The sequence below is a fragment of the Eschscholzia californica genome, unplaced genomic scaffold (genome assembly GCF_041429995.1).
Source record: "Eschscholzia californica isolate CP2 unplaced genomic scaffold, dmEscCali1.0.p SCAF_2, whole genome shotgun sequence".
NCBI lineage: Eukaryota > Viridiplantae > Streptophyta > Magnoliopsida > Ranunculales > Papaveraceae > Eschscholzia > Eschscholzia californica.
In genome coordinates this window covers 26,276,587-26,348,675 of record NW_028238309.1, presented here as the reverse complement: position 1 = coordinate 26,348,675, position 72,089 = coordinate 26,276,587, and the positions used below count along the sequence as shown (strand labels likewise).

General features: G+C 41.1%; 3 protein-coding genes across 3 annotated transcripts; all 3 read right to left on the bottom strand.

The window, feature by feature from the left end:
* Positions 1 to 39,927: 39,927 nt before the first annotated feature.
* LOC147557159 (uncharacterized) lies at positions 39,928 to 40,500 on the bottom strand. The gene has a single exon (XM_086658768.1). It carries the CDS (start codon positions 40,498 to 40,500, stop codon positions 39,928 to 39,930), a length of 573 nt encoding a protein of 190 aa, XP_086514894.1.
* Positions 40,501 to 40,533: 33 nt separating this feature from the next.
* LOC147557158 (uncharacterized) lies at positions 40,534 to 41,028 on the bottom strand. Its single transcript, XM_086658767.1, has one exon. The coding sequence runs from the start codon at positions 41,026 to 41,028 to the stop codon at positions 40,534 to 40,536; it is 495 nt and encodes a 164-aa protein (XP_086514893.1).
* Positions 41,029 to 42,260: 1,232 nt separating this feature from the next.
* Positions 42,261 to 43,163, bottom strand: LOC147557157 (uncharacterized). Its single transcript, XM_086658766.1, has one exon. The coding sequence runs from the start codon at positions 43,161 to 43,163 to the stop codon at positions 42,261 to 42,263; it is 903 nt and encodes a 300-aa protein (XP_086514892.1).
* Between the last annotated feature and the right edge of the window lie 28,926 nt (positions 43,164 to 72,089).

Here is a 72,089-nt window from a genome sequence, read left to right as displayed (position 1 = left end):
AGACTATCCCACTACATCCATGGTAGAGTCATTCTGTGGTGGCGGATTTACTTATAAATCCGTCGATGACTGCATGACGTTTCTAGAAGATCTAGCTGAGAAATCCCACCAATGGAAACTTCTAGAGGACCTCTTACTAGGGCAAATCCTACTCCAAATAAAGGCGGCATATATAGAGTTGATGAGTCCGAACTTAAACTCGCCGCCATGACGAGAAGGATAGAAGCCCTAGAGCTTGGTCAGCCTAAAGCAGTTAGGGAGGATCCCACTCAGGTCAAGAATGTTGGAAATGAATCCATCTCTTATCCATGCTCCGTCTGTGGAGACCCATCTCATACAGGGAATAAGTGTACCCTATTCTTTGTTTCTGACGAAAAAGAACATGCTAATGCTCTTTATCTAAACTCTAGGCAAGATTACCGTCAGAAGTATGATCCTTATTCGAACACTTATAATCAGGGTTGGAGAAATCACCCCAATTTTTCTTGGTCCAAGGGTCAAAATCAGGGTCAGGTTAGTAGCTCCATGAACCCTCCTGGGTTTAACGCTCCTAGGAATCCTTATGCTCAAAATCAGGGTCAGCCTAATACCCAAAATACTCCTCAGGGATCTTTAGAGGAGACCATGCTTAAATTTATGCAACAAACCTCCCAGGCTATATCTAGTCTAAAAATCGAGGTAGAAGCCCTTAGGCAAAGAGATCAGGGTATTTCCTAGTCAACCAGAGCCAAACCCGAAGGGTAAACAGTCGATGGATCAGGCCAATGCAGTAACCACCCTTAGTAGGGTAATTGACAATAAGGTAGGAGTTCCCGAAGATAGTGAACTAAACTCTGAACAACCCACCTTACCAACTAGTGTCCCTAGTAAAGAGTCTGAGAAGGCTCCTGAGTCTGAATACCCACTCATTGTGCCTGAGTCGTATGTTCCTAGAGCCCTATATCCTCAGCGTTTGGTAGAACTAAAGAAGAAAACTCAGTTTGAGGAGATAATGGAAATGTTCAAACAGGTTAGTATTAACATTCCATTATTAGATGCTATTAAACAAATCTCAGCTTACGCTAAGTTCCTTAAAGACTTATGTACTAGGAAGTGTAAGATGAATGTGCATAAGAAAGTCTTCTTGACCCAACAAGTGAGCTCTATTCTCCAACAACCCTTCCAACTAAGTATAAAGACCCAGGAAGTCCTACATTACCATGTACCATAGGGGAACATGAGATCGAACGAGCATTGTTAGATCTAAATGCCAGTGTTAACCTACTTCCTTACTCGGTTTACTTACAATTTGGTTTAGGAGAAATAAAACCCACTTCTATAGTTCTCCAGTTGGCAGATCGGTCTGTTAGGCGACCACGTGGGATAGTGGAAGATGTTTTGATAAAAGTTGGTGAATTCATCTTTCCTATAGATTTCATCATCTTAGATACTGAACCTGTTCGTGATACTCAAAACAAAATTCCCGTCATTTTAGGACGGCCATTCTTAGCTACATCTGATGCTGTCATATACTGTAGGAGTGGACTTTTAAGGTTGTCTTTAGGAAACATGACTGTAGAGATGAACATCTTTAATGCTGGACTTTTCCCTGATGATGTTATTGATTTTAGCGAGATGAACCTAATAGATATGTTTTCAGGATTCTTTACCTAAGACTTTATCCGAGGATCCTTTAGAAACACTGTTGGCTCATTTTGGCTTAGACTTTGATGAGGAGGGAAGTATCAATGAGGTGAATGCTTTGTTGGATTCTACCCCATTACTGGATACTGATAAGTGGAAAGCGAAAGCTGAACCCCACATTTTGTCCGAGCCAATTGACTCGCCAACTGTAGAGACAAATCAACTATCATCCACCAGTGAGTCCAGTGGTCTTTCTATCCCAGAGTTGCCTCCATCCGCAGAGAAACCACCTTCCTTAGAATTGAAACCCTTGCCTGACAACTTAAAGTATTCGTTTCTAGGTCCATCTGAAACTTTACCTGTCATTATTGCTTCTGAGTTAGAAAAAGAACACGAAAGTAGATTGCTAGATGTCCTTAGAAACCACAAAGAGGCTTTAGGGTGGTCAATAGCTGATTTAAAGGGTATAAGTCCTTCTGTTTGTGTATAGGCAAATATCCGCCCCACGAGGTGCCTGTAGAATAAAGGGAACAACCGCCTCGTAAGGGTAAAATCTGCGAGGCTAAATAAGAAGGCCCGATAATTGCCCAAGTTGCTACCCCGGTCACCGAATCCATACCCGCTTGGCACTAAGCGTATCTGACACGTGTCACGCGATAACCACTTCCAGTACTACGCAATCTTACGGCCAGAGGATTATTACGCAATCCATAACCGCACTAGTGGTAAGTATTCCGTATCTGCCACTTAAAGACGGGCGTTACCGGTCAGTAGCTTACCGTACACGCGGTAACATCTTGGCCGTCCCCGAGAAATTCGAATATCCATCTAATAGTCAGATCCTCTAGCCGTTAACGTATCTCTCAGGAGTAATGACACGGAATAAATACGTCGGTTACTAGCTGGTTGTCATCAAGGCAATCCCTCTCCACCACTATAAATACGAGAAGCAAAACTCAGACAAGGGCATCCAATATTCGACAACAGTACTCGAGTAGCCCAATCCACTCTCTCCACTCATTTGCTCTCTCATAAGCCTCTCAAAGATCTTCCGATTCTCTCAAAGTCTCTGACCCATCGTCTTAGAAGTTGGGAGATAAGAGTATGGTAGTCACAAATCAAACGACAACCAGCTAACCGTATCAACACCATCCTAATACGACCACCTCCTTACCGCATCACTCATCTAGCGATAAAATGCTAGGCGTATCAACATCATCCATCCAACGATCCTCACCGTCTGATCCACTTACGGCGAGCATCTTATTGCTGAACTCTATACGACCAACACCTTATTGCAAGTCTTGCTTACGACCAGCAAATTAACGCCACGACATCATTACCGTTACCCTCTTCATTCTAGTAAGTATATCACTACCGTGGAGATCTGTTCCGACAACTCCACGAGCCGCGACACCTAAGTACTCCGAGAACGGTTATCCATCTATTGCTCACTTTGACTTTCTTATTTATATTTGACCGAGTATCTGACTTAACCGTCGGAGCCCCCTTAGGCCGGCACCATCCCGGTGTCCCAGAGGCTTCACGATCTCTTCTCTCTTTTTGTGCAGGTTCTATTCAACACGTAGCCGGTCCCCGAAGCATCTGACCCGACCCGACAAGACTTTGACCGTCGACTGTCAGACTTTCCGACCCGTAGACTTTTTACCGTCTACAGTTTGCATGCACCATATCTACTTAGAGGAAGATGCTAAACCGTCAAGGGAAATGCAACGTAGACTTAACCCTCACATGAAGGAGGTTGTTAGAGCTGAAGTCCTGAAATTGTTAGGAGCGGGTATCATATACCCTATTTCAGATAGTACTTGGGTCAGCCTTGTTCAAACTGTACCCAAGAAATTAGGCATTACTGTAGTCAAGAACGAGTCAAATGAATTAATACCCACCAGGATGACCTATGGGTGGCGTGTTTGTGTTGACTACAGGAAACTGAACACGGTCACGAGGAAAGACCATTTTCCTCTTCCTTTCATTGATCAGATGCTAGAAAGACTAGCTGGGCATAGCTACTACTGTTTCTTAGATGGCTATTCTGGCTATAATCAGATTCCGATAGCCCCTGAGGACCAAGAGAAAACCACTTTTACTTGTCCATTTGGAACTTATGTTTATCGTCGGATGCCTTTTGGGTTGTGTCATGCACCCGCCACTTTTCAACGATGTATGATGAGCATATTTTCAGATATGGTAGAGAGGTTTCTCGAGGTCTTTATGGATGATTTTTCAGTCTTTGGCTCATCATTCGATCAGTGTCTGCATCACCTCACACTCGTGTTGGTTTGATGCAAAGAGAAGAACCTTGTTCTCAATTGGGAGAAATGTCATTTTATGGTTCGCTCAGGAATAGTCCTAGGGCATGTCATTTCTGAAAAGGGCATTGAAGTAGATAAAGCAAAAGTTGAGTTGATAAAAAGCCTCCCAGTCCCTAAAACGGTCAAATATATTCGATCGTTCTTAGGACATGCTGGATTTTATCGACGGTTTATTAAAGATTTTAGCAAGATATATAGACCTCTTTGTAATCTTTTGGTCAAAGAAAACAAATTTTTCTTTGATGGACCTTGTTTAGAAGCCTTTGAGAAACTCAAGCTTCTGCTTACTTCAACCCCTATTGTCCAACCTCCCAACTGGAGTCCTCCATTTGAGATCATGTGCGATGCATCTGATTATGCCATTGGAGTTGTGTTAGGTCAACGTAAGAATAAACTTCTTCATGTTATATACTATGCCAGTAAGACGTTGAACGATGCACAGCTAAACTACTCTACCACTGAAAAAGAGTTGTTAGCTGTAGTGTATGTCCTAGAGAAGTTTAGATCATATCTTGTGGGTTCTAAGGTCATCATATTCTCTGATCATGCTGCATTAAAATATCTCCTTTCTAAAAAGGATGCAAAACCTAGGCTGATTAGATGGATACTACTGCTACAGGAATTTGACATAGAAATTCGGGACAAAAAGAATTCCGAGAATTTAGTATCTCCCAATTACCTTGGTTTGCTGATATAGTGAACTATCTTGCTACTGGTCAAATACCCAAACACTGGACCAAACAAGATCGTGATAAATTTTTATCCGAGGTAAAACGGTTCTTCTGGGACGACCCATACTTGTTCAAGTATTGTTCCGACCAGATCATTAGGAGATGTGTTCCTGATGAGGAACAATCCAAAATCATCTCCTTTTGTCATGATCATGCATGTGGAGAGCATTTTAGTAGTAAAACGACGACTGCTAAAATTCTGCAATGTGGTTTTTACTGGCCGTCTATCTTTAAGGATACCCATGCATATTGTCTGGCGTGTGAACGATGCCAGAAGTTGGGAAGCATTTCACGTAGGAACATGATGCCCCTTAATCCTATTTTGGTAGTCGAGGTCTTCGATGTGTGGGGCATCGATTTCATGGGTCCCTTCCCAAATTCATTTGGAAATCTGTACATCCTAGTTGTAGTTGACTATGTGTCTAAGTGGATAGAGGCGGTCGCTTCCAAAACGAATGATCACAAAGTTGTGATCACTTTCTTAAAGGAAAACATATTTTCACGTTTTGGTACACCGCGAGCAATTATTAGTGACGGGGGCACACACTTTTGTAATAGGCAGTTTGAGTTTTTAATGAAAAAATATGGTATTACCCATAAAGTGTCTACCCCATATCATCCACAAACTAGTGGTCAAGTCGAGGTGTCGAATAGGGAAATTAAACGCATTCTGGAGAAAAAGGTTAACACCAATAGGAAGGATTGGTCTCTACGACTAACCGATGCACTATGGGCTTACCGTACAGCGTTTAAGACCCCTATTGGAATGTCTCCACATAGACTAGTGTATGGCAGAGCATGTCACCTACCTGTTGAGTTAGAGCATAGAGCATATTGGGCTATCAAGCAATTGAATTTTTCGCTTGACAAGGCGGGTAGAGAGAGAAAGTTGCAACTCAGTGAGTAGTGAGAGTTAAGAAATGATGCATATGAAAGTGCTAGGTTGAATAAGCATAAGATGAAAATGTTTCATGATAAATTTTTTTTAAGAAAAACATTTTCACCGGGTCAGAAAGTTTTATTATAAAACACACGTTTGCATTTCTTTCCTGGGAAACTCCGTTCTAGATGGTCAGGACCTTTCACGGTCAAGTTTGTTTATCCTTATGGTGCGGTCGACATTGAAGACAAAAATGGTAGTGTGTTCAAAGTGAATGGACAAAGGTTAAAACCATTTTTAGAGATGTTGAACGATACAGAGGATGTTTCTATCGAAGATCCTGTCTACCCAAACTGATCTGCTATGATCAGTTTCGTCTGGCTGAAGACGGTAAACTTAGCGCTTTCTAGGAGGCAACCCATGCATAGGACTTCTGAATCTGGTAACATCTTTCCCTAATCCTATTATTTTTGCATAGTCTTCAGAACATTGAGGACAATGTTCGGTTTAAGTTTGGGGATAGGGGATTGAATTTTTAGTCCTTATTTTAAAAATTCAAAAGGGTTCAAATTTTTTAATTTTTGGATTGAAAAGGCGAGTCTAGTTGCTCTAGTTGGTCGTATTATGCTTTTGCTGAAAGTTTTTCCACGAATTTCGAGTCTTGGAGTTGTTGTGCACTAGCCATGTGAGTATTAGATAGGTGAAGAGTTGACTTTTCTGAGAGAACTTAATCGATCATTAGTGGAGACTTAACCTATGTGAGATTCTGAACCTTTCCTTTTGTTTTGAGTGATCTCTTATGTGATAACTCCGAGTAGAATGAAGAGCTACTCAACCTCGCAATATTCATTAGAGCTAAGTTGATCTCTTGAGTTCAAATTTTACAACCACTAGGGATGTCATCAGGAAGTAGACCCTTCTCTTGTAGTCTGAGAAACTTGAAAGCAATGTCAACTAGAAAAAAATAGATCTCATCCATCATTTAGAACCCTGAGAATAAGGCATAAAGCAACGTGGAGAAAATTATACCCAAGGAAATTGTTGAGAAAGTAAGTTGTGTATTTTGAGTTATATTACCAAAAAAGAAAAAAAAAAGAAAAAGAAAAAGAAAAAGAAAAAGAAAAAGAAAAAGTGTTTGTGTAGTTTTGTTTAAGTGTTTATCCCTTGAAGTAGTTCTTGAAGATTTGAAGACGTCGAGTTCTCAGGAGTTCTAGTCACGTCATCATTATAGTCTATTGACCTCTAGGAAGCATTGTTAGATAGTTGATCAGGTGAAAAGAGTTGGTTAGCTTCCCCATTCCGTATTAGTGGTTGTTTCCTTTCTATGAGTTCAGTCGTTTACCAAAAATTTAGTCCGTCTTTTGTAATGTGTTGAGTTTTTCTTCATGCTCATACTCGCACATTGAGTGAAACATTTCTGAGTGACTTGAATTTTTGAGTGTATGACCGTGAGGCAACAGTCGAGGCGAAATGAATTGAGAACGTAATCAAGGTCTTGTCTGTTCTGAACTGAAATGATACTCATATTGGCTGGTCATGTGCACTTTGGGTCTTGATTACTAGTGAAAGGAATTTTAGCTTTTGTATGGTTTGGCTGGCTTGGATTTCATTTCTATTAACTTTCGAAAATCTACCGGATAAACCTTTTTTGTCCACATCATATTTAAACCCTTCTGCATTTTTGAAATTCTTGAATTTTGTGGGTATATTCACTGGAAACCCTCACGAGACAAAACTCGTCCTCTAGGGTAACTTAGAGGTTTAACGGCTTGTTGCACGTGCTAAGTGCAATCGTAATTCCCTACGAAAGTGGTGAACTGGGCTTGGTTTTATTTTTCTATTCTGCTCGAGGACTAGCAAATTCTAAGTTTGGGGATGTTTGATGAGACATGAAAATGTCTTATTTAAATCTCTTAACTCGGGTTAGTTAGTCCAGTTCGAGCGGTTACTCTGATGATTTGTTTGATTTTCTTTCTCAGGTATCATTTACGGAGTTCGATGCGAAAACATCGTGATGAAGACATACTTGAGGGGCATTTTGGTCATTTTAATGACAAAGGTATTCTGGTCAATATTAGTGCTCATGTGAAAGAAGAGTCCAATACGAATCTATCGGCGAAAACAGAAGTCAATTCGGAGTCCGGGTGAGCAAACTAGGGCAGGTCAAGTCATGGTCAAAACAAGTTGACTAAAAGTCAACCAGGAGCATCAGAGACACGTGGCGGATAGCCGTGTGGCAGAAGAGAATGACGCGGGATCTTATCGGGGCCGCGCGGTACAAAAATCGGGATGTACTTTGGCTGTAGATTCGGTGCATCGCAACGTAACTTTCTCGCGTACTCCCGAGTCCGTATGATATCCAGATCCGTACTTTAGAAAATTGGACGGCTGCTGAAGCTCTCTACAAGTTTAGACGAATTTGGAGTGCATTGCAACCTATTGAAATACTCCGTGAAGCACAGAGTCGTGAGACCCTCACCATTCACGCGTGGTCCAACCTGTACGTCCCTCCTTCTTTCTCTCTTATCTTCCGTTTCTCTCTCAAACATAGAAAGAAAAGAAAGAAAACAGAGTTAGAGAAAGGGGAATAACACAGAGATGGAATGTTTTCAAAAGAAGAAAGAATAAGATATGGAGATTCTAGTGAGTGAAAGGGAAGTTTTTCAAACTTTCCTTCAAATAAGATCACAAAGACAATTCTTGGGGATGGGAGGATTCGGTTGAATATAGCAAGAGAGAGATTTTGGTTCTTTTTATTTTCTTTTCTTCTTTATATAGAGCAAGAGAAAACGGAGAAGGGACACTCGGGTTCAGGGCCGTGCCTGAGAATTTCGGGGCCCCGTGCAAAATTTAATTGTAGGCCTTTCGAACAAAAAAAAAATACAAACAAAAATCGAACAAAATGCAAGATAATTTACTATTAGATAGATGAATCCAAATGCATTTTAAAGAAAATAGTCACCGGAAAAATAATCTATCTTTTGATATCAATGTTATAAGAGATTTAGTCTAAAAATCCAGTATCACTTGTGATTTGGAAACGAATTTTTTTTTTTTTCGATCTTAAATTATACTTATAACTACATTTAATATAATGAAGTTCTAAATTTTCATAGAATGTTGGATCTTATTACACTGTTGGAATTTATTAAAAAAAATTAAGATTTCTTAAACTCACATTAGATAATACAATGAAAAAGGTGTAGCTGAGCAAAACTAAAGGTTAATTTAACAATATTACTCTTAACATGGTAAAGCCACAAAAGAAATAATTAAACATGATTGATGGCCATGGGTCTCGAACGCACATTCTTTTGAGTGACAACTCATGGCGCCTACCAGCTGAGCTGGTATACGGTTTGTGTGTGGACACAGTCTTTACCTCTAATGTCTCAACTTCACTTAAGTTTTTTTTTTAGCAAGTAGGCCCCTTGGTGGTGGGGGGCCAGTGCGGGCGCCCTGCCCGCACCCCCCACCACACGGCCCTGCTCGGGTTTTGGAGCAGAAAATCATTATCATCTCACGGCTAAAGAAATAAATAACCAAGAGTTAGAGAGTGAAACAAAGACCACTACACGGCTAAATAATCATCATCTCCTCTGATTTCAGTTTATCTTCTTCTTTTGTAATCTTTCTTGTTGTGAAGAGAGATTCATAGAGAGAGAGAGTGTATCCTGTAGTGAGAGAAAGAAAGAAAAAATCGATATTTCTTTAAAACAATTTATTATCAAATCTCTTTATCTATCTCATCTTCTCGGTTATTTGAAGAGTTTTCAATTTATTTATCATCTCAGGACAGTTTAGAGAGAGAGGCAGAAACAGTAGAGAGAGAAAGTAAGTGAAGAAAATGAGAAAATAGGTGGGAAAACTTTTTTCCCACTGAGAATTCAATTCCGAGAAGACGAAAAAATCGTTTTCCCTGAGGGTGCGTTTGGCAGAATTCCAGAAAAAAACAGAAGGAAATCATTTCCCTAAGGCCCTGTTTGGTTTGGAAATAGCGAAAAAGTCTGTTTTCTTCTCTCTCTCTTTACTTTATTTTCCATTTTTTTTTATATAATGTCCATGAGTAACTAAACTTTTATCTAGGGTTTTAGATGAAGTTCTTCATAATTAATTTTATCGATATGATTTGTTAATAATTTTTATTGTTCTTCATGATCAAATTTTTATTGTTTTTCATGATGAAATTTGCTAAGTAAATCATAATAAATCGTCATTAGAATTGTTAGGAGGACGGATTCGAAAACCCTAGGTTCTTCCATCTATTGAATTTTATATCATTTAAGTTTATTTGTTATCTTTATCTGAATTATATCATCAACACTAAGCTAGAATCCAAGTTAGAATTAAGGTTAGAGTTTGAGTTTGACTAAGTCTCGGAGGAACGACCGGTCTTACCGGAATTTATTACAACTTGACACCCGTGCACTTGCGGGTGTAGACCTATTTAGGAAGCTTTCTAGGCCCATCAACTGTCTTGAGCGTCGGAGCGGTTTTTGAACCCTTTGCAGGTTTCCCTCCCTTTGGGAACAAACGAACATGAGCAATAAACAGGAGCAAGGAGCATGGAACAAGAGTAAGGAGAAAGGAGAAGGAGCTAGGAGCAGGAGCGAGGAGTAGGAGGGAGGAACAGGAACAAAGAATCTAACTTAACCTAACAGAATATTCGACCGTAACGGAGGCTGTCATGCATCAACTCTATTTTTTGACATCAGCAATTAAGATATATCCTTAGGGTTTGAGTTGATATAGCCACTATAATCCTAATCCCATTGACAGACTGCCTCACTGACTATCTTTGTCTAATTTCCGAAATACACATGGATAACGCTAACTTTAATAACCGACACACCAAGAGTCTTGCTTCGCATACTAGCCTACCAGCCCTACCTCGGAGATCACCCCTGCTAACAGGTCCATTGCCTTGTAAGAGGGTTTGCGGGTCATAAACCGGCCTGGTTAAATATCAATATGTCTTCAAGAAACTTTCAACAATTCACCACCTTGACTTGAATCTGACACCATCATAGATCAACGCCCCAGAGCCATCATCACACTAACCCTATCAGGGTTGTCCCTCTAAAGGGATAAACAGGTAGAATTCCTTATCAAGTCTAAGCATGCTTAAACTTGAAAGTTATCACTGCCTTGGTCAACATATCAAATGGATTCTCTTTCGTGGACACCTTCACCGTGATCTTTCCTTCTACAGTCATGTCTTTGATTAAGTGACACCTGACATATTTAGTTCTCTTGTGATACATTTGACTTTTTATCAAATGAATCGCACTCTGGTTGTCACACTAGACCTCTGTCACCTCCTGTAGCAAGCCCAAATCATCAACTAAACCCCTTAGCCATATTGCCTCTGTCACTGCTTGTGTTGTTGTCAAGGCTAGTCGTTGGCTTGAGCACAACTAGTTTTGACTAGAACTTCTCCTTGACCCCTGGTCAAAGCTTGGGCTACCAGGGATAGTCATTGGCTTGAGCGCAACTAGTTTCAACTAGGACTTCTCCTTAACCCCTTGTGGTAGCTTGGGCTATCAGGGCTGGTCGTTGGCTCGAGCATAACTAGTTTCAACTAGGACTTCTTCTTAACCTCTGGACGTAGCTTGGGCTATCAGGGCTAGTCGTTGGCTTGAGCACAACGGGTTTCGACTAGGATTTCTTCTTAACCCCTGGTGGTAGCTTGGGCAACCAAGGCTGGTCCTTGGCTTGAGCATAACAAGTTTCGACTCAGATTTCTCCTAAACCCCTAGTTGTAGCTTGGGCTACCCGGGCTGGACGTTGGCTTGAACACAACTAGTTTCGACTAGGACTTCTCCTTAACCCCTGATTGTAGCTTGGGCTACCAGGTCTGTGTTAGGTTATGGTGTCTACTAGTGTTCTAAGAGGAATCTCAGATATCTCATGTTTAATACTAGTATTCTCAGGATCTCATGCATAAGCTAATAATGATGAACTAAGAAAACTAATTGCATAAATACATTTATCGCTAGTTTTCCCTCGAACCTTTCCAATTGCTTTTAAGAAGACCAAGAGCTCCAATTGTAGCTCCTCTACTTGGGACACCGAGCAATCACCTTGATACCCCACCTTGTTGCTATCTAGAACACCAATGGTGGTTAGATGAAGAACACCTTCTTCTTTGACTAGATAGATAGTTGGGAATTTTCTCTATCTCTTTCTCTACTTGATGTTGTAGAGGTTGAAAGCTTCTTGAGAATTTTCCACACCTTATTCAAGCCCCAAAGAGACATTATATAGAACCCTAAGTTAGATTCCCACCCTAATTAGGTTTCCCAAAAAGTCCTTTTGAATAAGATTAAGGAAATAGTAAAAAACAGAAACTACTTTCTATTTTCCCTCTTTCCTCTATTGTGGCCGCCCCATGCAAGGGTTTATGACCTGATCTGTCTGTCCCCTTAATGGAACCCAATTGTGCATGGTCGGCCCTCCTCTTGGGCCCAAAACATCCCTTTGGTGCCCCGACCCAAAATCCCTCCATTCGGGCCTTTTGTACTATCTTTGCCTAAACTTCTTTAGGCCTTTTGGACATATCTTATGGGTCCCCCCATGTATATATGTCTCATCCCTCTAGTCATATCTTCCGATGAAGTTGACACTCTTTGTGTAACCCGGTTGTAGTATCCGGACAAAGTTAGCCGCGAATCACTTCGTGATTCGACGATCGTAGTTAGTTTCAAGCTAAACATTACGATCCCTAAATCATCCATACTTGGTGATCTCTTCCTCATCAATTGTCCTATCCGACAAATTGCTCTAATTGCATCCTTGGTTGAAGGACATCTCCTTCAGGTTGGTCGTTATTGGCTTGAGCACAACTAGTTTTGACTAGGACTCCTCCTTGACCCCTTGTCGTAGCTTTGGTTACTAGGGTTGGTTGTTGGCTTGAGCACAACTAGTTTCAACTAGGACTTCTCCTTAACCATTCAAAAACTTAATTATTACGTAGAATTTTTCATAACCATCAAAGGAGTTGAGAAACGGTTTCCCAACTCGCTCTATGGAACACATCCGAGGGATGGCGGATCCAGTGAGAGTAATCGAACACTGCTAGGCATGATTAGATCAATGATCGGTTTGGGTTAGTCTTTTGAATATTTTGGGATATATTCTAGAAACGGTCGGTTTCTCACTTAACCTAATCTGTCTAAACCGAAGCCTATGTAAAACAGTTTACAGGGCACAAAATTAGCAAGTCTGACGCAATTTCTGTAGAAGAAACTTTGGGGCTTTTCCACAACCAATCAGAGAACAGAGTTGTTGTTGCTCATGATGGTATCCTCCTAATAATTGATTCGACGAAGAACAATTAGTTAAGGAGATTAAGTGAGAGACAAATACAGGTCAAGTAAGTTCGAGCAACAACAGGAAAACTGTAAAGAACAGTAGATCGCGGTTCCTAAAGGAAGATGAATAAAAGGTAAAGTTAGAGGTACTCTAAATACCTATTGCACAAGATGTAGGAGAACTCTCAAAAGTTGAAAGTATCTCAAACGGAAATGTCTCAAAAGGTTGAGAGCATTCCACTTGTTGGTCAAACCCCTTTAAGGTCATAATAGCCTATTTAGTTCAGAAGATTGAAATCTTACGATTAATAGATAAAAGCCATAGACCCGCGCAAAGACGGAAAACAACTCTAAATTTTGGCTTGGAGTCAAAAGATATAAATGGAATACATATCTCATCAAGTTTCAGAATTTGATAATTTGGTCAATCAACTAAAACCTATTGGACGCAAAATTAGTTTCCAAAGAAGAAAACGGAAAATGATGGAAACAGGGTGTTTCCCAAATGCTAAACGAGCATCTTTTACGTTCATCGTCAAAAGTTTAAGTCCGTAAAAATCAAACTAACATGTGAAAGTCAAAAACCATCTTTCTAAATGAACTTATGGAGAAGATGTGTACAAACACAATCTAAAATGGTTACCGACTCTAGAAGTTAGTAAAATATGCATGCTTCTGAAATCCATCGGAGGATTGAAGCAGGCAAACAAGAGTTACAATCTTCGATTCAACGAGGTAATCAAATGATGTTTGTTTCCCTGAGAATGAAAAAAATCTAGAACCTCGGGAATGTCAAGAAGGTAAGTGGGAGTGACACGTTTTCTAGGTCCGGTATGCAGAGGACATACTAAGATTGAAAACAACATTGACATGCTGTAAACAGTTTAGAACTGACACAATAAAGGACCATACACAAAAGGATGAAATGCTTTTGAGCATCAAAGGTCTACGGAATAAATCGATAGATGATTGGACTAAATCAAGAAACTTACTACGCTAAGATTCTTCAAAGCCAAATGCAAAGGACTCTATGAGAGAGATTCGACTCAAGTCGGATGGATAGAGCTCACCAAGACTCAGAGTCTAGTATCCCCTGATGAGTAAGCACGCATGAGAAAGATATTTATGCCTCAAGTATAAGATCTATCATGCTGGACATCATTTAGCATTTGGCTGAGACATCTCGAATATTGGAAGTATGATGAGACGTCGACATCCGAATTCAGATAAGATAATCTGAACCACAACTGAATAACATCCTAAAAGAGCTTGGGAAGTAATTAGGATGAGTTATAAGTACAAAGTGGAAAGGAAAGTTTAAAATGTCATACATTGCAAACTTCCAGACATGGAAGGAAAGTAGGGTGGACGGTATTCCGAGCTAGGAACTATTTCAAACTCTACAAATGAAAGAATAAAAATTAAAGCTTTAGAGGTTTTAAAACTAGTAAAGGAATATTAGAAATTTATCAAAGAAAATTGTAGAAAATGACCTTCAATTAATTGATAAATCAGCAAAGGTTTAATCAGATTAGATATGTTGTCAACTAAACTGTCACCTAAGACAAAGATGAATGAAGTCGTACAAGGGTCTAAGGCATAAGGTATATTCTGGAAATAACCTTGACTAGTAAATTGAGCAAGTAAAGGAGTTTATGGAAGAGACTCAAATTTACAAACTCTTGTTATCGAAAATAAACAAGTTATTTATTTCGTCGTCTAAATTTGGTTTAGTATTTAAACGACATTCCGTCGAAAATAAAATATTCCAAATAAGTTTGTAAGATATGTGAGGTGATGAATGAAACCCTATTAAGTGAATTTGGAATTATTTCATTATCATCTCCCTGGTCCAGGTCATTGCATGGACAACAATGACTTACGAAGACTAGCACGTGAGATCGACATAATATCGCTGTTTCATGGGCTATGTGAATAGGGTATTCAAGTCAACTATGTGGGTGTATGATTGGGAACATACACTGGATAACCCACAATGAGAGTACATCAAGAGTGATGAACGTCAAAAACCTCCGAATTGACAAGATTGGAGAGATTCCTCAAAACATGAGTGCTTTACTCATCTTATGTAAGGAATGTCTGACTTTGGTTCTGTTAAACACCGCGCCGTAAAAGGAGGTTATGAAGGCGGACACTAGGTCAGACATGATAGACATGAAGCTGAGAGGGAGTACAAGAATGGATTGTGTCATCCTATTAAGTTAGGAAAAGTATCTCAGGACCACTTGATGAGTAGCAACTAAAAATGCGTGGCCGCGCTTAAATGGATTAAGTGATTAATCATTTGGATTGGCAGTTGTACTCGGGATCAAAAAAGTTTGAAAGATGTGACGTATCAGATGGGATTCAAATTGACATAGGAATCGAGCATTGCACTTGTTCTAATTACAAGTGGGAGACTGAAGGAGATGTCCTTCGACCAAAGATGCAATGCAAGCAATTTTTCGGATAGAACAATTGATGAAGAAGATCATCAAGTACAGATGACTTAGGGATTGTAGTGTTTAGAAGGAAACTAACTACGATCGTCGAATCACGAAGCTATTAGCGGCTAACTTCGTCCGGATCCTCTATCGGGTTACACCAAAGAGTGACTAGTTGATCGGTAGATATGACTAGAGGGATGAGACATATAAACATGAGTTAGACTCATAAATATGTCCATAAGGCCCAAAGAAGCTAAGGCAAAGATGGTACGAAGGTCGGATTAGAAGGGATTTGGGTCGAGGACTTAGGAGTCACTTAAAGGGGCCGACCATGCTTGGCCGAGCACCCTAATAGGGCCGGCCAGATCTGCCCTTTTATGGCATGTCTTGGCCGACCATAACAAGGATTAGCAGAAAATAGAAACTAGATTCTATTTTCGACTAAATCCTAAATCTTATTTAAAAGGGACTTTTAGGAAACCTAATTAGACTTGGACTCTAACTTAGGGATTCTATATAAGGCCCTCATTAGAGTTCAATAAGGTATGGAAAATTCTCAAGAAGCTTTCTAACTCCACAACATCAAGTAGAGAGAGAAAGAGAGAAAAGTTCCCAATTATCTATCTAGTACAAAGAAGAAGGTGTTCTTCGTCTGACCACCATTGGAGTTTTAGCTAACTTAAAGGTGGGAGATCAAGTTGATTACTCGGGTGTCTCAAGAAGAGGAGCAACAATTGGAGCTCTTGGTCTTCTTATTCAACCATCTCAGTTCGTGGGATATTTAGCGATTAAGGTAATCTCTAAACTAACTTAGTTCATTATTTGCTTATGCATGAGATCCTAGGGATACTAGTGTTAGACATTAGATGTATGAGATTCTGCTTAGACCACTAGGAGACACCACAACCCAACACGATAACCCGACCATCAAAATGAATTTAGCCTTGCCTCACAAGCATATCCCTAGCCCAAAATAATTCGGCAATTAAATTAAGCCTTGCCGTAAGCATCAGTCCTCATAGATCAAACCACGACCAGACTTAAGGAGGAATTATATTTGAACCTCAAAATTTATTAAGGTTCATTCCAATTTGGACCTCAAAATTAAAGTAAAGAGGAGTTTTATTCGATCCTCAAAATAAATTAAGGAGGAGTCCTATTCGGTTCTCCAATTAAATCAAGGACCCTCCTATCCAAACATCAAAAAATCCAGGAGGAATCCTTTTCGAATCTCAATAAGGAGGAGTCCTATTCGAAACTCAGACAAGGAAAAGTCTTGTCCAAACTGGCACGATATATGACACAATAAGCCTGGAAATCAGGCAACCTCCTAAGCTTTGATCCTTAGGCACCCTAAGGCAACACACCTCTAAAAACAAACCCTTGTTAGACGAGCACTAGAGCCCTGCCTCGCAGGCCCCTTAAATAAAAATTGATGTACCTTGGTAGCCCAAGCTACGACCAGGATCAAACATCACATGGCTAAAAGGAAAAAACCATCCTCAGACCATTGAACTAGAGCCATTCCTCGCAGATCCAATACAAGTCAGAGCCCCTTTGGCTCGAGGTATGACTAGGCATGAAGAAGAAAACAATCGAGAATCAAGCCCTGCTTTGGCAGGTACCACTATAAAACATTACATGTATCCAAAGGAGAAACTAACGCTCTTCCGTTTTACAGGAATACCCAAAGAAGGATATTTTGCGTTTTAGTTAGTTGGGGCATTTTAGAAAGCTTAAAGCATGCATTACTATTCTGAGTGACTAGCGTTTTCTGTAATTACGAAACTATGAGGAGGAAAAAAGAAGCAAGATGAAAAGTAGGACGACGTCGGATAACACTTCTGTCGTAATAAAAAAAAAAATATTTCATTATAAAAGAAGATCACAAGATTTACATATCAGAGAAAGAAGGAGGAAAAGGGGACGATGGAAGAGCCGATAAAGGATCAACCAAAACGACGGAAGCATGCGCCACTAATACAACAAAGCCACAATTCCTCCTTAGCCGGATCAAATAACCTAAGATCCTGAAGGTAACCGCCCTGGAATCATCAAGGGCCCCTCGAACTGTGCGACCAAGAAGGTGTGTTGAACAAGCATAAAGTAGGAGTTCCACATCAGAAAAAGTCCTTATACGATTGAGGGGAAAAACCTTAATGAATCCGACACCTTAGACCTCAACCAGTAAACGATGAAGGACAAGTTCCAGCCGTATAAGAGTCGTGTGAAAAATAATATGAAGATCTGATTGAGGAAAGATCCTCGGAACAACGAGAGAAATCATTGTGAAAAGATACTGGTTTACACCCGGCCAAACTAGTTTATAGGAAGTGACATCTGAATAGTCAGAGCCGTAAAATGTTGCATTTAAAAATGGCCATTAAAGGATGAACGATTACCAAGTCACGTCCAGAGCGTCGTCAATTAGAAAGCCAACAGAGGAAGGTAGAGGGCCATCAAAAGCTGTTGACATGCATGATGTGAATTTATGGATAACACCATTAAATACACATCAGAATAATAGGGTCTCAAGCCGAGGGAGAAGAAATAACTACAACAAGAAATTAAAACAAGGGGAGGAAAGCATTGAACATCATTCAATAAAGGAAAGAAGAATTTCATGCATTGCGTCAATACCTATTACATAATTAATTACATCCATTTCAACAAAAACACGTAATGACCTAAGTTAGAGGAAGAAACTCGACAAAGATGAACAAGCCAACCAGAAGATATTCAAAAAGAGGAAAGAAGTTTAATTAGCAAAAAGGGTTCATCTTCGACCATTACCAAAGATCTAAATGCAGGGGGTTCGATACATCTGTGAGAGTTGAGGAACAAAGCGCAAGAGAGAAGGTAAGCTGATGGGCCTAGAAGGTTACCCTAAAAGGTCTCAACCCGCAAGTATACGATTGTCAAGTAATAACCCGGTAAGACCGGGATCGATCCGCGAAGATAGGAAGGTGATATACAGAGTGTTAAGTCCACCGGTCTAGGTGTCACTCACTATCTCAGACTAAAACAAAAGACGATAAATGGGTTTTTGATTGGTTTGAGATCAAGAAATAAATAAAACTAACTAAGCCAAAGGCGAGAGAGATTCGAAATTGGAGTTGCAACAAGAGTGAAGTGAAAGGGATACTTCGATCCACACGATCGATAATGACAATAACTTATTATCTAGATCATGAAAGTTTAGCTAACTTCACCCACATTAACAATTCTAAGCATAATGTGTAAAACTAAGCATAGTCGATCAAAAGTCACTAAGCTTCGACTATCAAACTAATGACACACTATCAAATAAGTTGACAATGAACAAATATGACACTAATAAGTATAATACGTCAAACTAAGCATAACCGATCAAAAGTTACTAAGCATCGGTTATCAAGCTAAGCACGCATTATCAAACTATATGTCAATAGACGATTAAGATCAAGGCTTCTAATTCATAAAATTAGACAAAGTTAATCAAACTATCATTTCACAAACAATAAGTCATTCATCACATATCGAACCATGTTTTACGAGTATCTAAATACAAGAGTTAGCTAGACATGGTGGAACACATAATAAGAGAAGAAAATAAAGAAAGACATGAGTTAAGGTGAAAATCTCCCTATTCCGATGAGGCGTGAGGCTAGGATCGTCGAAAAATATGAATATGTATGTGCTGCCGATCTCCCATAAGCAAAGTTCTGATTTCCCCATAACACAGCAAAGTAGGTGCCCTCTTAGCAAAACTAAAGTTCCCCTTAGCAATAGAGTCTACTTTTTCCTTTAAATCAAACCACAATGAAAGCTTGCTCAAGCTTTCTCTCTCTAAGATTTTTAGCTCAAAAGTTCAATCAAACACAAGGAACATCAACACAAGAGGTTCCCAAGTGAAGCCCTAAGGTTTCCGGCCAAAATAATGGTCGGAAAAGTCAAGAAAAATCGGCCAAAAGATGATGGATTCCAGCAAAAAATCTACTCTTCTCGAGCTACTGTATGCCGGCCTGTGTTGTTGCTAGGCCGTCCTGTGCTCTTTGCGCCTGTGTCCCAAACTACTATGGAGGTGCGAAGCTGCTGTCGCGACCGAGTTGCAGCTCTAATGATTTTCCCGTGCTGCTGCTGTTAGTTGATGCTCAAACCGAGTTGCTGCCGAGAAGCTCTCTGACAAAGCCCGAGTAGCTCTGTTCTTTCTTGTGCTGCGTTCTAGTTGTGCCGGCCAAAGCTAGCCATCCTAGTGTGTTGGCCGGCTAAGCTTGGCCAGCTGCTTCTTCTCCCCCCTTTCTCTCTCTTATTTCAAAACTCCCAACACAAACCATAGCTTTTGATGGAGAAGATGATATCCATTTTTCCAACCTCCCTTCCTTTCTTTTCTTCCAAACTAAAAACCCAGGTCACCTTGACTTTTGACCCAATTAGACTTAGTCAGGAGACTTTGACTTGGACCATTTAAACGGGGGTGCTCATAAAATCTTGAGTTTTTCCTCTTCTTTAGACTCTTGGCCTGTTGCTTATCATTAAGAAATCTAAGGGGGTGCCTATAAGTTTCTCTAATGCACCTTGGTTTCTTTCTTTCATAACTTATCCGAATTCCGATCGGACTTCCGTTTTCGCCGTCGGAATCACCATTGACTCCACTTTTCATCTAACCTCTGAGTTTCACAAAATTACCAAAATAACCCTGGTGCTCTTTTCTTCCGTTCTCTTCCACATGAGATGAAAATGTGAGAAATGTTTCGTTTTATTACGAATTAAACGTCACACTCTAAATAAGGTAGCTACCAAGAAAAATGCATAATTAATTAGAAATAAAACCCGAAATGAACTAACTCATCGAAGTTAAGTGATCCAAATGTGGCATTTTAATGCCACATCAAACATCCCCAAACTTAGAATTTTCTAGTCTTCGAGCAAATAAACAAACCAAAACAATAAAGTAAAATCCTAACTCACTAATTCGGAGGAATCCCGGTTGCATTTAGCGTATGCAACAAGCCGTTAAACTTCTAGGTTACCCCTAGTGGACGAGTGTCGTCTCGTGAGGGTTTCTAGTGAATATACCCACAAAATTCAAGATTCCAAAGATACAAAAAGAGTTCAACATCGATGTAAATATAATGACAACAAATGACACACAAAATTCTAGATTCCAAAGATACAAAAGAGCTCAACATCGATTCCAAAAATTAACTTGATAAAAAATTTCCCCTAATCTTCATCTTTTTTGTCACCTTCACTACCAGAACTTCCTACCATCACAACCTCCCACCGCCACCACTCCGACCACCATTGTGGCCTATTCTATCTCAATCATTGTTGCCCTCTCTTTTAGTCTCTCCGTCTCACTATTAGATATTATAGATGATAGCATGATAAGGTAATGTTTCTCTTGAGAGGAAAAGTTGAAATGAGGCTATAAGTAGACGTGTCCGCCTCTAATATTAGGTTAAACAATATCTGAAACAAGAGGGTAAATTTGAATCAAAACATGTCACTAATTTAATTTGAAAATGTTACAGAATTCTCATTGTATCTCACAAGATGAATTAGATATGAATAAAAAATAAACCAGGATGTCATCGGAAAGGAGCAAGCGGATTTGGAGTTTTAGGTAGCTTCAGAGATCAAACCTCTTTACAAACCTAATCCAACACACCACGAAAGTCTCTTACTATCACAAAAATTCGAAGTGGGTTTGCTTACATCTCCGTGAAAATACTTTGTAATTTCTCTGACATGTAATAAGCCATTGTCTTCATCTTTCTTTAAATCTTTGATGTTCTTCTCTGCATAAGTCAAGAATGTTCTCATCGAATGCGAAAAGTTCCCATTTTGATCATCACTAGATAAATCCTTATGTACTACATGATGTAACCTAATCATTCCATCTGATAAGTTTGATACAGAGTTTGCAAGAACGTCCAAGCCTATAGTAGTCGTCTTCTTCACATCGTACAGTTCGACTGTCAAACTCGAAACATGATCAAGATCCATACGTTTATAATATGCCCCTAAGAGAACAAAAAAGAGAGAACGAGACAGAGAGAGAGAAAAACAAATAGAAAATTAAGATTAGGAGGCAATGTTTGATCAAGTCAATTTTTTGGCTAAAAAGAGAATATGTCCCTAAGTCAATATTTATCGACTAAGTCTTTATGCCCCAAAGATTTTTCTTTATTACGTAAAATCCTGGCCAACAACAAACATCAAACAAACTATTTATGGAGGCAAGATGAAGAACAAAGGCCTTGGCAAGTGGAAGCATTAAAGGGCAAAAAATAAACCGCCTAAAAAATTAACGAAGTCATATTTGGACTATAGTGAATTGCATTGGATCTCGTACCAAGTCAGACATAACATTAATGTGACAAGAAAGGATGAGGCCATGCACCAACGAAAGAAAGACGCGTGCCTCAGATTGATAGAGAAAGTATTACAGTCAATTATCCAAAGATAAACTCAGAAAGCGCAAGATCAGAAGATCAGATGCTTAACGTCAGAAAACCAAAGAAACAAGGAAAGAAACTCGTCGTTTAGAAGCAAAGGCGTTAATGCTCATTGAATGCGGACAAGCTCCGCAAAATCAAGCTTGGCTAAAGCAACCCAGGAGGACCAATCCTGAAGCCGATCTTAAATATTTAATTAACTTGGGCTTCAAGAGTCCTCCAAGGAAGAATAATCTCCTAAAGAATCTATCAACTCGGAAACACAATCTACCGAGAATCCTTGAACAAGCTAAATTCTAGATATCAAAGATACGGGATAACCTTAAGGGAAACTCTAATATCTTCTAACTAGAAATACTAGTTTAAATCCAACATGTTGGATCTCAACCGCCTAAATCTTACCCCTATCAACAGTAGGCCAAAACATCCTATAAAAGGTCATCCACTCGCCTCAAAGAAGGTACAAACTGCACGATTTACTCAATACTCAATTCGTTTAACTACAAGGCCAATCTAACTATTTTGAGCGTCAGAGAGGTTTCCGAGCTCCTTGCAGGGTTCCCCCAGGTTGAAAAGAGTAGGATTGATCGCAGGAGGATCCTGCATCACGGTCTCATCATTTTGACTAATACCGGCTTGAAAATTTTGTACATCAGCAAGTTCTATTCTCCATGGAGAGAAATGGCCAGGGTTGACGATGGGAGCCAAGAATATTTGGTATGATTGATGCAGTCCTTGAGCATGTCTGGCCTATAGTATTTTGCCAGCGTTAGTTGCCTTTGTAGCACCCTTGGTACTGCGTAATATCCTGTAGCGTCTTCGTACATCTCCTTTATTACGTACATTTGCTCGTCTTTTGCTAAACATCTGCACAGAGGGTTCTTCATGGACCTCCTGTATAGGAGCTATCCTATCAGTACATACATTGGTGCACTCTGCTTCATTATTCTTGCTTCATTCGGGTCTGAGGGTAACTCTTCTGTTTTCAGATATTTCATCAAAGGGGTCATCCAGGTCTCCTCTTATGTTGACCGGATGGCCATTACTATTGCTGCCATGTCGATACGCTTTTTTTGTAATGTCTCGAATAATACGCCTGATAATGTCATTTGGCCTTTTATCATCTTTGATAGTGCATCAGCCACCCCACTTTCTTCCCAAGAAATTCTACTAATTTTGAGTTTCACGAACTACTGAATTAATTCTGTTACCTTTCCAACGTACCTGGTGAGGTCAAGTCCCCTAACTTCAAATTTCCCTAGCATCTGATTAACCACGAGTTGTAAATCCATATAGACCTAAACATTTGTCTCTTTTGCGTTCAAGGCCAACCTCAGCACTACCAATAAAACTTCATACTCTGCTTCACTATTGGTCACTAAACTTGTTAATTTCAGTGCTTCATATGTATATTCCCCCTCTTAGACTTGATCAGGACTTCCCCGACTCTGTTTTGGGCCTCGCTTGATGCTTCATCTACGAAGAGTATCCAGCCTAATGATCCAAAAAATGGCCATCAGTTGACTATGGTCAATAAGTCAAGAAAATTTCAAAAGACCAGCGAGTCAAACCGCGTCGAGTCGACAAGGGGGTTGAATCCAAAGGAGGTCTGCCACTCAAATCCGAAACTGGGGTATGATTGTCTGAGGTTCCTTAAGGCCTGCCCTGACTTAAATACAATCAAGTCTCCCCTGAGATTTAAGAAAAGACAAGGGGGTCCGCGTAAGTGGGCTGATAGCTCAATCCCAAAACAAGGGGAGGTAGTAACGTGCGTAATACTTACCGATTCAATCCTGAAATCTTATCAAAGGTCCCAGTCGGTGACGATTTTAAGTATTTATGAAACTTGCGCTTCAAGATTCTTTCAAGGAGGAAAGATCTGCTAAAGAATCTATAAACTCAGAAACGTAATCCATCAAGAATACCTGAACAAGGTATCTCCTAAACATCAAAGCCCAAAAGGAACCCTAATATCTTCAAACTAAGACAAAACAATTTCAATCCAACATGGTGGATTTTAACCGCTTCATCATCACCACCTATCAACAGTTGGTCAAAGCAACCAATAAAAGGGAATCAAAGCATAGATAATGACAATGATCGAAACGAGGGACCAACTCCCTTAATCAAATGAGTAAGTCTCCAAGGTTCACTCATTATTCATTATTTTACTTGCAAGGGAAATCAGACTTTCTTGCGCTTCAGAGAGATTTTCAAGTTCCTTAGAGGTTTCTCCCCTGATTCGTGAGGACCCGATCGAGATTTAAAGCAGTATTTCACCATCCAGACTGATACCAAGAAGACAAATTTAGACATCTGCAAATTGGCGCTAAAAGCTGGGCCGGCTCCAGCTAATCACCATCATTAGGTAACCCGAATCTCAACTCGATTCCTCGAGGAATCACATCCTACTTTATTTTCAAATTTACTTTGAGACTCCGCAATGTCTTCGGAAAGAGATGTAGCTAATAAGGTAGAACACTGAGAGTCGGGGGAGTTAATGGTTGAACGCATAAAAGTTAAACTGCGAGATTAAGAGTACTTGCGGAACTTGCAGACAAGCCCCTCGAAAGCTCGAAAAAGAACTAAAGCGGTTGGGAAGTAGATGGAAAAAATAAGGACTCTCCCACTGATTGTTTTTTCAGCCCCTACTAGCCCTTTTGTACCTCGTTTTAGTTGAAGAAGTTGAGAATCTATGAAGTTGCTCTTCCTATAGGGCTATGAGAGAAGGAGAAAGGTGGAGGACTGTAGTGAAAGCTTGCAGACCTCCCAGGAAAGAACTACCCCGACACTCGAAATTGAAGTGGATGATGCCGAAACAAACCCCGCAACTCTAGAGAGCCGAGGCAATCTTTCAATAAACGATCTGGTCATCTGATAGTAGAGAAAGATATTCTCTATATTTAAAATTAGGAGTTTCTATATTTTGAAATATATTTTATAGTTATTTAATATTAGGAGTTTCCATATTTTAGAGTTTCTAAGTAATTTAAGAGTTTCGATATTTCTATTATTTGTAAATATTGAGTCCTAGTTGAAGTCTTATTAAGATTCCTAATTAGAGTCTAATTTGTCTGGTTTAGCCTATATATATGATTGAGTTCATAGTAGTTAGGATATGAATCTTGAAGTTATTAATAAAGTTTTCTATTAGTATTAAGTTTATCTTTGGCTGGCCTTAAGTAAGACCTGAAGGTTCTTATCAATTGGTATCAAAGCAGACGCTCCTATCATTCGCTTTCGCATTACTTTTATCTTCGTTAGAGAACATCGTTTATGGTACAAATTCGAAAAGAAAAAAAAAAGAATGGAGAAGCAATTAGGTAAATTGGCGAAGAAGATGACTGAGATGACAGTAAATTAATCATTATTAATTGAGAAGATTGGTCAATTGGTCGAACATAGAGAGATTGTGTCTCAAAGAGGTGATGATTTTAAAGGTGAAAAGTTATATTTTACACGGCTTAACGGATCAGATGTGGAAGGATGGATTTCTCAAGCTGAACAATATTTTGAGTTCTAGGACACTGCACAAGACCAAAAGATTCAATTTGCAATCAGTTACTTGGATGAAAAAGCATTGCGATGGTGTCATCGAGCTAAAAGAGGTAACTATTTTCGTTCATATGAAGAGTTTTAGCGAAGCGGTTGTAGGTCACTTCGGGAGCACGGTGTATGAAGATGCAAAGGATGCACTAGTAAAATTACGACAACATGGTCCTACTATGAATATCAAGAAGAGTTTGAGCGTCATTCAAACATGGTTTAGGAGTCCGGGAAAGGTAAGGAGAAGACAAAGAAAAACAGACAAAGCAGAGGAGAAGAAAGCTCGTAGAGAGAACATAAAAATCTCAGAGGAAGACGACATCGCTGCCATCCTGATGAATATACAAAAAGAAGGAAATTCACATTAAAGAAAATGTTCCTAGACCTTCTCCTCGATCAAACTGTTTGATGAACATCAATCCACTAAAGGAGACAAAACTGATCATATATGGAGGATACTCCAAACAAGTAGCATCTAATAAGAGTAGCTACTCTGAGAAGGGTAGTTGTACAGTAAGAAGGGTGTCTCTGAAGTTATCTCCAAAGGACTATTGTCCATATAAAATACTGGAAAGAATCGGTCCAGTAACGTATCGTTTGGAATTGCCAGAGGGAACTAAAATTCATCATGTTTTTCATGTTAATTTCCATTTTGAAGAAGGCACTTATCTTCAATATTGCGATTGATGATGAAATACCAATTATCGAAGATGAGGGAGACCCGGTGTTAACTATGATCGAGAGCATCCTTGAGGGCAAGGATGCTGTCAAGGGAGGAGGAATGATAGAGAAAGATATTCTCTATATTTAAAATCAGGAGTTTCTATATTTTGAAAGATATTCTATTGTTATTTAATATTAGGAGTTTCTACATTGTAGAGTTTCTAAGTAATTTAATAGTTTCTATATTTCTAAATATTGAGTCCTAGTTGAAGTCTAATTAGGAGTCTTAGTTGGAGTCTAATTTGTCTGGTTGTAGCCTATATATATGGCTGAGTTCATAGTAGTTAGGATATGGATCTTCAAGTTATTAATAAAGTTTTCTATTAGTATTACGTTTACCTTTGGCTGGCCTTAAGTAAGACCTGAAGTTTCTTATCATCATCCATCAACTAAGTGAACTCACTAGAATGTATGAAGAAAAGATCACACCAATGAGGGTAGAAATAGTACCACCCCACTAAGGTCTGAGGTACTTGAAGCGTAAAGTCCTAGGTTCAACATCGTACAGGGAAATAGAGAGTCGTTGGTTAGTACTGGCAAAGGTTCTAAAACGAGATGGTCCTAATACCTCACAATAACTCTGACAATATCCTCCTAGCCTTTAAAAAAGACTATGGCAGGAGTGCATACCTATAGAAATAGCAAAAGACGAAACTTCAACCTTGAGGGAATTTATCGAGAGAATCCAAATCGGTGGTAAAACAGAAGAGACATACAGAAAGATAAAAGAAATCGCCAAGCACCCAATGGAAAAGGAGCCACCAAGAAGAAGGAAAAAAGAAGAAGATTGACGTGCTCACGAGTAGATTCAGTTTCTACACCCCTTTGACCAGAAAGAGAGGTGATATCATGGAAATCTTGGTAAAAAAACAATAAAATTCAGTTGCCAAAGTCGAACCAAGATAAAAAGGATTTCGGATCGAAGGACATGAATGCATGGTGTACTTTACACTGAGAATATAGGCGTAAAACTGAGGATTGCAGACACTTGAAAACCTCGTAGAGGACTTGGTAAAAAAGGGAAAGCTAGACAAGTGTGTTAAGCAAGAATACGGGGCTCAATCATCCGGAGTGCAAAGTGAAGAAGTCCGTTGGAAAATGAGGAGAGGGTTCCGGGCTTGACACAAAAACCCACTTCAATTCTACAAAAAAAATATGCAGGAAAAGATAAAGGGCCCGACGAGGACTCCGATCCCAAAACAGTGGAAACTATCAACACCATAGTTGGGGCCCAGCAGCAGATGAAGCACAAAGAACGCTCACTAGAGATATGTGAACGAATCTAAGGGACCACCCCCATGTATATAAAATCTGAAGTTGAGGCTCCTCCAATCATCTTCACAGATGACGACCTGCTCGGAATAATCACCCCGCACAACGATCGTCTGGTAATTACTACTGCAACAGCAAACTAGAGTCTAAAGCGAATCATGGTCGACACAGGCAGCTCTGCCGACGTAAAAAACAAGGCTTGTTCCCAACCGCTGGGCGTGAACCCAAATTATTTAAAACCGTAGAACACATACCTAGCAAGAATTTAGTGAGAGAAAAGTACTCATGGATGGAATAATCGCATTACCTGTGGTGATTGGAGAAGGAAGGGCTAATCGGGTAATCATGGTGGAATTAATCATAGTTGAAAAACTCACAACCAGCATCGTCATCCTAGGAAGATGTTTTATGCAAGATTCTGGAGGCACCGCCTTCATCTCTCATTTAATGATAAAGTTCCAATCCACGGAACAAACCTGATAAGAACCATCAAGGGTAATCAAATCCTACCCCGAGATTGCTATTTGATCTCAACCCAAAATTGCAAGAAGCCGGAGGAAAAGCCTAAAGAGGCTGACTTATCTGACATGCATGAATAAAATCCCAACAAACACAGTAAGAATGGAGAAAGGATTAGTAGAGCGGGATGCAAGGCGCTAAACAAAATATGATCAACGATGTAGACCCAGATTAAACAAATAGCATGGTAAGCTATGCCAGGTAGTCACGGGTCTCTAATTAAGTCTTGCGGAGGTAGGCCCCCAATTCAAAAAGCCCTAGTGGTTTGATCGGAAAGTGTTTTCAGTCATTCAGGCAATCCCAAGAGACTAAGACCGGATAGCCATACTATAACCTGACAACCAAAATTATAATAAGGCCGGATAGCCCAAGCCATAACAAAACAACAAGAATTGAACTAAGCCCTGAACAAACATGCAACAACTAAGCCCTACTTCGCCGTCACCTACTAATCCTGATACCAAAGCTACGACCAAGCGTAAGGAGGAGTCCTGCGCGAAACTTGCATTAAAGAGGAGTCGTATGCGACACTCAGAATAAGGAGGAGTTCGATGGGAAACTCAGAATAATGAGGAGTCCAATGCGAAACTCAGAATAAGGAGGAGTCCTATGCGAAACTCAAACAAGGAGGAGTCATATTCAAACCTCAAAAAAGGATAACTCTTATTCGAAACTTAAGAAATCTTGTTTACGCAAACATTGAAACTATTCAATGTATTAAGCCTTGAAAATAGGCAATATCTTAAGCCCTGCGGCAGGCAAAACATAAAAAATAAAGACCTCGTTAGTCGAGCTCAAACAAAGTCCTGTTATCCAGGTGAACAATCAATGAACCCCTAGTAGCTGATGCACCCGAAAGGTTGCACACCCAAGCGGAGGTATTAAGTAGTAACCCGGCAAAGCTGGGGTAGATCCAAGGATAGGTTGGTAACTCAGATATCGAAGGGTCTGATCCACCGATTTAGATATCAAAGGCTAACTTAGACAAAAAAAAACATAAACAAATAAAGTAAAGAGGGGGGTTTTAATTAGGCATTGAAAAAAAAAGAAATAGAAGAGAAATAAGTAAACTTGAACTATTAACTAAAGATTCTTGGGAGGCTAGGGTTTTATTCTAAATAGGAGAAAGGTTAAGGATTCGGGAATCCATCGAGATATATTTGCGTAGATGCTTGTTTGGGTCGATTCTCAAGTTTGAGTCTTCTCGTCTATAAATTAGATGCTCTAAGTGCTAGATATACCTAATGGTCATAACTAGTCAAAGGGTCATCATATTCCATTAACATCGAGTCTAGATCGGAAAGATCGATTAACACGTAACTATATGACATATGCTTGACATAAGACATTAAAAAAGTTTAACCGATTAACCTAACATGATAGAGATATCAAACATACTAATCTAATCAAACAAACACATACATAAACATATCAAGATTTCATCTCGAGCAATGGAAGCCCGGACAACAATAACGAAACCCTTGCACAGAGCTCTTGAGAATTACTAATCATTCTCCAAATGAGTTTACTTAGGAAGGCTTGGTTGTCTATATGAGGGGAACGGAAACCTAGACCTCCCAGTTTGCGTGGCTTGCAAATGGTAGAACAGTTTATGGTGTGGATGGTTTTGGTTTTTCCCCACCAGAAAGACCGTTGCATGGTCTCTATGCGATCGCTTATGCCTTTTGGGATTGCAAAGCATTGCATTTGGTTTCGGGGAATAACTGCTACTATAGAAGAGATAACTACAGAGCGACCAGCTTGAGAGAGAAGATTTGTTTGCCACTTCGAAAATTTGTTTTGGATTTGATTGAGGAGGGATGAAAACACTTGTTTCTTACTTTTATTAATGAAGAGACGAGTGCTTAGATATTTGTCAAGAGCGAAAGATTGTTGGAATTTTAAGCTTCTAATGATTATCCTCCTGGGAGTTTTTGGAGAAGAAAATAATAGATTTTGCATAGTTGATCATCTGGCCAGAGGCAACACTGAAGTCTTTAAGGATTATTTTAAGGTTATGAATGTTGTCCAGAGTGTTGCGACCGAAGATGATACAATCATCCGCAAAGAGGATGTGCTTCATGGTAGTATTAGAATTGGGGATTGGGAAGCCCTCAAACTGGTATGGGTGACTGGAGCTTTCAAGCATACGACTGAAACCTTCCATCGCGATAGCAAAAGAAAGGGAGAGAGAGGATCGCCTTGGCGGATACCACGACTGACTTCAAAAGTAACACTAGACCGACCATTTAGCAGAGTGCCCATGGAAGAAGTTTTCAGACACTCGCTGATGAATTGAATCCATTTAACAGAGAAACCCATCTTGGACATGATGGTGGTAAGATAGTTCCATTCAATGCGATCGAAAGCTTTAGACATGTCCAGTTTGAGGCCAAAGAAGCTTTTGGATCTGTGGGTCTTTTTGTACGAGTGTACGATTTCTTGGCTAATGAATATTGCCTGTCATTTGCCTCCCGGGAACATACGCTGCTTGCAATGGAGAAATTAAAGTTGGGAGAGTATCTTTGAGTCGATTTTGGTAATGATCTTGTAGGTAGTATTAAAAAGACTGATAGGACGGAAGTCCGCAGGTGTTTGAGGGGTTTTGGTTTTAGGGATGAGACAAATGTAGGTGTGGTTAGGGGGGGGGGAGACAGGCCGAGTTAAAGAAATTTAGAACCATGCTACCTATATCGACTTCCATTGTGTCCCAATTGGATTGGTAGAAAAAAAGGCGGGTAACCATCAGGCCCTGTAGCCGCATCAGCTTTGAGAGAGAAAACCGCCTTCCTAATTTCTTCCTCAGAGGGGTTATTAGAGAGGACTGAGTTTTGAGATATTGGAGATGTGATGAGAAAAAATGCTAGCAATTCCGGCCTCATCATTGGTCAAAGTACCATCCTCTTTTTTGAGACCCATTACTTGGCAATTTCAGAAGTACTTGTAAAAAAAAAAAATTAAGAACGATAAAAGATAATCTTTATGTAAATTCATGATTTTGTGATAATCGCCTTCTGTGCGTAAGCGTCAATATTTACACAAAAAATTTGTGTAGTGTAAGATGCACAACGTTAAATGCGAAATGCATCCAACATGTTTTATATACAAATGAGAAATATATTGCACACAACGAAGTTTATGTTACGTACAGTGGAGTTTTTGTTACATCTAACAGAGTTTTTTTTTGTCGACAGATATACAACAGAGTTTGTGCATCAAAACTGATCATGAAGCAAAAGTGTACTAACATATGAGTCTTTCACCATTCTCAAGTCGACCTTTTGCCACATTCAACCTATCATTGTTAACCCACATCTTTTGGACTTTTTTAACACATTCAACCTAAACCCACATTTTTTTCCCTGTTGGCCCTATTTAACACTTGTTTGCTCCGTTGTGTGTCAAGTGCTAAGCACTGCTTAGCTTATGGCTTGCTAAAATCTGTATTAAGTAGCTTTATTAAGGATAAAATAACTTCTTTTCAGCAGTTACTGACATGATCTTCAATTTTTACAGGCGTAGGGCGGGATCCTTATGCTGGATTTTCCTTTTTGTTTGTATAAATCTTTTAGATTTAATATTATCCATGTTGGAGTAAAACAGAGAGACAGGGACAAGGATGGTGGTTTGGATAACGGTTTCTTCATCATCAATCTCCATAACACTAAAAGGATTCTTCTCAAATTAAAGATGATGGATCCGTCATAACAATTTCTTGATCACCAACTTCTTGATCACCATGATTGAGTGTCTACTTGGTTCAATCTTCTTCATTAGTATAATTATGTTCGCGACCTTTAGGGTCTCTGTATTTGTGACCTTTAGAATCTTTTCATTTTATTATTGCAATCTGTACTCCTTTCCCTTCATGTTGTCGTTACTGTTGTGAGTTTCATGTTGTTATTTACTTCAGTAAATCCATGTAGTACTAAAAGGAGTCAAAACAATCAAAACCATGTAACTTGTTGGATCGTATTTCTTCTTTGAATGAAATTCTGGTTTATCTCAAAAAAATAAGTTCCTAGATTTGCAGTCTGCCCCCTAATTAGGTCAATAGTAGCGGTTGTTATTTCTGTTTACTTCATTGTATTTGCACTATTGCCTTTTGACCCTGAATAAAGTAACTTTTCCTAAAAATAAAAAATAAATCCCCTCCAATGCTTCAATAACACAAGCACCACCAACAAAAAAATCAGAAGAAAAAACCTAATTCTAAGAAGTGGTAGTGGTTCAGGGAACCGGGGGACATTTTTATGTCCCCCAATGTCCGTGTTATTGGTTGGGGACATCTCAAATGTCCCCAGGTGTCTGTGTTATTCATTTAGGACATTTAAAATATTTCAAAATGTTTGTGTTATTCGTTTAAGACATTTGTAATGTCTCTCAATGTCTGTGTCATTCATTTGAGACATTTTAAATGTCTCTATTATTTGTTAGAGACACAAAATCATAGATGTGGACGGGTAGAAAGTCACACGGTTAGAGAGAATGTTAGGTGGGCACTAGCAACTAGGCTTCGATCCTTCAAATAGACAGGTTGACGGGCAGAAGGTCGGGTCTGGTAGTCGGGTAGATGGGTAGACGAACGTTCGAGTAGAGAACAACGTCTGGGTAGGAAGCGGGTACCAGAGACCTGTTGACCTGCACAAGAGAAACAAAATCGTGAAGTCAAAGGGGGCACCGGAGATGGTGTCGGCCAAGGACCCTCCGACGTTCAAGTCAGTAACTTAGTTCGATAAAGTAAATGAATAAACCGAAAGTAGAGTTACTAATGATAGTGGAGTCGTTGTAGTGTCGGAGGTGGCGCGACTCGTAGAGTGGCCAGAGCTAGGTTTCACGGAAAGGTGAGTCGGATAGCTTCTGGCCAGACTGTGGACGGTAGAGTAGGCTTCTGGTTAGGCAGAGTATACTTCTGGTCACGGCAGAGTAGACTTCTGATGACGGTAGAGCAGACTTCTGGTGATGGCAGAGTAGGCTTCTGGTCACAGTAGGGTAGACTTCCGATGATGGTAGAGCAGACTCCTGGTGATGGCAGAGTATGCTTCCGGTCTTGGTAGAGTAGACTTAACGAGATAGAAGAGGAACAGAGAGTCTCTAGTAAGATCTGGTGAGATATCGTAGACACTTATGGTCGGAACTCTCTCCTTCGACTAACCTAGATAAGAGGTTACCGGAGTAGATGGATTCTAGCCGGAGCTTTAGTAGAGGGTAAGTGGGGAGATCGGAGTAACTCCTTTCTGGAATGCCAAGTAGAGAATGAGTAGTTTTCGAGTGAGAGTCAGATGTCCCTTCCAAGGGTGTGACTTCCTCTCTTTATAGAGTTTAGAGGAAAATAACCACCCTTGGGCGTGGGTTTGTTAGATCCGCAATAGTAGGATCCCACTAGAGTGTCTTCGTAGTCGTTGATCTCTTCATAAGGCATCGTAGCCCTACGATGCATGCCACCTTAGTCTGCTTGTTCCCATTAGAAGTGGTCTACTATTCCTTTAAAGTAGCACAAGATTCGGTCTTCTACCATTACCCCAACGTATAGCGAAATGCTAGGAATTAAGATGACTCGTTCCTTAACTGCTAACCACGTGGTGGCGTGACCATACTGAGTTTGAGTGAGTTGACACGTCAGACTAGGCTTGTCATTCTGGAAGAGAGGGTTGGGGTGAGCACGCCGGACCGACTGGGCTTGCTAGGCGTGTTGGGCTTGCTAGTGAGGAACTGGCGATGGGCTTCCTTGCCGGCTAGCTGGGTTGCTAGAAGGACACTCCTCATGTTGCATAGAGGCGGGCGTAGAAGGAAGGCCTAACACGAATTTCGCCTCTATTAAGCCCAATGCCGTTTTTGACAAATACAGTTTGTCCCCACTCTCTGAGTTAGCATGTGGCTTGCTTAGAGAGTAGTAATATCTCAAAATAGAAGGGGTTGGCTCGGAAGCTTACTTTGTCGCCTTGGCGGTATGCGTGGGATGTCGAAACAAATTCGAAGGGCCACGAGATGTACTCTGTTATCGTGTCTTGTATGTAAGTCGCAAGGACGCCTGGTCAGTGTTTTGCTGCGTTAAACGACAGTTGCGCTCGAATCAAGGAGACTCGTACTTCAGAGAAAGCGACAAACGTTAGAGTATCGAAGCATGCTCGTGGTTTGGCGCGGAAAGGGAGATGTTCCCGTCGATCGAGGTGAGGGGGGTAATGAGGACATGCGCAAGCGAGAATGTCCACGCAGGGTACGGCGTCCTTCCCTGCACAGGTGCGGCAGGGCAGGAACGCCCTGCCTAGGACGCGGCAGGGCAAAACGTTCTGCCATGCCGCAGCAGGGCATGGGCGTTCTGCCCTGGCCGACCCTGCTGGGTGGGGCATTCTGCCCTGCCCGGTCCTGATGGGCGGGGCATTCTGCCCTGCCCGGACCTGATTGGCGGGGCATTCTGCCCTGCCCGGACCTGATGGGCGAGGCGGCTATTTATTTATTTATTTTTATTTATTTATTTATTTATTTTATATATATATATATATATATATACACATGTATGTTTTTGTTTAAAAAATAGGTTTATATATATGTGCGTGATCGTACCCGCGCGTATATAGTAATTTCAGAGGTTACCTTGGCGAGAGATTGGCTTCTCGTTTCTTCGTCCGGATTGTCAGATGAACAAACTCTAGTGGTGCCGTGAATTGTGTTTGCCTTAATTTTCTTTGCAATAACTAATCATGGACCATTTTGTACGGATGGGGACGCGTCGTGTGGCGATGTGACTGGCGAGATGATGTGGTCCGTTGTTTTTGCCTCCCCACCCCTATATAAGGGGGTCTTGGACCCTCATTCTTTGTCTTTGGTTTTAGGGATTGGAGAGAGAAAGTTTGGAGCAAACTTTGGAGGAATGAGAAATTTGGAGAAGTTTGAGCTTTTTGAAGGTAAGTCTAGAATTTTCTCTTCTAATCTTCGTGTTCTTCATTCGTTCTTCGTAGTTTTCTCAAATTTCAATCTTTCATTGCAAAGAATCGAAGTTAATTTATATGTTTCTGTGTTTTGATCTTGTTGTAGTAGTAGGGTTCCACCAAATTATGGTTGCCTTACTTGCCATGTTAGTGTAGTGAACATTATACTTGCTTCATAGGATTTCTAGTATGCCTGTTTTGCCATGTTAGCGTAGTGAACTTTTACACTTGCTTCGTGGAAATTCTAGTATGCCTTAGTTGTAGTGAACCTTAGCATTTGAATCGTAGAAATTTTCGCATGCCCCAGTTGTAGCTGACCTTAGCATTTGCATCGTAGAAATTCTAGCATGCCTTAGTTGTAGTGAACCTTGGCATTTGCATCGTAGAAATTCTAGCATGCTTCAGTTGTAGCTAACCTTAACATTTGCATCGTAGAAATTCTAGCATGCCTTAGTTGTAGTGAACTTTGGCATTTGCATCGTAGAAATTCTAGCATGCTTCAGTGTAGCTAACCTTTACATTTGCATCGTAGAAATTCTAGCATGCCTTAGTTGTGGTGAACCTTGGCATTTGCATCGTAAAATTTTTAGCATGCTTCAATTGTAGCTAACCTTAGCATTTGCATCGTAGAAATTCTAGCATGCCTCAATTGTAGCTTACCTTAGCGTTTGCATCGTAGAAATTCTAGCATGCCTCAGTTGTAGCTAACCTTAGCATTTGCATCGTAGAAATTTTAGCATGTCTTAGTTGTAGTGAACCTTGGCATTTGCATTGTAGAAACTCTAGCATGCCTCAGTTGTAGCTAACCTTAACATTTGCAATGAAGAAATTCTAGCATGCCTTAGTTGTAGTGAACCTTGGCATTTGCACCGTAGGAATTCTGGCATGCCTTAGTGGGCTAACGATCGCGGGTGGCTGCGCTTGGTACGCGAGTCTAGAGTGGCCAAGCATGGTAGGATTTGCTTAGTTTTGGCATCGTGTCTGACTAAGGTTGGCCGTGCATGGTAGGCCTGGTTCGAGTATTTTCTAACCCAAGAATGCTAATTGTAGGATGAGTGGACAGACGTACCCGGTGGCCCTTATTGGCAGCGTCCCTTCGGCACAAAGTGACGGTAGCTCGAGTGCTCCCTCCGAGCGGCCAGAGTTATCCAAAAACTCTACGTCCACTATGAGCGATGAATATTTAAACGGAGTATTTAGGGAGAAACATGGCATACCAGTCGACGTTGAGCTTCGGGCGCCTGGCCCGTTAGAGTTGGTGGACAGTGACGTGCCGGGTTGGGTAGCTTTTTACGAGCATAACTTTGAAAGCGGCCTAGAGCTCCCTATCCCGTTTACAGTCTACGATGTCCTTAAGGAGTTCAAGATAGTTCGTTCGTAATTGACCCCCAACGCTTGGGGACTCCTACTTGGTCTTCAAAGGTTGGGGGATGATGCTCGAGTAAGCAGAGTATTTCATTGTAACGACGTAGCTGCTTATTACCTTCTGAAGTTAGACAAGTGGCGCTACCAATACCGCGTACGTACTGGTAGGGAGGCTGTGATTTTGGGTCTGCCTGCTGCCGAGAAGGGGTGGAAGCGTCGGAATTTTTTCGCTAGGGGCCCTAGTTTGTTTAGTCATTGTGATATTTCGTGGCTGCGTCCGGGTTAGAGGTATTCTGGTAAGTTGCGTTTTTTTGGTCCCGCCGATGTTGCAGTCGTACGGTTTTGTTGTTATATTTCCTTTACCTCACTTTGTTCGTGTTTGTAGATTCTCGTCGCGGTAATCGTTGCTAGCTTGACGATCGCTCTGCCAGACTGCGACTCGCCTGTTGTTTCCTAGTTCCTGTGGACGAGAGGACTTGGAAGAGGTTTTAGATCCCTAGCGTGCCTACTAGTAGAGTCTTTGACGTTTCTTTTTCCTTTACTTATCTAGTTGGTCTGACACTTCCTACTGTACCATGTTGATCAGACGTTTTGATTTTGCAGAACCGGAGATGTCGGCGAAGAGGCAGAAGAAGGCTTTTGTCATACATCCACTTGCTCCGCGCGTAGTGAGGTCGGCACCGGGGGTTGGATCTTCTTCCCATCGACGTACGCCCGCTGATACCGTTCTTCCCGATGCTCCTACAACTACTGTTCCTCTGGTACCTACGTCTGCGGCGCTTTCAGCAGGTAGCACCAATGTAGTGCACTTCGAGGTTCCTTCGTCGTCGTCGATATTCGGGGATGACTCATAGGTGCCCCAAGTGCTTTCCCGCGTAGCGGGGAGCGGGGACGACACTCGTGTTTTCGAGATGGGAGCTGTCCAGGCGTTGGATTGGATCGAGGCTCGTGCATACTAGGTTGGCGTTTGTACTTTCATTTTTCTTAGTACGATGCAATTTCACTTTCCATTAACGAAGTGTCCGAATGACAGGCGGCTGCGTGTGCCAACCTCACCAAGGGCCTGATAGCCGAGAAGGATAGGCAACTTACAGAGTGGGCGGAGAAACACGTGGCTCAGCAGTCTCGCTACGATGCACTGGCCGAGAACATGGCGGAGTTGGAGTTGCAACACGGTAAATGTTCCGCTGACTCCGAGGAGTATGCACAGCGATCGACAATGTTGGCACGGGACCAGGTCTTTGACGAGTATAACAAAGGGGAGCACCTCACGTGGGACGTAGTTGGAGAACTCGGGCGTTGGGAAAAGTTCAAGAAGGAGGCGGGGATTACCGACGAAGAGGAGCCTAGTGACGTTGCTTGAGTCTTGGCAGCGCAGGACTAGGCAGATGTCTTTGAGTTGCCTCATTTTGTCAGCCTAGAAAGCTTGGTGGGAACTCTTTATGCGTTTGACTCCTTTAGTTTGTATTAATTCTGGTTTATAATATATCACTGTGTTTTGGTTGCCCGTGGGGCGTGTTAGACTTTTGGCAGAGTGAATCCCGCGTTGCTTGAACTGCTTTGGTAGTGTTGACAATGATAATTTAGTAATTGCTCTTTATTTGCTAATTTGGTATTTTACAGGTCTTTAGTACATAACATGCTTATATAAAATGTAATAGGTGCTTGGCAGAGTCAACTGGAGAATGGCGTGCCAAAATTACAATACCATGTCTTGTGCCCCGTTGTTTGGGGGTAAAGAGAGTGGCGCGTCAGGATAACCCAAGTCGTTGGGACTGACTTGCTTTTTCTTTGTTGTTTATCTTGCGCCTCGTTGAGTGGAGGGTAAGTAGAATCGTTTCGCGTCATCTGTTCGTCTTGGCTTGGGCAGAGGTGTGCAGGTTAGGAGGGAGGAGGCGTTGTCAAGGCAGAGGTGTCGATTTGCCAGCTTGAGCCGTCTTTGCGGAGGCATCGTTTGGGCAGAGGTGTCGATTTGCCAATGTGAGATGTCTCTTGTCCCCCCAACCTAAGTGTAGAGTTAGTTCACTCTGGACTTAGGTTGTTACTTTGGTCGACGTCGTAGGATGTGAGAAACGTGTCCTTTCTCCAGCTTGTCCAAGTCCGCCATTAGGTAGTTGATCCTGCATACTGAGATGTGGGGTGGTCGATGGCATTGCCATCGACCTTCCGATGCCCGAGTTTAGTAAAGTTCTGAGATGACAGTGAAGAACGGACGAAGGAGGTAATGGTATGTGTTACTCTCCCCCAGGTTAAGCATTGACTAGGACTTATCTGCAATGAGGTACTATTCTGGTTGACATCGTAGGATGGGAGAAGGTTGTCCTCTCTCTGGCTTGTATGTGTCTAGCACCAGATAGCTGGTCCTGCATGCAAAAAGGAGAGGTGGTCGATGGCATAGCCATCGACCCTTCGACGCTCAAGTTAGTAAGTTTTTGAGACAACAAAGAAAATACATAAAAAGAGGTGAGATCATGTGTTACTCCTTTTCAGGCTAAGCACTGAGGTAGGCTTGTTCCAGCCTTAGGTTGTTATCTTGGTTGACGTCGTAGGGCAGAAGGTGGTGTCTTGTTTCCAGCTTGTTTAAATCTACCCAGTTGATAGCCAACCTGCATGCCAAAAGGAGAGATGGTCGATGGCATTGCCATCGACCCTCCGACGCCCAAGTCAGCAATGATCTGAGGAGAAATGAAAGGATGGACAGAGGAGGTGAGGGCATGTGATACTTCCTGCCAGAGGATTAGAAATGGTCAGTAATGGTATGTCCTGCAACGGGAAATGTACATCCTTACAGGGATGGACAGGAGCAGTCGAGGTGTCGATTTAACCTGTCAGAGGATTAATAAGAAGCGTAGTCGGTGGCTTTGCCACCGACTCTCTGATGCTTAAGTCAGTGCAAAAGTTTATGAATGTAATAAGTAAAGTAAAGAGATAGAGTTTAGAAATGGTACAACTTTAGTTAAGTTGCGTTCCAACTGTTGTTAATGTTGAGCCCATCTTTGGCTTGGAGCTTGTATGCTCCCTGGCCAACCACTTTGGTGATTAGGTAAGGACCTTCCCAGTTGGATGCTAGCTTGCCTGCTCCAGCCTCTCTGGTATTCTGAAAAACCTTGCGGAGCACCCAGTCACCTACTTTGAAGGCTCGAGCCCTGATGTTCCTGTTGTAGTGACGGGCTACCTTTTGTTGGTATGGCGCATTTCTGATCACCACCATGTCTCGGAGTTCGTCGACAGTGTCGAGGTTATGGTCTTCGGTTGTCCATTGGCAGCGTATGAATGGTACCCCACCTTCTGCTAGTAAGACCGCTTCAAAACCGTAGGCTAAGGGAGAAAGGAGTCTCACCAGTCGGTGTTCTAGCAGTAGTGCGATATGACCAGATAACTCCTGGTAGCTCGTCTGCCCAAGCCCCTTTAGCCTTTTTAAGCCTTTTCTTCATAGTTTTTATGATGGTTTTATTAGACGATTCTGCTTGGCCGTTGGATTTGGGGGTAGCGTGGGTTAGAAAAACGAAGCTTGATCTCCCATTCCTTGCAGAAGTCCTGAAACTCGAAGCTAATGAACTGAGAACCGTTGTCTGTAACGATTTTCTTGGGCACTCCGAACCTGCAAATGACATTTTTCCAAATAAAATTTTTTACCTCGCGATCTCTGATTTGGTGGAATGCCTTAGCCTCGATCAACTTGGTGAAGTAATCCGTCACGACTAGCATGTAGACTCGCTGCCCTGGAGCAATGGGCAACTTTTGTACGACGTCCATATCCCACTTTATGAATGGCCATGGTCAGAGTATGGAGTTGAGTTTCTCTAGAGGCAATGGGAGGAGTTGGCAAACCTCTGACGTCTATCGCAACTTTTGACATGACTTATGCAATCCGCTCGCTTGGTACGCCAGTAGTAGCCAGCTGTGAGGACTCGACTTGCTAGACCATGACCCGCTGAGTGATTTCCACACTCCCCTTCATGAAGCTCAGCTAGCACGTATTTGGCTTCCTCTGGAGTGACACATTTGAGATAGGGTCTAGAGTAGGACCTTTTGAGTAACTGACCTTCCAACATAGTGAACCAAGCTGCCTTTGCCCTTAGTCTGCGTGCTTCATTCTTGTCTTCTAGTATTTGGTCGGTTGTAAGGTAGCTTATTATGGGTGTTATCCAGTTGTGGATGGAGTCTACAGTTGTTACTTCAAGTGTGGAGCTCTTCCATGTAGCCAGCCATTGGAGGATGACCAGTGGAATCGACTGCTCTAACATGGGTGGGATTGACGAGCCTAGACTGGCTAAGGCGTCGGCGTGTCCGTTCTCCAGTCTGGGTACCTGTGTTATATCAGCTTCTTTGAAGTCAGCTAGCATTTCTTTTACCTTGGCTAGGTAAGCGGTCATCCTGGCGTCTGTGGCTTGGTATGCCCCTTGCGTCTAGTTGACTATCAGTTGGGAGTCAGACTTTATCTCTATCCTTCGGATGCCCATGTCTTTGGCAAGAGCGAGTCCAACGATCAAGGATTCGTACTCTGCTTCATTATTTGTAGCTTTGAATTCACATCTAACGACCCATTGAATTTGGTCTCCCTCAGGGGATTGGAGAACCATGCCTAGTCCAACTCCATTCATGTTGTTGGAGCTGTCGACCGACAAGGTCCATTTCAGCTTTTTCTGCTCTGCAAGACACAACAACTCCTTCTCGGCTTGAATTAGGGTACCAGGTGTAAAGTCGGCTATAAAGTCAGCCAACACTTGAGACTTAATTGCAGTACAAGGTTGGTAGGATATATCATGCTCGCTTAGTTCGACTGCCCACTTGGTTAGTCTACCAGATAGTTCTGGTTTGTGAAGTACATTTTTTAATAGAAATGTGGTAACTACAATCATCGGGTGGCACTGGAAGTAAGGTCTTAGCTTCCTGGCAGCCATAACTAAGGCCAGGGCAAGCTTTTCTAGTTTGCTATAACGTGTCTCTGCATCGAGCAAAAACTTGCTAACATAATAGACGGGTAGTTGCTTACCTTGTTCTTCTCGTACTAGTACTGCACTTACTGCCGTTTCGGAGACTGCTAGGTAGACATATAAGTTTTTGCCTTTGAGGCTTAGACAGTAAGGGTGGAGAGGTTAGGTATTCTTTCAACTGCTGGAGTGCTTCTTCACAAGCGGGAGTCCATGTGAATTCTTTGGACTTTCGCAGAACGGATAAGAAATGGTGGCATTTTTCTGAAGAACGTGAGATAAAACGGCTAAGTGCTGCCACTCGACCAGCTAGCTTCTGCACATCCTTGATGCATGTGGGAGAAGGGATGTTCATCACAGAGTGGATCTGGTCTGGGTTGGCCTCCACTCCTCTGTGAGTTACCATATAGCCTAGGAACTTTCCTGAAGAAACACCGAAGGAACACTTAGTAGGATTAAGTTTCATATTATACCTTTCTAGTACGTCGAATGCCTGCTCGAGATGTTTGAGATGTTCGTCGGCCACTAGAAACTTGACTAGCATGTCGTCGATGTAGACTTCCATGGTGTCCCCCAGCATGCCAGCAAACATTTTGTTCACCAATCTCTGGTAAGTTGCCCAAGCGTTCTTCAACCCGAATGACATGACCTTGTAAAAGAAGATGCCTCTTTCTGTGATGAAGGCAGTCTTCTCCTGGTCTGCCAAAGGTATCAGTATCTGGTTGTACCCAGAGAATGCGTCCATAAAACTGAGTAGTTGGTGGCCTGCAGTGGCATCGACCAGCATGTCGATGTGGGGTAGCGGGAATGAATCCTTGGGGCAGTTGACTTCTCGGACAGAACCTGCTTCGATCAGCTTCTGGACTCCTCATTTATCACTCTATTGCGTTCTGGAGCAAACTTTCTACGCTTCTGTCTTATTAGGGGATGGCTAGGATCTACCTGTAATTTGTGTACCATTACCTCGGGCTCGATTCCTGGCATGTCAGCATGAGACCAGGCGAAGCAATCATGATGGGATGTAAGGAACTCGATTAACTTGCTCCGCAGCGTAGGACTGAGTTTGGAGCCAATCTGCACTTTATGATCCAGGAAGTCCGGGTGGATTTGGACTTCATCTAGCTCTTCCATGCTTGGGCAGTCTGGATCGGTGCGACCGAGTTTCCCCTTCTGTAATTGATACAAGGCTGATTTTGACGCTTTCATTGCGTTTTTGTAGCAATATCTCGAAGTACTCTGCTCTCCCGTACACCCCAGGGAGTTCGGAACCTGAGCACTTGGTGGAAAGTGGACGGTACTGCCCTCATGTTGTGGATCCATGGCCTCCCAAGTATGATGTTGTAGGCAGAAGAGCAGTCTAGTACAACGAACACAGTGTTGAGGTTGATTCCTCCTGCGTAGACGGGAAAGGTGACTTCCCCTAATGTGTGCTTTTGCTCTCCACTGAACCCTACCATGATAGTAGACCGTCGGCAGATGCAAGATTTGTCTAAGCCCATACATTGCAAAGCATTCAAGAAAAGAACGGTAGTAGACGAACCATTATCGATTAAAATACGCTTAACTAAAACATTTGCGATATTAGGAGAGATGACAAGAGCGTCATGATGAGGGTTGACGAGCCCTGTGGCTTCATTGTCTACGAAGCTTATTGTCTTGTTTGTGTAGGAGTGAGGAGTGTCTTCTGTGGAGTGGGCTAGAGGGTTGGCTGCAACTCTAGCACTCTTCTTGCCGGCAAAGTGGCTGACTCCACTCACTTCTGAACCTCCTGAGATTACCAGACACGTCTTTGTAGGAATTGGCTGCTCTGGTTCCTTGATTGGGGTGTCTTTATGAGCCAAGGTATGCTTCCCTTTGTTAGTCAACAAGTCGGTAAGGTGACCTCTTTTTAGCAACTCTGTAACTTCTAGCCTAAGGGTTATGCAATCTGCAGTGTTGTGGCCGTGATCTCCATGGAACTCGCACCACTTAGTAGTGTCCCTCTTCTCGCTAGGAGTCTTTGTCTTTCCTGGCCATCTTACTGTACTTCCCATGCCCTTCATAACTGCTACTAGTTCGACTGCTTCAATGGTTAGGTTGTACTCTGGAATTCTGGTGCCCTTCATAACTGCTACTAGTTCGACTGCTTCAATGGTTAGGTTGTACTCTGGAATTCTGGTGCGAATGGGTCCTTGAGGCTTCTCCGTTGGGCGACCTGATGGAGGGTCATGTGGCCTTCTGTTCTCCCTAGGGGCGCTACGTCTGGAAGTTGGGTAGGGCTCCCCTGGTCTACTATCTGTTCTCCGATCTCGCTACTAGTTCGACTGCTTCAATGGTTAGGTTGTACTCTGGAATTCTGGTGCGAATGGGTCCTTGAGGCTTCTCCGTTGGGCGACCTGATGGAGGGTCATGTGGCCTTCTGTTCTCCCTAGGGGGGCTACGTCTGGAAGTTGGGTAGGGCTCCCCTGGTCTGCTATCTGTTCTCCGATCTGGTCGTCTAGAGCGACGGTCCCTGTTCCTGTCATCATAAGAATAATATTTACTTTCGTGGGCTTCGTCTTCCTCCCACCGAATTTCTACCCAGGCGCGAGCCAAGGCGTCTTCCATGGTAGTGCAGTTGAATTTAGTAAGCTCCTTGTATAGCTCCCCTTCTTGTAGCAAACCTTTTCAGAATGCGTCAACTGCAGTCTCCTGGTTGCAGTAGGAAATCGACACCTTCTCTCGATTGAACCTCCCCACAAAAGTCCCCGAGTGGCTTGCCTCTTCTCTGGTGGACTCGGTAGAGGTCTCCAGATAGTTTTTCTAGCTTTTTGCTGCTGGCGAACTGCTCTACAAATGTGTTTGTGAGTTGTGGAAAGGAGGCGATCGAGTTGTTGGGCAGGTTCGTGTACCACTACAAAGCTGGACCTAGTGATCATTGCCTCCATATCTGTGAGTTTCCAAGCCATGATCTGCTCCAGAGGAGTACCAGTAAGAGACAAGTTTAGAATGTCATCTTGTGAGTTAAGAGTTGTCCCACCTGCCACAGTGTGCGAGGGGGGACAGTAAACACTGAAGAAGAAAAGAGAGGAGCAGTAGTAGAGTGCAAGGGCAGAGTAGAGTGTAGGGGCGGAGCAGAGCTCTGGAATGAAGGCAGAGGTGTTATGAAAGGTGGTGCAGAGCCAGCTTGGGTTGCAGGTATTGTTGTAGAACCACTGACAGTAGTCGACTGCATGATAGGTTGGCAGGAAGAACTTCCTGGCTCCGGAGTTGAGAAAGGTTGCATTGAAGTAACTAGAGCTCGGAACCTTATTCCTGTTGTTTTTGGTACAGAGAGCTCAGTGATCTTCTCTTGAAGTAGTTGGTTCTCTGTTCTCATCAGAGAATTCTCTTCTTCCAGAGCTTTGAACTTTTGAGCATTCTCTTGTACTTGGGCTGTGAGAGCGGCTATTTGGGCTGAAACGTCGATCGGAGAGGCTGCGATGTCATCTGCCATTGCAAAGGTCGTCTTTGATAGTTGTTGCCTGGGCCCCACGGTGGGCGCTAAACTGTGGACGGGTAGAATGTCACACGGTTAGAGAGAATGTTAGGTGGGCACCAGCAACTAGACTTCGGGCCTTCAAATGGACAGGTTGATGGGCAGAAGGTCGGGTCTGGTAGTCGGGTAGATGGGTAGACGAACGTCCGAGTAGAGAACAACGTCTGGGTAGGAAGCGGGTACCAGAGACCTGTTGACCTGCAATAGAGAAACAAAATCGTGAAGTCTAAGGGGGCACCGAAGGTGGTGTCAGCCAAGGACTCTCCGACAGTCAAGTCAGTAACTTAGTTCGATAAAGTAAATGAATAAACCGAAAGTAGAGTTACTAATGATAGTGGAGTCGTTGTAGTGTCGGAGGTAGTGCGACTCGTAGAGTGGCCGGAGCTCGGTTCTACGGAAAGGTCAGTTGGATAGCTTCTTGCCAAACTGTGGACGGTAGAGTAGGCTTTTGGTTAGGGAGAGTAGACTTCTGGTCACGGCAGAGTAGACTTCTGATGACGGTAGAGCAGACTTCTGGTGATGGCAGAGTAGGCTTCTGGTCACGGTAGGGTAGACTTCCGATGATGGTAGAGCAGACTCCCGGCGATGGCAGAGTATGCTTCCGGTCACGGTAGAGTAGACTTAACGAGATAGAAGAGGAACAGAGAGTCTCTAGTAAGATCTGGTGAGATATCGTAGAAACTTCTGGCCGGAACTATCTCATTCGACTAAACTAGATAAGAGGTTACCGGAGTAGATAGATTCTAGCCGGAACTTTAGTAGAGGGTAAGTGGGGAGATCGGAGTAACTCCTTTCTGGAATGCCAAGTAGAGAATGAGTAGTTTTCGAGTGAGAGTCAGATGTTCCTTCTAAGGGTGTGACTTCCTCTATTTATAGAGTTTAGAGGAGAATAACCACCCTTAGGCGTGGGTTTGTTAGATCCGCAATAGTAGGATCCCACTAGAGTGTCTTCGTAGTCGTTGATCTCTTGATAGGGCAGCATAGCCCTACGATGCATGCCACCTTAGTCTGTTGTTCCCATTAGAAGTCGTCTACTATTCCTTTAAAGTAGCGCAAGATTCGGCCTTCTACCATGACCCCAACGTATAGCAAAATGCTAGGAATTGAGATGACACGTTCCTTAACTTCTAGCCTAGTGGTGGCGTGACCATACGGAGTTTGAGCGTGTTGACACGTCAGACTAGGGTTGTTATGCTGGAAGAGAGGGTTAGGGTGAGCACGCCGGACCGACTAGGCTTGCTAGGCGTGTTGGGCTTTCTAGTAAGGAACTTGCAATGGGCTTCCTTACCGGCTAGCTGGGTTGCTGATGCACCCGAAAAGGTTGCTCACCCAAGCGGAAGTATCAAGTGATAATCCGGCAAAGCCGGGATCGATCCAAGGATAGGAAGGTGATTCGGATAACGAAGGGTCTTAATCACCGGTCTAGGTATCAATAACAAACCTAGACTAAAAAGGAAAGGAACAAGGATAAATGGGGGGTTTTGATACGAATAAGTAATAATAGAAGAAACAAGTAAAACTACACTAAATAATCTAAATTAAACGGGCGAGAGAGATTCGAGAGAAGTGTCGGAGGAACAAGAGCCGGGAAGCAACAAATAGGTGAGAGAGGTATCGAAGTCCGGGAATCCATAATGATAAACCTACGACTATGTATGATCCAATCTAATGTGTCGAAGTATAATCAATGTTCGACTCCTAAAGTAGAATGTCTTTAAGTACTACGTATATCCGGATATCATACTTAGTCAAACAAACATCATAATCGGTTAAACTCGAGTCATTAAGGGTGCTGTCTAGTCTCCTAACTATGTGAAGTGCATGACAAGACACATGAAATTATGACTTAGACTACGATCAATATCAAATACTTCGTTTGTCTATTAACTATGCGAAGTGCTTGACAAGACACATGAAAATACGATCGAAACGATAGTCGAATCAAATGAACATCAATTTATAATCAAAACATTAACTCATATCAAACATAATCACAAATTCATCACATTTCATCCCATATAATCGACATACTTGATTTAGCTAACATGGTGAATAAGTAATAAATGAAAAGAAGATGATGAGAAATCCCCCTTTTTTCGATGTGGTTCAAGGCTAGGTTCGTCAGAAAATTTGAGTAGTTAAGGTTCAGCCGATCTCCCCTTAGCAAATTTGTGAATTTCCCCTTAACAGTGCATAATGGGTCTCCCCGAGCAAAAATCAGATCTGCCCTTAGCAACCAGACTCATCTTCTTCATTTAAAACCCACCACCATTAAAGCTTAGTCAAACTTTCTCTCTCTAGAGATTTTTCAACCAAAACCAAATCAAACACCAAGGGAAGCAAGATAATAGTATGGGGAGCAAAAGCCCTAACTTTTCCGGCCAAAATAATGCCCGGAAAAGCTAGAACAACCCGACCAAAGACAATGGTGAAATCCGGCCAAAATGGTGAGATCCGGCCAAGAAGCAACTGTCCCGAGCCACCCTGTGCTTATCCCGAGCTGCCGCGCACACCCTATGCATGCTTGAAGTCGCCCGAGCTGGTTTCTAAAAAATCCCGAGCTTCCCAAGCTGCTGTCCGAGCATAGAAGATGAGGAACACAACAGCCCGAGCTGCTGCCTTTAGTGTTCCCGTGCAAGTCTTGTCGGTGCAGCTGTTGTGCTCGCGTGTTGGCTGGAGGTTGTCCCGAGCTGTTGCGCTTCAAGAAGCTTCAAACCGAGCTGCTATGGAGTTGCTCTTCTCGTGCTAGCTGCTGTCCTTTAAACCCCGATCAGCTGTCCCGTGCCGACCAAGCTATGGCCGGTCTATGTGCTGGCCGGCCAAGCTTAGGTCGGCCCCTTCCATCTCTTGCTCTCTCTAACAACTTCAAACCCTAGTTTCTTCAAGAACACCCAAGAACTTGAAACCCTTTTCTCTCTCTCTAACTTGTTATGTGTAAAGAAGATGATGAATAGTCTCTCACTTGATTAAAAACCCTAGACTTAGTCAACTTGACTAAGTTTTTAAACTACTTTTACTTGGGCACGAAAGTGGGTGCTCATAAAATCTCTACACCTCCCTTCTTCTTTGGGTATTCTTGAACTTGGGCTTAGATGTTGGGCTTTGAATTAGAGACCAAGGGCGTGTCTTAATCTATTCTTTACAATTAGAACCAAAGGGGGGTGCCTTCAACAAAAGACCTTGGCTTTTATCTTTCACGACTTCCTCGTCCGAACTCGGAATTGACTTCCGTTTTCACCGTTGGACTCACCATTGACTCCAATTGTTGTTTGACTTCTGATTTTGACCAAAATACCCATGGTTCTCTTTTCTTCTCTTTTGCCGCATGAGATTAAAATGTGATAATTCCCTCTCTTTATTCGGAATTACACGCCAAACCCCAAATAAACTACTACCTAGCAATAAAAACACATAAACAATTAGAAATAAAACCCGAAAAGAACTAAGTCATCAAAGTTAAGTGACCTAAATGTGGAATTTTCACGCCACATCGGTTGCTAGAAGGACACTCCTCATGTTGCATAAAGGCGGGCGTAGAAAGAAGGCCTAACACGAATTTCGCCTCTATTAAGCCCAATGCCGTTTTTGGCCAATACAATAGACATCTCAAGACAAACTGATTTCATGGACATTTGGAGACATTTTAGTACAAATATATTCTTTCACATGGCTAGACAATAAAGATAATATTAAATAATAAATGTCCACCAATTGGCTATCAATATCCCCAGATATCCATGGATGTCTACAAACATTGAAAAATATATTTTTGAAATATGAGTACAAATATATCTATATAATAAGGGGGGAGGGTATCTTTTTTAGAATGTACCCTCATTATATGATTAGACAGTAATGATGATATTAAAATAAGGGAGGATGGGATTTAAGTCAAAAATCGCATGATCAACGAGCCTAGAGACCAAAGATAATCTGAAATAGAAAGTAAATCCGCTCAAAGTAAATTACATGTCTATCCTCTTATTCTGTTTTACTGCCTAACCTATCCTAAGTTAAAAAAAAGCAACCCAAAATAAAAGATACCATAATATATAGAGATTCATTAAAATATTTCTTTAAAAACAAACTTTCTTTCTCCGGAAAAATTTGCCTTTTCCGTTTAGCATAAATAAAAAGTAGGCTTTTCTGTTTCAAAAAAATAACCCAAAAAAAAGTTGCCTTTTCCTCAAACATCAAAACGAAGAGAGAGGAAAACTCTTATCTTAAACACGCCCAAAATAAACCTAACAAGGAGAAAGAGTATCGAGTAGGAGAGAGGGAGAATCCATTGCTGGTTTCGTTCATCATCATCAACAGTAAAGAATAAGTTATTTTGGTTTTCATCATTTTTGTTGTTGCTTCAACTTTATTTATGATTTAGATTGATTTCTACAACACAAAACGAATTAGGTTTTGATTTTTACAACTTTTACTATGATTTATTTTTCTGAAATTGATTAGCTAATAAGTAATTTCTAGGGTTTAGTTGTTTCGAAGTGGTTTAATGGAAGTTATTTTCAAAACCCTAAATCTGTTCAAAGTGAAGAGTATGTTTCTTTTTTGCATGCAACAAAAAATTTGTATGGTTACCTTGTCTCAGTTGTTGTGTAATTTCTTTGAAGAAATAACATATGAAGCTTGATCTCTTTATAAATTTGTAGTTACTATTACATCTTCTGCTTAAATTTTTTATTTTAGACTGACAATTTAGGGTTATATCTAATTTAGGGTTTTGTATTGTAGACTTTCAAGCATAGTGTTAGATCCAGAATATAATTACTTTCAGTAAAAACTTAATATTTTGTCTAGCATTATTAAGTTTCTTATAAAACTTTATCAATGGTTACCTGTCAAACCTAATTTTTTGACAACCATAGAACATTATATGGTGTAATATGGGAAAAAAAATTAGAGAATAAATTGGATTGTAAAAACAATGTAATTTTTTTGTCTAGCATTTTTGAAGCTTATCATAGAACCTTGAAATGGTTACTGTTCAAAACTGGTTTCATAACAAAAATGACTTGTTTGACTAGCATTTTTTAGTTTCTTATAGAAACGCATAAATGGTTACAACCCAAAGATGTTGAATTGGTTTGTTGTTTGAACTTTGACAGGCCTGATTGTGGGTTGTATGTGATTTTGCACATGGAAGAACTTTATATCGGATCAAACTATAAACATTTTCCTAATGAGATGCCAAAAGATGATTGGACAAAACTAGCGCAAAGAAAGAGGGGTGAACTAACTTGGTTGTTCTGAATGAATCGAAGGATATATGGAGAAAAATGTTTAAGTACTTTAACTTGTATTTTGTAACGGGCTATGTGATAAAACGTAGCAAACATGTTTATGTTTTAAGTTTGAATAACATCTTGAGCAGTTATGGGATTATTTATCAATGTTCTATCATACCACAATTATATTATATTTTAGATGTCGTTCAACAAGTTTATAGATACGATAAAGATGTTACTCAAATTTCTTGAACACTACTGAAATTATACAATTATAATACGTGGTAGGGCAAAGGCATGATGAACTCAAACACTTAATGCTGAATCCATTGATAACATATATGACTAAGGAAACAAATAGTTCGTACAAAAATATATCAAAAATCTGGACATTTTGATTAAAATATAACAAAGGCTAAAACCAACTGCATTGGCCAAAAACGGCATCTGGGCTTAATGGAGACGGAATTCGTGTTGGGCCTTCCTTCTACGCCCGCCTTCATACAACATGAGGTGTGCGCCTCTAGCAACCCAGCGAGCCTGGCATGGAAGCCCGTCGAGAGTTCCTCACTAGCAAGCCCAACACGCTTAGTAGGCCCAGTCAGTCTGGCGTGCTCGCCCTAGCCCACTCTTCTAGCGTGACAACCCTAGTCTGACGTGTCAACTCACTCAGACTCCATATTGTCACGCCACCACGTGGCTAGCAGTTAAAGAACGAGTCACCTCAATCCCTAACATTGCTATACGTTGAGGTCATGGTAGAAGACCGAGTCTTGCGCTACTTTGAGGGAGTAGTAGGTCACTTCTACTGGTAAGAAGCGGAGTAAGGTGGCAGGCATCGTAGGGCTACGACGCCCCATCCAGAGATCAACGGCTACGAAGGCACTCTAATGAGATCCTACTATTCCGGATCTAACAAACCCGCGCCCATGGGTGGTTATCCTTCTCTAAGTTCTATAAATAGAGGAGGCCTCATTCTCAGAAAGGATGATTTGACTCTTACTCGAAATTACTTACTTACTCTCAACTTGGCGTTTCAAAAACCTTTTTACGCCGATCTCCCCACTTACCTTCTACTAAAGCTCCGGCTAGAATCCATCTACTCCGGTAACCTCTTATCTAGGTAAGTCGAAGGAGAAAGTTCCGGCTAGAAGTGTCTACGATATCTCACCAGATCTTGCCAGAGACTCTCTGTTCCTCTTCTATCTCGTTAAGTTTACTTTACCCAGGGGCGGACCCATTAAGAGACCAGGCCGGGCAGCTGCCCGGCCTGGATTTCGTAATTCTTGTACATAAACAGGGGCATTTTTGAAATTTTCTTTGGGGTGACTTGGGTGAGGGTTTCCTGGTGGAGTTTTAGCTTTGAGGTTGGATAGGAACAACGGGAAAGAGAGGAAACGAAGGAAGAAATAAATCAAACCAAACCCTAGCTAGGAACAACTGAATAAATTGATTCTTCAACTCTACTTTTCAAGAATCAAAATACAACTTAAGGTTAGTCAGTTGTTGTAAATAAAACCCAGTTTGCAGTGATTTTGAACCATAGTTTGAAGTTCTTCAATAGATTTTTGTTTTAGGGTTCTGGTCATCTTGTTTTTGGCACTCTAGTTTACTTGTAAATTTCGAAGAAGCATATATAGCTTCAGCAGGAACAAGCTTTTTTTTTGTACCTCGTAACTCTTCCCGAATTTCATTAATCTGATAAAAAAGAATTTGCAACATGGATGATAAAACTTGGGCTGACATGGATTCTGCTACAAGAATTCTACATAATCTACATTATCACAAGAACTAAAGTTAATAAGAGTATAACCCAAGTTGATTTCTATAGAAACTGAAAGTACTGCTTATAATTTATTAAGCATTTGAATCTGACTTGTTTCAAACTGAAAACTAGTAATTTCTACTCAATTTTTTGAGTCAACAACTACAAGAATTCTTAAGTGTTTCAAATTGAGAGTAGTAGTTTTCTCGCAGTTCTTCCTACAAACTCTAAAACAAAGGGTCTGCCTTCCCGGGCCTCAAATCCTGGTTCCGCCCCTGACTCTACCGTGACCAGAAGTATACTCTGCCATCGCCAGAAGTCTGCTCTACTATCGCCATAAGTCTGCTCTACCATCATCAAAAGTCTACTCTGCGGTGACCAGAAGTCTACTCTGCCTAACCAGAAGTCTATTCTATCGTCCGAGTAGACCAGAAGCTATCTGACTCATCTTTCTGTAGAACCAAGCTCCGGCCACTCTACGAGTCGCGCCACCTCCGACGCTACAACGACTCCACTATCCTTAGTAACTCTACTTTCGGTTTATTTATTTACATTATCGAATTAAGTTACTGACTTGACCGTCGGAGGGTCCTTGGCCGACACCGTCTCCGGTGCCCCCTTGGACTTCACGAATTTGTTACTCTTGTGCAGGTCAACAGGTCTCTAGTACCCGCTTCCTACCCAGACGTTGGTCTACCAGTTAAAAGAATATGAATAGGTTTTGTGTGAGAAAAACCATTAACTTCCCTTATATATTTATATTGTTAATTGTTTATATAAATATGTAATTGACATAGATAGCTATACACAAGAGAGGAAAGAGAATACATAAGAGAAGAAAGAAAATACATAAGGTAGGAAATAGTATATACAATATATTGGAAAGAATCAAGTTCAATCTCATCCAAAATCTTTAGTCAATTATTTCACGAATCTGATTATTATTACCATTATTACCCTCCCGCAAATTGAGCCTCGAGGAGACGCGAAGGTTCAATTTGGGACAAAGCTCCAAGAACCGGAAATGAGATAAGCTTTTCGTCAAAATATCAGCAAGCTGATCATGAGATGGGACAATTTGAATCTTCACTGATCCGGCTGCCACCTTTTCCCGAACAAAGTGGTAGTCCAAAGCAATGTGCTTAGAACGACCATGAAACACTAAGTTGGCAGTCATGAGGATGGCACTTTTATTGTCACAATATATACTAATAGGAGTAGATATGCGAATACCCAATTCCTGAAGAATATAACCAATCCAAGTTAAGTCAGCAGTAGTGGAGGCAAGAGCCCGATATTCAGCTTCGGTGCTGTAACGAGAAACCGTAGGCTGCTTACGAGCACTCCGGGTGAGAAGATTCCGACCAAGAAAAATGGAGAACCCAGATGTAGAACGACGTGTATCAGGGCAACCTTCCCCACTCAGCATCAGAGTAAGCATGAAGAGAATAGAGGCAGAGTCCGCAAACAACTGTAAACCCCTGTGAATCGTCCCCTTAACATAACGCAATATGCATTTAACAGCTTGAAAGTGGTCAACTGTGGGAGCGTGCATAAACTGGCACGCCACATTGACTGCATAGGCAAAATCTGGACGAGTCAACGTAAGATACTGAAGAGAACCCACCACCTTACGATATTGAGTAGGATCTGAGAAAGCAACACCCTGTCCTGACAACTAAATGCATGTAGTCATAGGTGTAGAAGATGGTTTGACACCCTCTAAATTTAAAATTTTAAGGATGTCTAAGGCGTATTTAGATTGAGTAAGTAAAAAACCATCCTTATTCGAAGTTGCTTCAATACCCAGAAAATAATGTAGAGAACCCATATTCTTCATATCAAACTCAGAAGATAGTTGAGAAATAATCGTATCAATGGTGTAGGAATCAGCTCCCGTGAGTATAATATGATCAACATAAAGCAACAAATAAATCACACCCACTGGAGTCGTACGAATAAAAAGTGAGGTATCAGACTTACTAACACGAAAACCAATACGGAGTAGGTAAGAGCTGAATTTGTCATACCATGCCCGAGGAGCCTGCTTCAAACCATAGAGAGCCTTGTGAAGACGACAAACATACAATGGATGGGAAGTATCAACATAGCCAGGAGGTTGGGCCATGTAAACCTCCTCAGTTAGATCCCCATGAAGAAAGGCATTCTTCACATCTAATTGAAGAATGAACCATCCACGAGAAACTGCGATAGATAAAATAATCCGAATAGTTGTAGGTTTGACCACAGGGCTGAAAGTCTCATCAAAATCAAGTCCAGGTTTCTGGGTAAAACCTTGGGCAACCAAACAGGCTTTATACCTGTCAATAGTGCCGTCAGGTTTGAGCTTGGTGCGAAAAACCCATTTAGAACCAACAATGTTCATAGAGGGGTCAGGGGGCACCAAAGACCAAGTACGTTGTTTCATAAAAGCTTCCATTTCTTCTTCCATAACACGTTGCCAATGTATTGATTTACTAGCCATACGATATCCCCGCGGTTCCGTGATAGCAGATAAGGCAGCATAAAAGCTGGAACCAGAAGAACCAAAAATATCAGAATCACGGGGAGAAATAGGTACCGAGAATATACCTGAGATGGAGTCATGTCAACTAGTAGAGCATCACGCATGATTGAGTCGATCAACCTGTAACCTTGAGGACCACACTCCGAGCTAGAATCTAATGAAACCGTCGGAGCAACCCCTCCCGTATTCGAATCCGTCAGAGAACGCATGGGAACCGGAGTAATACCTGCCAAAGAACGAGGACCCGATACTAGAGGAGTGGTAGGAGTAGATTCTGGTGGTGTAGTAGAAGGAGCTGCGGAGGGGCCCTCAGTAGAGACTGAAGGCACCTCCCCAGTAGGTGCAGGAAGAGGGGTCACTATTGAACTGACAGGGGTATCATCTAGACGAATTGTGGTAACTAAAGGTGCCTTTGAGGCAGAATCACCCACCGGAATGGGAATGGGATTGGCTTCAATGCTAGGGGTAGTAGGGGAAGACGAGACAGACATTAAGGAACGAGTAATAAGAAAACTCACTAGATCATCAGATGAAGACACAAAATCAGACGTTTTAAACGGGTAAATAGCTTCATCAAAGATAAAATGACGAGAGATAAATACCTTCTTGGTGGTAGGATCTAAGCATTTGAAACCCTTATGAAATTGACTGTAACCGATAAACATACATGGGAAGCTCCGAGGTGAAAGTTTGTTAGAAGCATAAGGTCGCAAATAAGGGAAACAAAGACATCCAAACGAACGCAACATGAAATAGGAAGGTGGCTTACCGTATAAAGTGGAGAAGGGAGAAGCATCCTGGAGCACTGTCGTAGGCATTCGATTAATGAGAAAATTTGCTGTTTGAAAAGCTTCAACCCAATAAATAGCAGGTAACCCACTATGAAATAAAAGACTCAGTCCAGTTTCAGTTACATGACGATGTTTACGCTCCACACGAGCATTTTGAGCAGGTGTATACGGACAAGAAATACGTCTGTCAATGCCATTTGCACTTAGAAAATTTAAAAATTGAGTATTTTGAAATTCACCTCTTCTATCTAATTGAAGAGTCTTAATTTTAGAGTCCAATTGATTTTCGACAAGAGATTTAAATTTTACAAAGACTTGAAAAAATTCAGATTTAGCACAAAGTGGATAAAACCAAGAAAATCGACTGTAATAATCAACAAAAAGCACATAATATTTAAAACCATTGGAATAGGAACAGGAGAAGGACCCCATAAATCAATGTGCACAAGAGCAAGAGGAGAAGAAGCTCGTTTATTATTCAAAGTAAATGGAAGTCTATGACTTTTACTCATATTACAAGAAATACAAGTAGAAGACATAGAATTCTTGGAAACAGACTGAATTAAATTATCCTTAATTAAAATATCTAATACCCTAGAATACACGTGACCAAGTCGACTATGCTACATAGCAAGTGGTGCTTTGACTGAGACTGAAGTAGAACTAAAAAATGAGGAATGAGCTTCATCCAAGACAAACAAATTTCCTCGCCTACTGCCGGTGCCCAGAATCCTTCCTTTCTCCTGAAAGATAACAAAGCCATGTTTTGAAAATAGAACAAAACAATGAAGATCATCAACAAGTTTGCCTATAGATAATAAATTCTTAGTAAGAGAAGGAACACGAAGTGAGTCAGGTAAGGTGAGGACACCATGGGGAGTGGGAAAAGTGATGGGTCATGAAAATGTCCCATCTGAGTCGTTTAATTTAGCCAAGTTAGTTCGTTTTGAGTCTTTATTATAATAAAATGGTTGGTTTTTATGATTAGGTGTCTTTTGCGGAGTTAGGTGTGAAAAACGGTTAAAAATGAGAAAAGTAACTTGAAGGGCATTTTGGTCTTTTGGACACAAGGGTATTCTGGGAAATTTGGACAAGGTCAGTGACGAGTGAAAAGTAGAGTCCGAGACGAGCTCGTAGGAGAAAACGGAAGTCAATTCGGAGTCCGGAAGAGTGAGATATGCATAGTCAAAGTTGGAGTCAAACAATGTAGACTGGTGGGACACTTTCGGGCACCATTCTGGCTGGTGGGATAATAGCAGCTGACGTGGCACGTCCTGAATGCACAAACCGGACAGCAGCATGTGGTCCCTCTTTTCACTTTGAAGCCCTCCGAAAATTACTTTTATACCCCTCCTTTTTGTCTCACTTTATGTTCAACCAATAGGAAATCATTTCTTGAGTAGAAAGCAACTCTAACTTCCTATTTTAACCCTCTTTCTCCCATTTTCTCCCAATTAACTCCTAAAACCCTAGCCATCAACCCATCTATAAATAAATCTCTACCTCTTTCATTTCTCTTGAGACTTGCAAACCCTCTCAATCCCTCTTCTCTATTCCCATACCTTCTCTTTCTCTACTTTTCTTTCTCTAACCCTAAAATCATCCTCTCAATCCCCTCTTACCTATTTCTTTCTCCAACCTATTCCCCTTTCATCTCTTCTTTCCAACTTCTTTCTACATATAATTTCTTCCTTCTCTTTCTTTTTCTTATTTGGGTGGCAATAAAATGGCTATTACTTGGATTTCTTGGAGTAAAATTCTTGAGCACAAATGGAGCAAATCTTGGACAAATTGGAGATACATGGGGATATGGAATTTGAACATTCTTGGTGATTTCTTTCCATTAATTTCTTAGTATTTTCATTTATTTTACAATGTCAATGAATGTTACTCTAGATTTCATGTATAGTTAATTTAGCAATCTAAGGTTGTGAATGAAACCCAGTTTGGATCTTTATAATACTTGTTCTTGATTAATTAAATCCTTTGATGTGCTTTAATGTCTATTGATTGTTTATCTATATGGATTGGATTTTCTTCCCATTACTCATGCCTCATAATTAGATATTTCATACTTTCGTTAAGTTGTTAGATGGAGTATGCTTTTTAGATGATGAATAATAGTTAAGCAATCTGAATCTCTATAAGGTAGACAATTAGAATTAGTAATTATAAAATTGTTTTATCTAGAACATCATCCGGAATCCAAATAGTTCATTATATTGGATCCCGAGTAAATACAAAAGAGATTTAAGTAATTAAGTGCTTGTTTTATAAAGTGAAATTGTGCGGTGGATTTTATAACCTTAGATATCTTCTTACCTCTCTCTTAGTTAGTTTATTTAGTTTTATTCGTTTTCTTATTTCTTACATATCAATCATCAAATCTATGAAGTGGGGTGTGTGTGTGTTTTAGTCTAGTTAGTTATTGACATTTTGATTATTGGGCTAAACTCGCCGTCAATATCCGAAGTGTCTACCTATCCCTTGGGACGATTCACGAATTTACTAACATACTATAACTTGACTCCCTATACTTGGGGAATAGACCTATTTTTAGGCCTATCAAGTTTTTGGCGCCGCTGCCGGGGATAGGTTTAGTAGTTTCGATATAGTTTGTTGGTTTGTTCATTAGTTTAGTGTTAATTTCTTACTTAGACATTTTTGCTTTATTTGCTTTTTCTATAGTTTATATTCTTTTAGGTACCATTTCAAGGAAATAGCCGGAGGAGACATAGGAGCGAAGGAAAGGAAGAAATCGTGAAGTAAAACGAAAAGTCGATAGTATCGCATTTTATCTCTTCCTTCTTACTTTTGGGCGATTGTTTAGTTCTATAATTGATAGTTCCCATTTTGTGATTATGTGCTACCATCTTTGAATATTGTTAAATCATGGCCCGTTCTTATAACGGTTGGCCATTCGATGTTGATGATGATGAGCTTATTTCGAGGATTCCCCGCACTAACCGACCTGATATGACCTTAGGTGAATACCAACGGATGTGTAGGGATGTTTCGATTAGTGAGGGGAATAGACCATTTGAGCATGACAGATCTCGTATGACCCTAGGAGAATACCGACGGATGTGTAGAGATGGTCGAATTAGTGATGGATATGGTCCGGCACTAAATATGTATGAGAGACCTTATAGTCCACATTATTCTGAGACCAATGATTTTAGGGGCAGGTATGATCCTAGTTTGTACGGTGGGAGTTATTATCAAGAGTCTTCATTTAATTACACTTGTGAGCCTTATCACGAAGAGACTCTTGAAGATAGATCTCAATTAGAGTCTGTGAGTCGTCTAACTGAAATGATGTTACAACATGAAGAGACACAAGATCTATTTCAACAGACGCAGATTCAAATGCAACAAGAGTTACAACAGAGGTTTGAGTCTCTAAATCATCAGTTTGAGTCTCTAAATCATCAAGTACAGATGATTACATCACAGTTATTAGCCGACGAGGAAGGGGTTTTACCACCCCAAACTCAAGAGGGTACTAGGTTCGATGGCGAGGGTAAGACGTCTAACCCTAGTACTAAGTTAAATGTCGACGAATCAACTAAGATGATCCAAGAGCTTGAACAAACTGATAACCTTGTTGTCTCGTTTCCTCACCATGTATCGTCTCATCATGATAGGACTATATTAGACTTTGAGATTCAGGATGATGACTCTATGAACAAGTTTGGGGATGACACTATTTTGAACTTTCTGATTTTCGACACTTGTAAGGAGTTAGTCTTAGATGCCGTACATGATGCTATAATTGATTATGCAGCTTTAGATGCCTTTCAGGACATTGATGACATAGTACCTAGAGACATGTTGGATAGTTTGTCGGACCATTTACCTAAGGAAACCATTGACCTTGACTTGGTCCCTGAGCCTATTGCCTTACCCTTAGAGTCTAGTTCGACTTTCCACATGATCTCAAACTCGGTTGTTGATCCCTTTTGGGACATTTCAAACGTCTTCCCGAAGACGTCTATGGACATAGTGGATGTTCTATCCACTAAGCTTACAGATGACTTTTTGCCTTCGACTGACCTCTTAGTCTTTCACTTGTACGTCGATCCTTTTGACGACTTCTTAGTCGTCGCCCCTAGCATTTATGCTTACTTAGTGGACCGTGCATCCACTAAGTTTGGGGATGTCTTATTATCTTCAATCGTCTTACTTGCACTTTACAGTTTTTACATGGTTGTGAGACGATTACCATTTGTATAAAGATTTCTTTGGGTTGACCCCCAAATTTTTTCGTCTTTTGCTTTTTGATCGTTAGGCCGATTAATGGGTCTTGATGTTTGTGGGTATCATCTCTGGAAACCCTCCAAGAGACATAACTCGTGCTCTTGTGTGAAATCAAGAAAATCAAAGGCTAATTGCATAGCTCAATGCAATCGTGTATACCCACGTTAGTGGTAAATTTGCATGTGGTCATGTCTTTTATGTGATTCATTCTCATGATATTTGTTGATATTTTAGGAGCAATTCTTATATGTTTTACTTCTAAGGCGTGGTTTGTTCCAAGTTTGGGGATGGCGCGAGCTTGGCATCAACTTGGAACCCTTTTATACATGAGCCTTGGTAGTATCATCTTTTATCTCCTTCGGTTATGGTAATATCTCTCCACTCTTCTCTTTAGATTCACGTGCCTCTTTATCTTTTGGTGAGTGTATGCTTAGAACATTGAGGACAATGTTAATTTTAAGTTTGGGGATGCGGGATATGACCATAACCAATGCATGACCATGGGTTTCAAAGAATAAAGGGTTCAAATTAGCCAAATTTTGAAAATTTTGAACATTTTGAGTAGATTTGCATGTGATTCTAGTGATAGTTTTAAGAATTTTGATGCATATGTGTCGAATTGATGAGTTTTGTGATTGCTAATGGCCTTTGCATGAAAGTCGAGTCTTTTAGTGTTTGTGTTGTGCCATGTGAGTGACATCTTAGTGAAGAAGAAACTTTTCTAAGAGACCTAGAGTAGTCATTAGTGGAGACTTAACCCAGGTGAGAGCTCAAAGACTAAATTGCCATTCGAGTGTATTCTTCCGCGCTAACTCCGAGTAGAATGAAGAGCTACTCAACCTCGTAACTTATAAAAGAGCTCATTTGATCTCATGTGCTCAATTTCCTTAGCCACTAGGAGTGACATTAGGATAGCGAATTAACCTTACCCTTGTAGTCCACGAAACCCAATGAGAATGCCAACTAGAAGAAAGCGGATACTCCATCACCATCCATCATCTTATATCCCGAGAATGAAGACATGAGATAAAAGAATGAATAATGTCAAAAGCGAGTATGAAATGAAAAGTTAATTGCAAGAATAAAGTTGTGTGTGTTTTATTTTGTTTTGGTTGATTGTATATGTGTTATGAAAAGAAAAAGAAAAAAAGAAAAGGAAAAAAGGAAAAAATGTGATATAAGAAAGAAAAAGAGTGAAATAAAGTGATTTTTGTGTATATTTGAGCATGTGTTAGCTCTTTTTTGTGAGTGATGTGATTGTATATATGTGTTGGTGTTTTTGTTCATGAATAAGTATTCGAAGCAAGAAACAAATGTTGAGATGCTTAAGAGGTTCTACCATAATGAAGAGGTCAAAATTCTCGGGAATCCACCATCATCATCCATCTCTAGTATCCGCTAAACTTTAGAAGGCATTTTTAGAGGGTAGAATGGGTGAGAAGGGCGAGTGAGCTTCCCCACTCTATTTAGTGGCTAATTCCTTTTCGAAGATCATTTGTTCCAAAATGTTGTCCTCACCCCTTTTTATGTGTTGAGTTCAAGTTAAGTGATCACACTCACACATACGAGCGAACCATTCTTGAGTGATTTCATTTTTGGAGTGTATGTCCGTGAGGCCGAAGTCGAGGCGAAATGTACTAACTTGGGAATCAAGGTTTTGTGACTTCGGAACATAGATGTGCTTATTATGGTATGACACTTGCATTTTAGGGTAAGATCATTAATGAAGAGATCTTTAGCTTCCACATGAACTTGTTTACTTGATTCATTATGTTTTGACATGCTTAAACCCTTCACTATATGAACCATGCTTATCTAGGATTTGGATGTTGGACCCTTTTGTTTTATGAAAATCGATGTTTGTGGGTGTCATCTATGGAAACCCTCACGAGACCACACTCGTCCACTAGGGCAACCTAGGGGTTTAACGGCTTGTTGCATATGCTAAATGCAACCGGGATGCCTCCAAAAATGAGTTAGGTTTTTCTTTTATTTTGTTTTGCTCGAGGACTAGCAAAATCTAAGTTTGGAGATGTTTGATGGGTCATGAAAATGTCCCATCTGAGTCGTTTAATTTAGCCAAGTTAGTTCGTTTCGAGTCTTTATTATAATAAAATGGTTGGTTTTTATGATTAGGTGTCTTTTGCGGAGTTAGGTGTGAAAAACGGTTAAAAATGAGAAAAAGTTACTTGAAGGGCATTTTGGTCTTTTGGACACAAGGGTATTCTGGGAAATTTGGACAAGGTCAGTGGCGAGTGAAAGTAGAGTCCGAGACGAGCTCGTAGGAGAAAACGGAAGTCAATTCGGAGTCCGGAAGAGTGAGATATGCATAGTCAAAGTTGGAGTCAAACAATGTAGACTGGTGGGACACTTTCGGGCACCATTCTGGCTGGCCATTCGATGTTGATGATGATGAGCTTATTTCGAGGATTCCCCGCACTAACCGACCTGATATGACCTTAGGTGAATACCAACGGATGTGTAGGGATGTTTCGATTAGTGAGGGGAATAGACCATTTGAGCATGACAGATCTCGTATGACCCTAGGAGAATACCGACGGATGTGTAGAGATGGTCGAATTAGTGATGGATATGGTCCGACACTAAATATGTATGAGAGACCTTATAGTCCACATTATTCTGAGACCAATGATTTTAGAGGCAGGTATGATCCTAGTATGTACGGTGGGAGTTATTATCAAGAGTCTTCATTTAATTACACTTGTGAGCCTTATCACGAAGAGACTCTTGAAGATAGATCTCAATTAGAGTCTGTGAGTCGTCTGACTGAAATGATGTTACAACATGAAATGATTGTGAGTCTATTTCAACAGACGCAGATTCAAATGCAACAAGAGTTACAACAGAGGTTTGAGTCTCTAAATCATCAGTTTGAGTCTCTAAATCATCACGTACAGATGATTACATCACAGTTATTAGCCGACGAGGAAGGGGTTTTACCACCCCAAACTCAAGAGGGTACTAGGTCCGATGGCGAGGGTAATACGTCATACCCTAGTACTAAGTTAAATGTCGACGAATCAACTAAGAGGACCCAAGAACTTGAACAAACTGATAACCTTGTTGTCTCGTTTCCTAGATTGATCCCAGACTCGGTCGTTGATCCCTTTTGGGACATTTCAGTCGTCTTTCCTAGATTGTCTATGGACATAGTGGACGTTCTATCCACTAAGCTTCCAGATGACTTTTGGCCTTCGACTGACCTCTTAACCCTTCACGAGACATAACTCGTGTTCTTGTGTGAAATCAAGAGAATCAAAGGCTAATTGCATAGCTCAATCCAATCGTGTATACCCACGTTAGTGGTAGATTTGTATTTGGTCATGTTTTTTTATGTGATTCATTTTCATGATATCTGTTGATATTTTAGGAGCAATTCTTATATGTTTTACTTGTAAGGCCTGGTTTGTTCCAAGTTTGGGATGGCGCGAGCTTGACATCAACTTGGAACCTTTTTATACATGAGCCTTGGTAGTATCATCTTTTATCTCCTTCGGTTGTGGTAATATCTCTCCACTCTTTTCTTTAAATTGATGTGTCTCTTTATCTTTTTGTGAGTGTATCCTTAGAACATTGAGGACAATGTTAGTTTTAAGTTTGGGGATGCGGGATATGACCATAACCAATGCATGACCATGGGTTTCAAAGACAAAAGGGTTCAAATTAGCCAAAATTTGAAAGGTTTGAACATTTTGAGTAGATTTGCATGTGATTCTAGTGATAGTTTTAAGAATTTTGATGCATGTGTCGAGTTGATGAGTTTTGTGATTGCTAATGGCCTTTGCATGAAAGTCGAGTCTTTTAGTGTTTGTGTTGTGCCATGTGAGTTACATCTTAGGGAAGAAGAAACATTTCTAAGAGACCTAAAGTAGTCATTAGTGGAGACTTAACCCATGTGAGAGCTCAAAGCCTAAATTGCCATTCGAGTGTACTCTTCCGCGCTAACTCCGAGTAGAATGAAGAGCTACTCAACCTCGTAACTTGTAAAAGAGCTCATTTGATCTCGTGTGCTCAATTTCCTTAGCCACTAAGAGTGACATTAGGATAGCGAATTAACCTTGCCCTTGTAGTCCATGAAACCCAATGAGAATGCCAACTAGAGGAAAGCGGATACTCCATCACCATCTATCATCTTATATCCCGGGAATGAAGACATGAGATAAAAGAATGAAGAATGTCAAAAGCAAGTATAAAATGAAAAGTTGATTGCAAGAATAGAATTGTGTGTGTTGTATTTTGTTTTGGTTGATTGTATTTGTGTTATGAAAAAAAAAATGAAAGAAAAAAAAAAGTGATATGAAAAAAAAAAAAGTGAAATGAAGTTATTTTTGTGTATGTTTGAGCATGTATTAGCTCTTCTGTGTGAGTGATGTGATTGTATATATGTGTTGGTGTTTTTGTTCATGAATAAGTATTCGAAGCAAGAAACAAATGTTGAGATGTTTAAGAGGTTTTACCATAATGAAGAGGTCAAAATTCTCGGGAATCCACCATCATCATCCATCTCTAGTATCCACTAAACTTTAGAAGGCATTTTTAGAGGGTAGAATGGGTGAGAAGGGCGAGTGAGCTTCCCCACTCTATTTAGTGGCTAATTCCTTTTCGAAGATCATTTGTTCCAAAATGTTGTCCTCACCCCTTTTTATGTGTTGAGTCCTAGTTAAGCGATCACACTCACACATACGAGCGAACCATTCTTGAGCGATTTCATTTTTGGAGTGTATGTCCGTGAGGCCGAAGTCGAGGCGAAATGTACTAACTTGAGAATCAAGGTTTTGTGACTTCGGAACATAGATTTGCTCATTTTGGTATGACACTTTCATTTTAGGATAAGACCATTTGTGAAGAGATCTTTAGCTTTCACATGAACTTGTTTACTTGATTCATTATGTTTTGACATGCTTAAACCCTTCACTATATGAATCATGCTTATCTATGATTTAGATGTTGGACCCTATTGTATTTTTGAAATGTTTTTGAATTTTGTGGGTGTCATCTATGGAAACCCTCACGAGACCACACTCGTCCGTCCACTAGGGCAACCTAGGGGTTTAACGGCTTGTTGCATATGCTAAATGCAACCGGGATGCCTCCGAAAGTGAGTTAGGTTTTTCTTTTATTTTGTTTTGCTCGAGGACTAGCAAAATCTAAGTTTGGGGATGTTTGATGGGTCATGAAAATGTCCCATCTGAGTCGTTTAATTTAGCCAAGTTAGTTTGTTTCGAGTCTTTATTATAATAAAATGGTTGGTTTTTATGATTAGGTGCCTTTTGCGGAGTTAGGTGTGAAAAACGGTTAAAAATGAGAAAAAGTTACTTGAAGGGCATTTTGGTCTTTTGGTGTCAAGGACATTCTGGAAATTTGGACAAGGTCAGTGACGAGTGAAAAGTAGAGTCCGAGACGAGCTCGTAGGAGAAAACGGAAGTCAATTCGGAGTCCAGAAGAGTGAGATATGCATAGTCAAAGTTGGAGTCAAACAATGTGGATTGGTGGGACACTTTCGGGCACCATTCTGGCTGGTGGGATAATAGCAGGTGACGTGGCACAAACCGGACAGCAGCATGTGGTCCCTCTTTTCACTTTTAAGCCCTTCGAAAATTACTTTTATACCCCTTTTTTTTGTCTCACTTTATGTTCAACCAATAAGAAATCATTTCTTGAGTAGAAAGCAACCCTAACTTCCTATTTTAACCCTCTTTCTCCCATTTTCTCCCAATTAACTCCTAAAACCCTAGTCATCAACCCATCTATAAATAAATCTCTACCTCTTTCATTTCTCTCTAGACTTGCAAACCCTCTCAATCCCTCTTCTCTATTCCCTTACCTTCTCTTTCTCTAGTTGAGGTTCAGCCGATCTCCCCTTAGCAAATTTGTGGATTTCCCCTTAATGACCATCATCATCTTCTCCATTTAAATCTCAACTTCCATTAAAGCTCAACCCTAGCTTTCTCTCTTTAGGATTTTTTTAGTCCAAAATCAAATCAAACAACATGGGTAACAAGCTTATGATGTGGGAAACAAAAGCCCTATGGTTTCCGGCCAAGAAAGTGGCCGGAAACCCTAAAAAAATCCGGCCAAAATGAAGAAATTCCGGCCAAGACAAGATCGGGGCCAAATCTAAGCAAATCCGAGTCGTCCCTTGAAGAACCGTGCATCCCCTTGCTGTCCCATGGCCGGAGTTGCTCTTGCCGTGCTATGAACTACCATCCCGAGCTGTTATAGTGCAGCCCGAGCTGCTGTCCCGTGTTGCTTGGTCGTCCCACGATTTCTCCGGCCAAGCTTTTGCCGGCCTTAGTGTTGGCCGGCCTAGCTTGGCCGACTCCTCCTCTTCTCTTCCTCTTTTGCTCTCTACCAAATTCTAGAACACTCCAAAACCAAAAACCCTAGCTCCTTCTCTCTAACTTGTTGTGTAGCTTGGTGAAGAAGATGATGAATAATGTCCTAACTTGATTCCTTTTTCTCACTTGTGTATACACAACCCTAGACTTAGTCAAACTTGACTAAGTCTTAGGACATTTTGACTTGGACCAAAAAGGTGCCCATAGAATCTCTATTATTCTCTTCCTCTTTGGGCTCTTGGGTTGGGCTTCTTTCTAAAGCAAGGGAGTGCCTTCATCTTGTCTCTACATTTAGAACCAAGGGGGTGCCTTCATAGAATCCTTGTTTCAAGACCGAACCTCGGCTTCTTTCATTCACAACTTCTCCGTCCGAACTCCGAATCGACTTCCGTTTTCACCGTCGGACTCGTCATTGACTTCACATGTTGTTTGATTTCTGATTTTTGACCAAAATGACCAAAATACCCCTGGTTCTCTTTTCTTCCCTTTTGCCGCATAAGATGAAAATGTGATAATTCGCTCTCTTTATTCTGAATTACACGCCAAACCCCAAATAAACTACCTAGCAATAAAAACACATAAATAATTAGAAATAAAACTCGAAAAGAACTAACTAATCAAAGTTAATTGACCTAAATGTGGCATTTTCACGCCACATCACGCACCCCAAACTCAAGAGGAGACTATGATTGATGGTGAGGGTAATACACCTAACTCTAGTCTTAAGTTAAATGTCGATGAAGTGATAGACCATTTGAGATTGAACAGACCGATGACCCTTGTTGCTCACTTCCTCGACCATTGTCATCTCACCATGATCAGACTACATTAGATTGTAATGTTCAGGACGATAGCTTTATGAGCAAGTTTGGGGATCACACGTTATTGAACTTTCCAACTTTTACCACTTGTGATTATTTGGATGGGTTATGTGTAGAATGGAAGGTGTTATGCCTAACTTTGAGGCTCCCGATGCCTTTAAGGACGTCGATGACATAGTAGTTAGAGACATAATGGATAGTTTATCGGACCATTTACCTAAGGAAATTACGGACCTTGACTTGGTCCCCGAGCCTATTGCCTTACCCTTAGAGTCTAGTTCGACCTTTCACATGATCTCAGACTCGGTTGTTGACCCCTTATGGGACACTTCGGACGTCTTTCCTAGCATATCTAGGGACTTAGTGGATGTTTTATCCACTAAGCTTGAGTTTGACTTTTTACCTTCGACCGACTTCTTGACCCTTCAATTGTATGTCGATCCTTTTGACGACTTCTTAGTCGTCGCCCCTAGCATTCATGCTAACTTAGTGGACCGTGCATCCACTAAGTTTGGGGATCACCTCTTTTCGGTTTTCGTCTCACGTGCACTTCTTTGGTTAAACATAGTTGTGAGACTTCTACCATTTGTATATAGATTTCTTTGGGTTGACCCCCAAATCTTCCGGCTTTTATTATATGATCGTTAGCCGACTAGGTGGCCTTTGATGTTTGTGGGTAACATCTCTGGAAACCCTCTGCGAGACATAACTCGTGCTCTTGTGTGAAAACAAGAGAATCAAATGCTAATTGCATAGCTCAATGCAATCGTGTATACCCGCGTTAGTGGTAGAGTTCTCTAGGGTCCTGCTTTTTATGTGCTTCATTCTCATTATATTTTTGGATATTTTAGGAGCATTTCTTATATGTTTTACTTCTAAGGCGTGGTTTGTTCCAAGTTTGGGGATGGCGTGAGCTTGGCATTAACTTGGAACCTCGTTATACATGAGCCTTGGTAGTATCATCTTTTATCTCCTTCGGTTATGGTAATATCTCTCCACTCTTCTCTTTAAATTCATGTGCCTCTTTATCTTTTGGTGAGTGTATGCTTTAAACATTGAGGACAGTGTTAGTTTTAAGTTTGGGGATGCGGGATATGACCATAACCAATGCATGACCATGGGTTTCAAAGAGAAAAGGGTTCAAATTAGCCAAAATTTGAAATTTTTTTAACATTTTGAGTAGATTTGCATGTGTTTGTAGTGATAGTTTTAAACATGTTGATGCATATGTGTCGAGTTTATGAGTTTTGTGATTGCTAATGGTCTTTGCATGAAAGTCGAGTCTTTTAGTGTTTGTGTTATACTATGGGAGTAACATCTTAGTTAAGAAGAAGCATCTCTAAGAGACCTAGAGTAGTCATTAGTGGAGACTTAACCCATGTGAGAGCTCAAAGCCTAAATTGCCATTCGAGTGTACTCTTCCGCGCTAACTCCGAGTAGAATGAAGAGCTACTCAACCTCGTAACTCATAAAAGAACTCATTTGATCTCGTGTGCTCAACTTCCTTAGCCACTAGTAGTGACATTAGGATAGCGAATAAACCTTGCCCTTGTAGTCTATGAAACCCAACGAGATTGCCAATTAGAGGGAGGCAGATACTCCATCACCATCCATCATCTTATTCCCGAGAATGAAGACATGAGAAGAAAGAATGAAGAATGTCAAGAGAAAGTATGAAATGAAAAGTTGATTGCAAGAATAAAGTTATGTGTGTTGTATTTTGTTTTGATTCATTGTATTTGTGTTATGAAAAAGAAAAAAAAAAAGCAAGAATGAAATAAAGTTGTTTATGTTATTTTAGAGCATGTTAGCTCTTTGTTTGAGTAATGTGATTGTATATATGTGTTTGTGTTCATGTTCATGAATAAATATTCGAAGAAAGAAACAAATGTTGAAGTGCTTGAGAGATTCAATCATGAAGAAGTCGACATTCTCGGGAATCCTCCATCGTCATCCATCTCTAGTATCCGCTAAACTTTAGAAGGCATTTTTAGATGGTACAATGGGTGAGAAGGGTGAGTGAGCTTCCCCACTCTATTTAGTGGCTAATTCCTTTTCGGAGATCATTCGTTCTAAAATGTGGTCCTCACCCCTTTTTATGTGTTGAGTCCATGTTAGTGATCACACTCACACATACGAGCGAACCATTCCTGAGTGATTTCATTTTTGGAGTGTATGTCCGTGAGGCCGAAGTCGAGGCGAAATGTACAAACTTAGGAATCAAAAGTTTTGTGGCTTCGGAACATAGATGTTGCTCATTATGGTATGACACTAGCACTTTAGGGTAAGATCATTAGTGAAGGGGCCTTTAGCTTTTATATGAACTTATTTACTTGATTCATTATGTGTTGACATGCTTAAATCCTTTACTATACGAATCATGCTTATCTATGATTTAGATATTGAACCCTTATGTATCATGAGACTCGATGTTTGTGGGTATCATCTATGGAAACCCTCACGAGACGACACTCGTCCTTTAGGGGCAACCTAGAGGTTTAAACGCTTGTTGCATACGCTAAATGCAACCGGGATGCCTCCGAAAGTGAGTTAGGCTTTTATTTTGTTTTATTTGCTCGAGGACTAGCAATGTTTAAGTTTGGAGATCTTGATGTGACACGAAAATGTCACATTTGGAGAGCCTAACTTAGACTAATTAGTCCTTTTTGAGTGTTATCAATAATATTTTATGTGTTTTTCATGTTAGGTACTTATTTTGGAGTTAAGCGTGTGATTCAGAATAAAAGGAGCGAATTATCACTATCATTTCATGTGCCCAAAATGAGAGAAAATGACTTCAAACAAATCAAATTACAAGTGAAGGCAATGACGAGTCCGACGGTGAAAACGGAAGTCAATTCCGAGTTCGGACGGGAAAGTTATGAAAGAAAGAAGTCCGAGGGTATTTTAGTCCTTTGTGACAATTTGAAGATTTAGAAACAAGGATGGAGGCACCTCTTGGTTTCTTAACCAAACTCAAAGCCCACACAAGCCCAAAGAAGAATGACAAGGAAGAATTATATGAGCACCCTCTCTTTATGGATTAGAGTCAACAAAGTCTAAATGAATTGACTAAGTCAAGGGACTCTAGGGTTTTAGTAGTTGAGGCTACTATTCATCATCTTCATCATTCAACAACCAAGCAAGAGAGAAAGAGGGCTCTAGGGTTTGAAAGTTCTTGAAAGTTAGGGTTATTCATCAAGAGGGCTTGATAGAGAAAGACAAGAGAGAAGAAGGAGGATCCGGCCAAAGCATAGGCCGGCCAGCACACTAGGCCGGCCTAGCTTTGGCAGGCCGAGCAGCAGGTCGGGCTGCTCGGGAAGGATACTCGGGAGAGCTGCAACAGCAGCTGGCAAGCACGGACGTATGCTGTGCGCAGCCGGCCGAGCAGCAGCTATTGAAGCACGGGAAGAACGTGTGAACAGCTGCTCCGAACAGCAGCAACCCGAGATGCTTTGGAGCAGCTCGGGAGTGTTTCCTAGCTCGAGACGGCAGCAAAGGACGCGTGCACGGGATGCGCAGCTCGGGCCGGTAGCTCCTTTGGCCCGGATCTAAGGTCTTTTGACCGGAAATCATGGATTTGGCCGGATTTTTTCAAACTCTCTGGTCATATCGCACTACTGCTAGAACGCCAACTGGTGAGACTCCTTTCTCCCTAGCCTACGGTTCTGAAGCGGTCTTACCAGCAGAAGCTGGGGTACCATTGTTACGCTGCTAATGGACAACCGAAGAGTCAAACTGGGAGCAAGTCAACCATAATCTTGACACTGTTGACGAACTCCGAGACATGGCGGTAATCAGAAACGCGGCATACCAACAAAAGGTAGCCCGTCACTACAACAGAAACATCAGGGCTCGAGCCTTCAAAGTAGGTGACTGGGTGCTCCGCAAGGTTTTTCAGAATACCAGAGAAGCTAGAGCAGGCAAGCTAGCAGCCAACTGGGAAGGTCCTTAATCACCAAGGTAGTAGGTCAGAGAGCATACAAACTCCAAGCAAAAGATGGGCTCAACATTAACAACAGTTGGAATGCCACTCATCTAAAGTTGTACCATTTCTAGACCCTACTTTTTACTTTACTTATTCTTCTCACAAACGCTTATACTGACTTAGGCATTGGAGAGTCGGTGGCTATGCGACCGACTACCCCTCTTATTCATTCTCTAACAGGCTTCTTAACAAATAAAATGGGACACGCCCCACTCATCCCTGCTGGTCTGCTAGCATATCATGTGTATCTGGTGAGGATGTTTCAACTCCCAAACCAATGAAAAGAAGGGCAGAAACAACCTCAGTATACTAAAGTCTGCAATCCAAGCCACTTGGCAGCACACGACGTGCCAAAATCTAACCCCTCGAAGGGAAACAGGAAGTATCACGAACTCTTAACTCCTTTATCCATTTTAATTTTTTCTCCCCTGATCATTACTGACTTGGGCGTCGGAGGGTCGATGGCAAAGCCATCGACCATCTCTCCTTTTTTGTGAACAGGTTGGCTATCAGACGGTAGACTCGGACAAGCTGAAAACAAGACACCATCTTCTGTCCTACGACGTCAACCAAGATAACGTCCTAAGGCTGGAACAAGCCTACCTCAGCACTTAGTCTGAAAAGGAGTAACACATGATCTCACCTCTTTCATGAATTTTCTTTGTTGTCTAAAAGACTTACTGACTTGAGCGTCAGAGGGTCGATGGTTAGCTACGACTGAAGCATGCTAGAATTTCTACGATGCAAATGTTAAGGTTAGCTACGACTGAAGCATGCAAGAATTTCTACGATGCAAATGCCAAAGTTCACTGCAACTAAGGCATGCTAAAATTTCTACGATGCAAATGCCAAGGTTCACCACAACTAAGGCATACTAGAATTTCTACGATTCAAATGCTAAGGTTAGCTACAACTAAGGCATCCTAGAATTTCTACGATGCAAGTGCTAAGGTTAGCTACAACTAAGCATGCTAGAATTTCTACGACGCAAATGCTAAGGTTACCTACGACTGAAGTATGCTAGAATTTCTACAATGCAAATGTCAAAGTTCACTGCAACTAAGGCATGCTAAAATTTCTACGATGCCAATGCCAAGGTTCACTACAACTAAGGCATGCTAGAATTTCTACGATGCAAATGCTAAGGTTAGCTACAACTAAGCATGCTAGAATTTCTACGATGCAAATGCTAAGGTTAGCTACGACTGAAGCATGCTAGAATTTCTACGATGCAAATGTCAAAGTTCACTACAACTAAGGCATGCTAGAATTTCTACGATGCAAATGCTAAGGTTAACTACAAATAAGGCATGCTAGAATTTCTACGATGCAAACCTCTAAAGTTAGCTACAACTGAAGCATGGTAGATATTCTACGATGCAAATGCTAAGGTTCACTACAACTAAGGCATGCTAGAATTTCTACGATGCAAGTACTAAGGTTAGCTACAACTAAGCATGCTAGAATTTTTACAATACAAATGCTAAGATTACCTAGCAAATGCCAAAGTTCACTACAACTAAGGCATGTTAGAATTTCTACGATGCAAATGCTAAGGTTAACTACAAATAAGGCATGCTAGAATTTCTACGATGCAAATGCTAAGGTTACCTATGACTGAAGCATGCTAGAATTTCTACGATGCAAATGCTAAGGTTACCTAGGCAGGGCAGACCGTTCTGCCTCGTCGTGCCCTAGGCAGGGCAGAGCGTTCATGCCTTGCCACACCTGTGCAGGGAAGGACGAAGTGCCCTAGGCAGGGCAGGACGCTCTGCCCTGCCGCACCT

Bases quoted from the DNA above. Each gene is read 5' to 3' on its own strand.
- LOC147557159 (XM_086658768.1), bottom strand. From the start codon at position 40,500: ATGACCGCTTACCTAGCCAAGGTAAAAGAAATGCTAGCTGACTTCAAA.
- LOC147557158 (XM_086658767.1), bottom strand. From the start codon at position 41,028: ATGGCTGCCAGGAAGCTAAGACCTTACTTCCAGTGCCACCCGATGATT.
- LOC147557157 (XM_086658766.1), bottom strand. From the start codon at position 43,163: ATGAAGGGCACCAGAATTCCAGAGTACAACCTAACCATTGAAGCAGTC.